The 71515-nt window shown below is 45.2% G+C and overlaps 2 protein-coding genes across 4 annotated transcripts; one reads left to right on the top strand and one right to left on the bottom strand.

Moving 5' to 3' along the window:
• Positions 1–35139: 35139 nt before the first annotated feature.
• Positions 35140–39706, bottom strand: Rtl5 (retrotransposon Gag like 5). 3 transcript variants are annotated; one of them, XM_028775789.1, is made up of 3 exons: positions 39428–39706; positions 35929–39306; positions 35140–35511 (listed from the first exon to the last, which is right to left on the bottom strand). In XM_028775789.1, the coding sequence occupies exon 2, from the start codon at positions 39246–39248 to the stop codon at positions 37437–37439; it is 1812 nt and encodes a 603-aa protein (XP_028631622.1). In that variant the 5' UTR covers positions 39249–39306; positions 39428–39706; the 3' UTR covers positions 35140–35511; positions 35929–37436. The 3 variants fall into 3 exon arrangements, with proteins under 3 accessions (XP_028631622.1, XP_028631623.1, XP_028631624.1); XM_028775790.1 differs by having other exon boundaries at positions 35140–39306; XM_028775791.1 differs by having other exon boundaries at positions 35929–39681.
• Positions 39300–52809, top strand: Nhsl2 (NHS like 2). Its single transcript, XM_028775787.1, has 8 exons — positions 39300–39411; positions 39707–39862; positions 41726–41853; positions 42150–42342; positions 44466–44597; positions 45843–48173; positions 50105–50237; positions 51017–52809. Exons 1-8 carry the CDS (start codon positions 39300–39302, stop codon positions 51336–51338), a joined length of 3507 nt encoding a protein of 1168 aa, XP_028631620.1. The 3' UTR covers positions 51339–52809.
• The last annotated feature ends 18706 nt before the right edge of the window (positions 52810–71515 follow it).

The following is a 71515-nucleotide window of genomic DNA, read 5'->3' as shown; positions in this document are numbered from 1 at the left end:
CTTTCTTTCTGCTAGCTGTTTAGCATGGAGACAGGGCAGTGCTCATGAGTTTTTGTGACTGTCACCCTCATTCATACTGGAGCCTGTCTGCCCATTGCAGGAGCTCTAAGTATGTCGAGCCAAATATGAAGGGTGCTTGGGGCAAATGTTCACTCCAACCTTAAATGTGACCACTCCTCTTTCTGTGAGTTTACCACTGCAACGTGGCACAGTGAAGCTCTCCCTCTAAGCTTTTGACAACCTTGCAGATGTGGCTCACTGGCCTGATCCCTACCTGTCATTAGCAAGATTCTCTCCATCTAAGGCAAAGACATTTACAAGTTACCTCTATGATATCTGGCTTTGTAGTATAAATAGCATTATTTCTTCTGCCCAGGAGAATAGGATAGGTAGATGAGAAAGCCTTCTTAGTCCTCCTCCTTCTAAAGTTCATGACATTCTATGAGGTAGATGATTCACTGGTTGTTTATCTGCCCCAATCCCCTTTGATGCATACAGGGTGACAGCGAAGTCATCCTATTCTTAGTAGTGGGCAGTGAGCTTCCTTGTGCATTTATCTGTGCACACATGCAAGCATCGTCCTAGTATAACCTTATGCAAGTTCAGCTAGTAGATCAAATAGAGCATGGGCAATTGCATTGGCTAAGCACCAAAGTATTACCCTCAAAAAGGGTCTACAGGTATAGCTTGGTGACAGATACTTACTTGCCTCCCATGCACAGGTCCTGAGTTCCATCATCAGTGTGATAAAATAAACGTTGCACTCTCACCCTTTCCCTCAGCTATCGTGTTCCCCCCTATTCTCGATACAACTTTCATATGAATGAACTATGTCAAATACACTATGAATATTCATAATGGCATGGTGTGGTTTCTTGTTCACTTTGTTTGTTTTGAGACAGGGTTTCCTTATATATCCCAGACTGGCCTTGAATTCACAGCAAGTCTTCTGCCTTAGCTTCTTAAGTGCTGGGGTTACAAGTGTGTACTACCACGCCCAGCTATGACAACGTGGTTGTTTTTGTATTTGTACAACGTAAGTGTATGTCTTTGTGTATGTAGGTGTGTGGACACATATGCACCCATGCATATGAGGCTAGGGGTTGATGGTCCGTGTCCTCTATTGTTCTCTATCTTATTTTTTGAGACATGATCTCTCACTAAGCCTACAGTTCACCACTTGGCCAGTCTTGCCCATTTCCACACCACCTGCCTTCAGCACTGGAAACACAGACATGCCACCATGCCTGGCTTTTCATTTGAAACCAAACTCAGGTCACTTTGCTTGTGTAGCAGATACATTACTGACTAAGCCATCTCCCCCAGCCCCCAGTATTATTTTCAGAGAGAGAGACGACGGGGGTGGGGGTGGGGAGAGAGAGTGCAGAATAATAAAGAAAATGGTATGCTCCAACAATAGAATACTACATACCACCAGCTTGTCTGAAAAATGCTACCTGTATTAGCATGGATGTCTTTCACAAACATCCCATGAATCAAAGAGAGCGAACTGCAAAAAGGTTATGTCCAATTCGATGTGGATCAGGAGATACAAAGCAATATGAAATAGCTTACGATTTGTGAGCACATACACAGCACCTTTTTAAATATGCGTGTGGGACAGAGACATCCAGTTCGGGACAGCACTTCCCCTGCAGTTGGGGAGGTACAGAAGCTTCAGCTGGGGCAAATATGGGAAAATGAATTTGTTTCTAATGGCATAGATTGAAATAGATCAGCATCTAAACTGAGAAGAAAAGTAAGGCAGAGGTTGTTTCTGCTGCTCCTTTTTTTTTTCCTTGAATAGGAAACTGAGATGCAGGTTCTTGGATATCTGGTACCTTGGAGAGATGTAGAATCTTCACAGGAAGAGGTCTCACTCTGACTCACTGAAAGTCTGCTTCCCCCTCCCCCAACAGTGAAAAAACCCTTTGGATGGATCATTTGGATGATATAATTGTTGCCTTCCAAGTCTACAAGATAGTGACTCCTGAGTTTTGTGACTGTCACTCTCATGCTGGAGCCTGTCTGCCCATTGGGGGAACTCTGAGTATGTTGAGGCAAATATGAAGGGTACTTGGGGTAAATGTTTGCTCCAACCTTAAATGTGGCCACACCCTTTTCTGTGAGCTTACCACTGCATCGTGGCCCAGTGAAACAGGAGCATTGCAACACTTACTAGGAACAGAATTTTGCCATGATGCCTGCCTCTTGCAAGCAGTGTTGCCTCATTAAATGACACAGTGGAGTCATCAGGCCTTATCAGTACCACTCGATCTAAAGCAGAAACCAGGATGGGTGGAGAAGGCTGTCTCTCAGTGCTTGGCCCCCGTTGCCATGGGCCCTGTTGCCATGGTTCCCAAGCAGTTTCACTTATGATTTCCCTCCACCGTTTGCTTATGGCATCCATCAGCAAGCAGGACCTAGAAAGTCGCTCATGCAGACCAGGAAGAAAGCTGATAACAGAAAAGACTAGTGAGAAAGGGAAGTAATTAGCAAACACATGGAAGGAGGAGGTGGAAGGAATTTGGTGTGAGGCCCAGAAACAGTTTGGGTTTTATAATTTTTTTAAATTTCTTTGAGATGTAATGAACTGAAGAGGCTGGGTCAGAATTTGCTGAGAAGTCCCCATTATGTTGCTACCATGTGGCACAGGTACAGCAACTCCATGACCTGGATTTCAAAAAAAAAAAAAAAAGTCCTAGTTTTAAGGATTCTATTCTTTGTCAGACCAAGAATCCTGATTTTTGATTCAGGAAATAAGGTCACTGTAGTTACAGTGGCTCTCTAAGTCATCCAGGAAAGCCTGATTTAGAATCCCTCCCCTGGCTGGTTGGCAGGGAGTCCCCACAGGACCTGCCTCTGGGCCCTAACGGCCTGAGTGAAGTGGCCTCTTATTTAGCCAAGAAATATCAAAGTGCTCCAACTCCACACCGCTTTCTTCAGCTCTGTAGTTCTCCAAGGAGACAGAGCCAGAATGGCATGGCATTGTGACCCTGTCAGAGCTGCATTTCAATGCGAGCTGCATTAACTCAATGGAGGCAGTACTCTGTGCCTTGCTTTCCTCGCCTGTAAAATGAGAACAAATAAGGGCTGTGGCAGAGTTATTCTGAGCATCCGCTGAAGTGTTTGCTACCTTTAGAGTGCAGTGCGAATGTTAGCTGTTACCGTTCATTCCTTGGAACTGGGCTAGGTGGCTACCCAGGTGGCTGAGGCAGGAGGATTGCCAAGAGTTCAAGTCTAGGCTAGGCTCTATAGTGAGTTCCAGGTCAGCATGAGCTGCAGAGTGAGACCTTGCCTCAGAAAGAAAAAAAGAAAAGAAAATTCACTCCTTCATTCAACAAATAAATTTGTCCTCTGTGCCAGCCATGAAGCTGAGCCTAGGGACATGAGGGTGAGCAAAAATCAGACAGGGCTGACTTGCTGGCATGACAGTTTCAAACCAGAGGTGTAGGCAGACTTTGGTCAAAGATTACCTCATGCAAAGTCCAAGCAGAAGAGAAATATGGCAGAAGAGTTCTTTTTATTTACTTTTTGAGACGGAGTCTCACTGTGTATAGCCATGTCTGGCCCGGAACTCTTATCTATATAGACCAGGCTGGACTTGAACTCATTAGAGATCCTCTTGCCTCTGCCTATAGAGTACTACCTATTAAAGATGTGCACCACCATGGTCATCCTGAATTCTTTTATTTGTGTTGATTTTATTATTGATTGTAGGTTAGCATACAAAGAAACTGTTTTGTCGTGATATTTTCATGTATGTGTCATTGTGCATTGTTCTCAGTCATATTCCCTTCCCAGCTCCCTCCTCCCATGTTTCCTGCCTATCTCTGCCTGGTTCCCTAAATTGACTGCTTGTGCTAGGGGCGTGGCTCAGTAGAAGAATACTCTAGCATGAAAGTAGCGTTGAGTTCCTATAAACAAACAGATGATTGTGGCTGCTGGATAGAATCCAGAAGGCAGGAAGACAGTGCTTTGGGGGACTTCTGCCCACTATGGCAGTTTATACTAATGTAAATTTATTACTAATGGTGATGCCAGTTACTAATGGTAATGCCATTGTGGGAAATGATCAGATATGTGTAGATTTTAGAAATGGAATCAATGGAACTGGCTGAGGGATTGGTTGTAGGGTGAGGAGCACACAGTAGGTATTTTGACTGACTGTATATGCATGACTTAGATCACTTCAAGTAACAGCCAATCCCAAAGCTGCTGGGGCGGGGGGGGGGGGCCGTTTAAAGTTCCACATCCCTTACGTAGGGCAGTGTGATGCTAGTCCTTCGGATCAGAAATCAGTTGCTAGACTTCATTGTCGATGACCATTTAGCATTTTAAAAATGTGCCTTTGTGAAGAATAGTAAAGCCAGATATTTATCGGCTTTGCATTTGATGCAGATTTCCCTTTAAAGGTAAATCCTTCACTTCCAAGGTTTGAATGGAATATTACTTTAAAAATAGCATAGTTTTCATTAAGGAAGGCTGTGGAAAACATTCTTTAGTCTACGATCTCCTGGGGGGCCAGTATATGTTCTTTGAATTGGATTCCTTTCAAACCTTTAGCCCAGGAGTTTTTGTTCTGAGAGGCCAGGAGACAAGAGGGTCTGAAAGGGGAAAAGACCACAAGTGCCAAGGACAAACTTGAGTCTCATAACTGCAGGTAAGCACGCATTTGCGCTCCCAAGGGGACTTCATGCAGATGATTGATTGTCATATTGTGCAAGCTTTTGCCCCTCACTGCATTAGCTCCTTAAACCTTTCTTTTTAGCCGAGCGGGCATGGGGTTCAAATAGGCACCCAAGGCCCCTCTTTATTTGAAATTGTTTCATGTGCACTGAGAATGAGCTCAATAAAGAATGTGCTCTTTTCCCACACCACTTGTCCCCGCACTCATCAGCAGGGCTTGCCTTTCTCAATCCATGCAGGCCCACCCTTCAGAAGCCATTATCTGCTGACAATTGGTGGGGGTCTCTTGTCTTTTCTCTCTCTCGCAATTAAACTCTAAGGACTGCGATTCCCATCTGCCTCGGAGCAAACAAATCTCTTGTTACACCTACTTCCCAGAAGCTGGAGAGCTTTTCTCCTTTCCCCAACCTCTATAGTTCTCCTTTTCAGAATGCTTGACCCGCTTAGCGATTTTAAACTGCAGGTGGCAATTAAATTGGTTTCCCAAAGTTGGACCAAGCCATCTCACCCCCTACATTTACCCCATCCTTGGTGACCCTTGAACCAGAAAAGAAAAAAAAATCATTTTGTGGGCTGCTATTTTCCTCTCCCTAAGCAGGCCTATGTAAATATAAATATGATGTAATCGCTCAGAAAGATGCTTTTTCTCTAGATGAGTCTTGCTGTCCACTGTACATACAATTGGCTATGGTACCAACAAGGGCATGGGCCCTGCCTCAACCCTTTTAACATAGAGGTCAGCCCCACTTGAGGGGAGCCAAGGGCCAACAAAAATGGAATGGATTTTGAAAGTGGAAGAGGAGAAGAAAAGGGACAGAAAAGGAAGAGTAAGAAAGAAGAAAATAAGAGGGATATTTACAAATAGAGACAGTGGTGAAAATAGAAAGTGATTTATTTTTCCTTTAACAGTCTGATTATGGGAAGTATTCTAGCCCATTATCTTAATGTATGGAATAGTAATCTATTCTATCTATTTTTGTTCTTGTGGTTTCCATTGGGAAAACCTCACATTTGTTAACATTTCAAATAGTACTGAAAGATCGCAAAGGGAAAGAGCAGGTCACAGTCCTGTCCCCACCTCCACCCCACCCCCACCCCACATTCTCCAGTTCTCCACACACTCCCTGGAGACCAGCAATGGGAGCAGTAACTCCTGTGCCATTACAGATTTGTTTTCTGTATATGTAAATCTGTGTGTGTTTTGCATGTACATTGAAGATATAGCACTGTACAGTCTGGCCCTTGCTTGTTGGTTCGTTGTTGTTCAGGGCGTTATTTGGGTTTGAGACAGCAACCTGCTATGCAGCCAAAGCTGTACTTCAACTTGTGCCCTTTCTGCTTCAGCCTCTAAAATGCTAGGATTGCAGAAGTGCACTGCCACACCCTCCATTTGCCCGTCCCCCACTGGTACTACAGACTGAACCTAAGGCCTCACATATGCTAGGCACGCCCTGTGCACTCTATTACTAAGGTGTATGTATCCCCAGACCTCCTTTTTTTTTTTTTTTTTTGAGACAGGATCTCGCTGAGTTACCCAATTGATCTTAAACTCACTCTATAGCTCAGGGTAGCCTTGAATTTTTGATCCTCTTTATTTTCCTGAGTAGCTAGGACTACTATAGGCATATACCACCATGCCCTGTTCTTGCTCTCCCTCACCCCACCCCACCTCAAGCCCTGCTTTTTAATTTACTATTAACTCTCATGTTTTCCCACTTCCTCTTTGTCTGCGCTAGGAACCCAGAGCTGTGCATGTGCTAGGCAAGTGCTCTGCCTGAGCTATAACCCCAGCCCTCATCTGGGTGGATGCAGGATGATGTATGGAACCATCCCTATCGATGGACATTTGCTTAAAATAGAAGATCCAGCACCATTCCAACCAAGAGAGATGTTATGCGAACCATAATAACAAGGCACATAAGGAATTTTAGAGTTTCCAGTAATACTCAAATATTACACAAACAGATCTGAAATGCCGCCTTTAGTCTTATAGACAGGCGCTTGTTTTAGATTTTCTAGTTTGTTCCATTCATCTATTAGCAGTTTTGGCAGCAGTAGTGTCCATTTCCAGTAGTCACATTTCAAAAATAAAAGGAGGCCCAGAGGCATAACTCAGCAGTGCAGCACTTGACTGACATGTGTGAAGTCCGCAGTTCTACCCCCCAGCCCTACAAAAGAGTAAAAGAGGTGAGATTCATTTAATGATATATTCTATTTAATCCAATATAGAACAAAACAAGACCACTTATAATCTACATTAAAATTATTAAAGCATCGTCCATTGTTGGAGTTTGAAATCTAGTGTAGATTTTACAATTCCATCTGGTTTCAAATGCTTACAAGTCACACATGGCTGCTGGCAATGGCAGTGGATAGTGGAAGTTAAGCAGGCAGGGAAATCTAAAATGTCGCCTGAGCTGTGAGCCTCTGTGGCCGGTAGGAATGGGTTAGGAAGTTAGATGCTGTAACTTCTGGGGACCTCTCTGGTCTTGAGTTGTGAGCACAGGTACCAAAGACCCAAAAGGTCCCCCTCTTTTCCATGGGTTCCAGTTCTGGTGACCAGAGATGAAGAAAGGGCCTGCTACTCAGGGGTGTTCTGAGGCCCAGCACTGGTTCCCCTTTGTCCACCTTACAAGTTTCATTGTATTTAAGACCCAGTGCCCATTTCCTTTTTTTTTTTCTTCTTCAAAAGCTAAGTTGTGTGGCAACAGAGCTTTGAGGAAAGCCCTAGCTCTGAGGTCAGGGAGGGTGTGGTGGGAGGAACCCACACTGTGGTTTACTCAACTGTGAGATCTTAACTCGGGTGGCCCACAGCTACTGTGGTCCTGCGAAGCAGTGGTGACAGCCATGGCATCACAGCCTGGAGCGTGGAATGGTGAGCAAGGGAACAGTTACTGACTGTAAGGGGATTTGAGCTTGGGGTTTGGTACCTGATAGCTGCTGGCAATGTGGAAAAAGGCAAATATCTGTAGAGCCCAGGTAATGAGGCATCCAGCTTTGGCCCAGTCTGAGTCCACAGGGCCAGTTTGGGGAAGCGTTAGGACTCTACGTACAGTAGCTTTGAGGGCTGCCCCCCACCCTGAGGTTGACAGGATGCTGAGAAATGGGATTATCTCTTGCAGGACCACATACTTTCCCTGGGCAAAGGTGGTGGCCCAGTGCCAACTGCTTGATGATTTCCAAGCCAGTCTTCCTCCCTTGTCTGCCCTTCCTAACTGGCCAGCTACCAAAACAGAGCCTGGGGCTAGCCAAGGTTCAGAGTAACTTTGTTGCAGGAGAAAAGAATTTACTCCTGTGGAAGCCTGGGAGGGGGCTCTTGGTCACCAGCACTGCCTACAGTGTCCCCATCACCTCTGAAGTGCCAGTATTCCTCTTTCATCCTTACTGCTCCTGTGGCCAGCCCAGTAGCCAGAAACTCTCAGTGCTATCAGACTCCTGAAGGGCCAGACAGCAAGCTAGCTTCTTTCTGCCTGATCATACAAGCTGTAACCTTCCTAACAAACCAAGCGGCTCTAGAAAAAAAAAAAGGATGGGGGTGATTTCACCACAGCTCAAAATGCTGGCATGATGGCTTTCTAGCTCCCAACATCCTGCCCCTTCACCAGCTGGCCAAGATCCAGAAACCTCATTGAATATACCTCTGTTCCAAATGCCCATAGCACAAACATTCATGGAGAGCCTGGCATGTCTGTGGGAACTACCCAGTAGTTGCTTCAGATGAATGAATTCATCCATGAATATGGACCCATTATTCCATGGTATCACATGACCTGGATATGGTTTTTGGTTATACCTCAAAGTCCCCAAATTTAAACTTGTCACCTTGTCACTTTGGACATCATTTGTAGACACCTGAGCACCCACGGATCTCCTCTAGTAAGAAAAGGTCCCAAAGTAAAACCAACTTGGGACTCTTGAGGGTAAGCTCAGAAAACAGTCTCCTGATCCTGTCTCTTCCCACATCATTGCATTGAAGCTCTTCCAAGCTGAAGCACCCTGCCTTAAAAATCAAGAGAATGAAGGTGGACATCCAGCAGACTTAATTCAAGTCTTAAGCCCGTTGACTCCTCTATATCCTTAGTCAAAAGTTTTTTCATCTCCACTCTGTAAAATGGAGGGAAGAACACCCAGGAGTGCAGCAAGAAACAAACAAGAACATGTAATAGATTGAGCCCTATGAAATTGCCCAAAGCAATTTTCTGTGGTTCCATGTACTATTTAAAAAGTGCTTTAAAAAGGAGAAAACACTATAATAAATAGTTTTAAATAAATATTTTTATTCTTAAGAGATACAATTAAGAAGTCACAGAATATTACCTTTTGAAGAAGCATGAAATCCTTTCTTTTATGAGTATTTTGGGCCATACTGGCAGAAGCCACTTCTCCATCAACGTGAAGCTACAGACATTTTCTTGAGTCTTGGAAGAGAGGACCAGGTATTTTTTTAAGAGATCAGACTGGTTCATGGGAAGCAGAGGAGATGACCAGAAGGCTAGCTCCTGAGAATTCCTGCCTATGAATAATTTTTTCATAAAAGCATCCTCTTGCTCCAGGTGGAAATGGTCCCTCCCTGCCTCTAGTCGCAACAGAACCAGAAAGATCCCAAGTACCAGAGGCCTAAAAGAAATTGAAAGTGGACACCCGCTGATAGTGACCATCAGGCCTAGACAGAGCCTCTTGACTTTTTGTAGTCCTTTGAACTCCAGTGTGTGAAGCCAGGGAAAGAGCTCCCTCATCAACTGTGAGAGATACAGTCGCAAATGCAAGCTGTAAAAATGACCTACCTCTCAGACCAGAGGGAACTGGGTGGGGCTTGGGAAAATGTGCTTCAGTTGATTCTGCCTCAGGTACCAGCACCCAGATCAGCAAGGACCACTGAGGCACTAAGTGAACTGTTTTGGGGTGTCTGCCCAGTGTTTCCTAATGAGGGTACAATTGCAATTTGGATTCCTTATTGTACAAGGCTGTACTATGTTCTGCATGACATTTTACACATGGTAGCAAGAGAAGGATGAAGAGCTCCCTGAAAGCCCGAGAGCCTCATGGTCACTTAGAATCTTAGAATGATGGCTTCTACTAAGTGCTCCATAACCATAATCCTGGGGTTCTAAAAACCGTTTTGGCTGGTTGTTGTTTTTTTTTTTTCTTTTTTTTCCAAGACAAGGTTTCTCTGTGTAGCCCTGTTTTTTCTGGAAACTTACTCTGTAGACCAGGCTAGACAATTCGTTTGTTTTATGTGCATGAGCGTTTTGCCTGCATGTATGTATGCACCACATGCATGCCTGATACCCTCTTGGGTTAGAAGATGGTGTCCGATTCTCTGGAACTGGAGTTACATATGGTAGTAAGCCACCATGCGGGCACTGGGAATAGAACTCTGGTTCTCTGCAAGAGCAATGAACCCTCTCTTCAGCCCCACAGGGATTTCTAATTGGGCTAGTGGAGGCAAGTAAAATCATTCGAGCAAGACTGGAACCAGAGAGTAAAAAGGCCAGTGAAAATACCTGCCTGCACTCTGTGCTAAGCAGGCAGTGGGTTGTGCGCCTCTGGGCTCGGGCATCTTGTGGCAGAAGGTTTACACATAGAGTAGTGCATTCACCATGATGGACATAGGCTACATGACATTTGTTCAAGGAAGTACTAATAGCCAATCATAGCTATGGTTAGAGTCCCTGTCGCACGGATGTGCTCAGCCAGATGACCACAAACCTCTAATTGGAATTTAGTCTATTTTCCAAGCAGCGCATTACAGTAGCATTAGCAGTATCTAAGACTTTTGTCTCTAATGAAACCACAGATACGTTTTTTGTGTCACTGAAGCTGCTGTGAATATCTTGAAAAATTATTCCAGTCAATGAATACTTCGAAATCACGGTAGTCACCAGAGCCACTGCTAAATGCTGTTACTTAATGTGTTGATAATGAAGCATAGGTTACCTACTTTGAATTAAAAAATCTGTATGGATAACCTTCAATCCAGCTGACTTCCTTTGCCATCCTGTGTGCTTTATGCTTGTGAAAACATTCTGAGAAAAGGTCTATAGATAGTATCAGATTTCCAAAGAAACCCAAGCCATAAAAACATTAAGAGATCGGAGCTGGAGAGATGGTTCCAGAGGTTAAAGCACTGGTGGCTCTTCCAGGGGACTTGATTTGGTTTCCAGAACCCAGTGGTGACTTACAACTGTCTGTAACCCCAGTTACAGAAGGATCTGATGAACTCTTCTGGCCTCAGAAACCAAGCTCACACATGATACACAGACATGCATACAAGCAAAACACCCATACACATAAAGGATTTTTTTCCCATTAAAAATAGAGACTGGAGTAATGGCTCGGAAGTTAAGAGCACTGGTTACTCCAGGGGACCCAGGTTCAAGTCCCAGCACCCACATGGTAGCTTACAACCGTCTATAATAATTTCAGTTCCAGGGCATCTGACACCCTCTTCTGACCTCCGTGGGCACCAGGCATGAATGTAGTGTATACACATACACACAGGCAAAACACCCACATGCATAAAATTTTTTTAAAAAAATTAAAAATATTAAGAAATTGTGTTAGAGGCTTAATAGCTGATTGGGGTCAATGGAGACGGCCTTGAATGCAAAGATAGAAAATGGTACTTGGATTTTATAGTTGCCAAGGAGGATACCGAAGGGTTCTGACCAAGATGTTGCCCCAAAATGTTTCTGAAATCTATCCCCAGTGTGGAGCTGCAGACGTGCAGCACTAACAACAGAGACTTGAGGAGAAAAACCAGGGGCGGTGTACGAGGGTTCTGCCTTCAGTATGTTGAATTTGAGACAAAAAACTTAGATACTCAGGTGAAGATGTCTCCCTGGCTCTGGGAAATGCAAGTGGGCAGGCTGGGAGTGCAGCCATGGCAACAGAAGGATTTGGGAGTCGCCCTTCATTTGAGTTGATCAAGGAGGCACTGGAGTAATTGAAGTCGCCAACAGAGAAAGGGCAGTGAGAGAAACGAGGCCAAGACAAGGGACTGGCTTCTCCAGGGACCAGATTTCCAAACAGATTTGTATGCAGGAGGCTTGCTGGTAATTGATTGCTTTTTGAAGTGGGAGGGAATTGGGAGCATTGCTGGTTTCTGTTTGATTCTGAGAAAGGGCCTTACTATGTAACCCTGGCTGGCCTGGTGCTTACTATGTAGCTCAGGTTGGTGTTGTACTCACTGAAATCCCCCAACCCGACCTCTTGCGCAACTTGCTGGGGATGGCAGTTCCTTTAGTGAGTGGCAATGGCAGAAGTCAGAGACAAGAGTTCAACTCTTTCATACTTGCATGAGAGACCTCAGTCCAGCCTGTGGTCCCGACAGAAACCAGACAGCTAGGCTTTCCCTTTACTGTGTCACCTTGGACAGACTCAAATGTGAGCTGTCTATCAGCGCCCTGCCAGCTTAGGGATGAGTACCTTGGTTCTGTACCAGGTCTAGGCAGCAGCTCAAGGTCTGAGTCCTGCAAAAAATGCAACTCCCCTACCAAGGCCTCTGGGTGAGCCCCATGCAACCTTCCAGAGCAGTCATTAGAACTGTAGGACCAAGGAGCCTGGTTATGAAAGGAACTAGAGTTCTTGGTAACTATAATTCTATAATTTTTGGTTTTTGGTATTTCCTCAAACAGCTCCCATTTAGAGCCAAGCCACACAGCATGGGTTCAGGAAAGTGGAGGGAATGGAGCCAGTGCCATCTTCAGCACAGTCTGTGCTTAAGAGTTTACCATACTAAGCAAGTCAGTGCCACAGAAGCAGGTTCTGTGGCCTCTGTGTTCCTTCCTTCCTTCTGGGGTGACCCCATCTCAGAGAGAGGGTGTCACCATATTGAGGTTACAGCCCTGTTCGAAGGCCTGTGGGTTGCCTGGGAAACGTGATATTGTTAGACCCACCAAGGAAAAGGAGATTGAGCTTCGTTTTAAAAGACAGAAATCAAAAAAAGAGTTGGCTTTTGATTTTGACTTTCATGTCCTCATACCAACTGACAAGGCACAAATTCTTCTCAACACTTGAAATTTAGAGTAGCTATAGAAAAATGGAATACACACACACACACACACAGAGAGAGAGAGAGAGAGAGAGAGAGAGAGAGAGAGAGAGAGAGAGAGAGAGAGAGAGAGAGAAAGTTATTTAGTTTGGCGTTTGGTAATTGATAGACTAAAAGACCAAGTGTAACCTGACGATCGTTTCTCATTGTACACACATTTTACATAAGTTAATAGCCAGGATTTTTGGTACGTGCCTACAATCCTAGAACGTGGGAGGCTGAGACAGAAAGATCTCAAGTTCAAGGGCAGCCTCGACTACATAGTGACAGTCAATGTCCCCCAACCCTCAAATGAATATCTGAAATGTAACTCAGCGGTAGACGGTATGCCTCGCAAGTTGGATTTAATCCCCAGCCCCAAAATAATTGGGTTGCCAATGTATTTGTTTTATTTTTCTTTTTTGAGTCACTCTGTAGCCCAGGTTGACCCTGGATTCATATCATCCCTTCTGCTTGAGTCTCCTGAGTGCTGGGATTACAGACTCAAGCCAACGTACCAGGCTACCAATGCAGTTTTTTTGTTGTTTTTTTTTGTTTTTGTTTTGTGTTGTTTTGTTTTTTTAATATAATGTGGCTGTAATGGTAGCTTCAGCTGGAACTGAAGAGTGCTGCCCCCTTCTGGGTGGGCAGGCTGGACTATAAGCGAGCAAGGTATGCTCTGAGGGAGGAGAAGCAGTGACAACATGCTTGAAGTTGTTTGGATAATAAGTAATAGGGCTTTGATTGGGGAAGTGCCAGGGCGTGGAGGAAGGAAGGGATAGACCATTTAGGAGACCACATCGACTGGTCTTGGTGGCTCCTCGGAGTAGCAGGGGACATCTGTGCACCTTGGCACATGGATACTCCCTGTGGTCCCAGCCACAAATTAGCTGTTGTGTTTTCAGGGTTCTGTGACACTGACAACACTTACCCATCCATTAACTCACCAAAGATCACATCTACTGTCTAGACAGCAGGCTCTTGTTATACACATTAGACACAGGCAGAGGGAAACCCAGTCTTCACACCTACCCTGTGAAGTCCATACCCAGACACACCTCAGATAATCTTTGGCTAACATAATACTTTATGCCTTAGTCTACATCCTTACCACGGGAGGTAACTGAAGCCCATCATATCAAGATGGTTTCCCCAGGATCTCATAGATATAATAAGTGGCAGAGTAAGGATTTGAACCTGTGAAGGGTGCTGCAGAGCAAAGGGGTTTGCCGGACACACAGTCCCTATTGGCTACTCTATGCCAACTGTAGCAGGCTAGCAGCATGTGCAGGTCACACACTGCTTCTACACCCAAACTCCTGAGTCTGCGGGTGGCCCTGCAAGTTCAGGGGATCTCCCTAGAAACAGGAACGGAGGGAAACCACACTGAGCATAAGTCACCAGCAGTGCAGGCCATGAAGCAGCCAGTTTGGTCATATGGCATCTCACTCTTACCCTGAATCAGCCCTTCCAGTAGCTTTCAGTTATGCTAGGCATCTAAGGTCCTGACCAATGGTCTACACGACCTCACGACAATGTGGCTCTTGCCTACTTCTGCAGTACTTTTTAAAACTATATGCCCTCTCAGTCATGTTCCAAAGATACATTGACCCTTACAGTCATTCTTTCCCACTCTGCAGCCTTTGTACTTGCTGTTTCCCTAGCCAGCCATGCTATTTTTACCTCTTTTGTGCGGCTGCTTTCTTGTTGTGCTACATATTTCTTTTGCTTAACTATGAACCCCATCTCCTTCACTGTTGCATCTCCCAGTGTCTATGTGACCAATGCACAGAAGGAATTCCGTAAGTACTTGTTGAATGAGTGGACTTATTATCGCCACACCAACTGTGTGTTAGGCCCTTTACAAATATTCTTTTAATGTTTGAAAACATCCCTGTAAGTCAGCTGTGATTATCTCCATTATGTAGATGGACCACTGAGAGGTGGTATGACTTAGGCTGGCTCCCCTATAACACACCCCTCCAAAGTGAGCATTCAAAAGGTGTCTTTTAAAAAAACACATTTTTTCCAATTTTTTCATTTTATGTGTATGAAGAAGGTATCAGATCCCTGGAACTGAAATTACAGAAAGTTGTAAGCCACCATGTGGGTGCTGGGGACTGAAGCCAGGTCTTCTGAAACAAATGCTTTTAACTGCTGAGCCACCTCTCAAGCCCCATTACGTGGAATCTTAATTGACAATATTACGGGCTCTTTCTTCCCCATACCATGTCAGTTGACTGACTTGAACTTCCTCAGGAAGGAACTGAAGCAGTTCTGGCGGTCACTAGCCAAAGTTGTTTAACCACCCTGGTTGTACGATGTTTTCATTCTTGTTAATAAAGGCCCCAGAATAACCTCATAAAGCAAAACAGAATTCCCAACCCACTCAAGTGAAAAGTAGCCCCACTCCAGTGGGAAATGTAGCTGAAACCCACAGGACTGAGCATCCTCTGGAGGATGCCAGGAATAGACTTCCTGATGGCCCTGAAATGTTTCTCTTCCAACTTCTAATTTGCCTAGCTCCTTGCACCTCAAAGTAAGATATGACAACTTGGGAGGACATGCAGAATGCAGAACTTCTGTGTGCCCTGCCCTCGTCCTATCTACTGAACCCCACTTTTCAGTGACATCCCTGGGGATTTGGGGGTTCCTAAGCACAAAAATGTCTTGGGACACAGTATCCTAGGGCAGCCCCTAAGTATTGGACTTGGACTCCCCAAGGGCAGGGAGGAATCTCGACACTGCCTGCCCAAGACCTCTGTGCAGGCCTATCCCAACTAATATTGCTTGCTGAATCTGGCCACCCATAGTCAGCCACAGATAGAAAAATTTACTATGTGCACTTTGCAGCTCTGCCCCTTTCTGTCACCCCTCTTGGCCTGTGGTTCCCATGAGGGAGGGCCAGCAATGTGGTGCTTATATATGTATCAACACCATTGTTTTCCTTGTGGCCTCAGCTTACCCGACCCTATGCCACTTCTCAATGTCCCTGAAAATTCCAGTCCTTCCCAAGGTGCAGAAGGTGTTGCCAAGTGCTGGCTACCAAGCCCTCAGTGCACACAGCACCAAAATAAACCCCCGTTGATATGGAAACGGGTCAAATTATTTTAAGAAAAAAATTGCTCCTTCATTAAGTCGTGTTGTTATAGAAACCAGAATTAGGAAAGTAACTTGGCCATGGAGGTTAAGTGCAATGTTTGGGGACAGGGACTTTTCCAAATAGTGGAAAATAATTTGTGAACACGTTTGTCTCTATGCCAGGAATGAGGGTAAAGGTCAGTTTAGGATCCCATTGCCCCATCTGGAGCTAACTGAAGGGGTATCCAGCACCACCCAGTATGCAAATTAGCACCCTTTACTCAGCAGCAAACTGAGTGTCCCAACTTCCTGGAATTAGAAGGCAGCTAGGAACTGTAAAAATGGCTCAGTGGTTAAGAGCACTGGCTGACCTTCCAGAGCTCCTGAGTTCAATTCCCAGCAACCATATGATGGCTCATGACCATCTATAATGGGGCCTGTTGCCCTCTTCTGGTGTGTCTGAAGACAGCTACCGTGTATTTACATAAATAAATAAATAAATAAATAAATAAATCTTTTTTTAAAAGCACTTTAAAAAAAGACAACTAGACCTGAAAAAATTATCAATACCTGGTTTCATTCTTTTTTTTTTTTTAAGACAAGATCTCATTTTGTAGCTTTAGCCAGCCTTAAGCTCACTTTGTAAACCAGGCTAGCCTCAAACTCAGAGATCCACCTGCCTCTGCCTCCTAAGAGCTAGAAAAATGTATGTGCTGTCACACTGACTATAAATGTAATTTCAAAAAACATTTCTGGAAGAAATCCTAACTGATCCTAGTGTAGTGACGCATGGCCACAATCCCAGCACTCAGGAGGCCAAGGCAGAAGGATCAGAACTTGTAGGCTAGCCTGGGCTACAGAGTGAGCCCTGTCTTGGTCTCAAATATAGTGTTTTAAAATAACTGGGGATAAAGTTTGGTGTTGGGGTGCTTACCTAGTACGTGCAAGGCCCTGGGTTCTAAAGTTGAAGCCTTATCTGTTTTTTCACAAGGCTTTTAAGCTTGTTATATAGCTATACCTGGTTTTTAGTCATATATATATATATATGACTAAAAGATTCTCAAGGAGCTTTAAAAATTGCACATATTAATGTTTCCATCCATGAATGTATATATCAGATAATGTTTAAGTCAGGTTAACAGTCAGCTCTTCAACTGCATATCTTGTAATTGTATCTGCCTTTGCAGAGCGGGTTGGGAAATTAACTTCTGGAGGGACCTGAATTTCAACATGGATCTATTGTTTACCAACTGTGACCTGCGCAATTTATAGTCTCTCTCAGTCTCATTTTCACAGTGAAAATGTGTTGTGGGAATTAGAGATAATGTATGCACAGGGCTTGTCTGGTACCTGACATATAATAGAGACCCAATAAACGCTTTTGGAGGCTTGCCTGGGGAGCTTTTTAAAACAGTTCATGTTGAGCACAACTCAGAGCAAATAAGTCAAATGTGAAGCTCTGAATTGGTATTTGGATGTCCCTGGATGGTTCTAAAGTTCAAGCAGGGTTGGGAACCCATACCTTCAGGCAGGTGTATGCCTACCCTGGGCTCCTATTTGGGCAGAAAGATAAACATGCTTATAGAGAAAACAGTACTGTACTCAAGTATATGAAAGCCAACACTCCGGTGTCTACCTGTGGATCAGACTGTGGCGTTCCAGAAAGGATAATTATGGCCCCTCCCCTCGGGAGGGTCTTAAGCAGTAGAAAGACAAGTGTTAGCAAGCAACCACAGTATTTATAGCCAAGGCTCCATGTGGCCCGGGTGCTGGGTGTGTGAGAGGGACGCCAAGTAGTAAACTCCATGAAAAGCTAGATGTAAGAATTACAGGACTAAGCATGGCGGTACACACCTGTCATCTCAGTGCTAGGGAGGCTGAAGGCAAGAAGATGAAGGGACTGAAGGCCAGTCTGGGCTATATAGCAAGACCCTTTCTGGGGAAAAGTGAGAAAAAAGGAAAAATTGTAGGAGTCATTTCATTTTAGTGGCAGGTAAGGGCTGCAGGGACTCTGAACAGTCATATTCTGTCTTCCTTAGACGACAGAGTGGGTATTTTCAAAAACACCTCAAGTGGAATTCATACACTTGTTCCTCCCACATGCATTTACTGAGCATCTCGTATGTGCCTCAGACTCTGCCTATGCTGGAGACCAAGACAGATGAGGCCCCCAGCCTGGTTTCGCCAGCAGTTTAATAATGAAATCAATAAATGAGAAAAGTTTGAAATGGTGGCAAGTACTGTGAAGAAAAGCAGAGTGATACAGCGAGAGCCATTAGGATGAGGACACCATAGCACAAAATCACAGAAGCCTTCCTCAGGGGATCTCTGAGCACATTCAAGTGGTGTTTCTGGCAGAGTGAATAGCGATTGCAGAAAGATTTTAACAGTGGAGATTGGCCTGGCGTATTTGAGGAGCAGTAAGAAGGCCTCTGTGATGAGAAAGCTATAAGGAAAGAGAGTGATGAGCAGTGGGGCCAGACTGGAGGCAGGGAGCAGAGGCCAGCTAGCTCAGACCCTGGCTCATGCTAAGAACCTGCACTTTAGTATATATGGTGAGAAAAAGTGGGGAGAGCAATGGAATGTGATTTGCCTTTTTTCTTTAAATAGATTTCACTTGCCATATAAGGAACCTATCTAAAGCATAAAATCCAACGGTCTTAGCATAGTATTCCCAGGTATGTGTGACTACCACCGCATTTGAGACAAGAACTTTTTATTATCCCCAAAAGAACACACTTCACCCACAAGCGGTCACTTTTTCTCCTTCTGCCATCCATCCTTATTGTAAGGCAATCATCTATCTGTTTTCAAGCTCTATGGATTTGCCTCTTCTGGACACATCGTATAAACAGAATCATACAATGTGGGACCTTTTGCGACCGACTTCTGCTACTTAGCATGATGTTTTCAAGATTCTCACATGTTACGCCATAGTGCAGCAGTTGGTTCTTTTCATGGCCGAATAACGCCCAACTGTTCTTCTCTTACTACTATCATTTGATGAACATGTGGGTGGTGTGGTGTGTTCATTACTTTTCTGTTGCTATGATAAAACACCATGACCAAGGCAACTTATTGAGAAGGAAGGGTTTATTGGCTTACAGTTCCTGAGGGTTGAAGTGCAAGTTTTTTAAGTGGAAGAAGCAGGCATAGCATGTCTTTAAACTTGCAATCTTTAAACTCTCAAAGCCAGTGACATACTTCCTCTAGCAAGGCCACGCCTCCTAAACCTGTCAACTGTCATCAATTGGGGGCCAAACATTCAAATGCCTGAGACTATGGAGAAACATCTCTTTCACAGCGCCACAGGAGGTGTTAGCTCTCTGTTTAGTCATTTGAAAAGTTATGGGGCTGTTTGCCATAGTGGCTGCACCATTTTCCTCCCTGACATAGTTAACAGCAGTTTCCTGATGCTGTCCATCCTACTGGATCTGAAGTTGTTCCCATTGTTTTTTTAGTTTGTATTCCCTGTGCGTTTGGGCTTCTAGTCCTGTGTTTATTAGTCATTTGTAACAAGGTTTTGGCCGGGCGGTGGTGGCCCACACCTTTAATCCCAGAACATGGGAGGCAGAGGCAGGCGGATTTCTGAGTTCGAGGCCAGCCTGGTCTACCGAGTGAGTTCCAGGACAGCCAGGGCTACACAGAGAAACCCTGTTTCGATAGAAAAAAGAAAGAAAGAAAGAAACAAGGTTTCGCTTTGTAGCCCAGAGTGGGCCTGTACCCTGTATATACCCAGGCTGACCTCAAACTGAGCTTCCAGGCCCTGAAAGGCAAGCACTGGGATTGCAGATTTGCATCACCATGTCCAACTGTTATTTGCCTTTATTAGTTTTTAAATGTATGCTTATGGGTGTTTTGCCTGCCTCTATGTCTGAGTGCCACATGAATCCAATGCCAGAAGAGGCCAGAAGAGGACGTTGGATCTTCTGAACTGGAGTTAGAAATGGTTATGAGCCATCATGAGGATCCTTACAATAGAACCCACATCCTCTGGAAGTGCTCTTAACTATTGAAACATCTCTCCAGACCTTCCTTTTTATTATTGAGTTGTCAGAGTATACAATACTCTAGATACAAAATCCTTATCAAATACATGATTGGCAAGTATTTTCTTCATTTTTTAAATTAACCTTTTTCTTTTATTTGAATTAACCTTTTTTTCTTTTTCCCCTCTTTTTGTTATTTGAGAATTTCATACATGCATATAATACATTTTGATCGATTCCAGCCCTCACTTTCCCTCCAGTTCCTTCCCCACCTCCCCCACCACTATCTCTCCCATCTTTACATGCTCTTTTTGAAACCCACTGAGTCCACTTAGTTCAGTCAGTTTGACTGTGGACCTAGGACCATCCACTGCAGCATGGGCAGCCTATCAGGGACCTCATCTACAGTAAATTGACTGTGCCTCCAGTCACAGGCGTTAATTTCCTATAGCTCTCCAGCTAGAGGTGGGACCTCGTGAGCTCCTCCTCCCCCATCCATGCTGGAATTTTGGCTGCCTTGATCTTGTGCCAGAGCCCTTTCATTTTCTTGACGGTGACCTTCAAAATTCAAAAGTTTGTAGCCTCCATGAAGTCTAGTGCATCTATTGTTTCTTTGGTTGCGCATGTTTGCTTCTGGTGTCATGTCAAATGATCCACAGCCTCATTCCTAAGTGAATTGCAAGAAGAAAATTTCTTTGATTGTTGTGCAAGGAAAAGATAGGAGGCAGAGCTACAAGGGCTCAAGATAGGAGACAGGAGCAGAGAGGAGCACTTTGTCCACAGCTTTCTTACTCCTGAAAGAACTCCATGCATAGCTCTGATTCCTGGCTGAGGGCGGAGCACTGGTGATCTGGACCCAGGCACACTGCTGAGCTAGCCTCATTTTCTTGCAAGACTTTCATATACGTGTCACTTCCTTCTTTCCTGCTTTGAACCATGTTGGGCAACTCAGACATTTGAAGAGAAACAGGGCCAGGTCAGAAGGTAATCTGGGTGGTCTCCAGTGGTAGGGAGGAGCCTATGTAGTGTCCATTCAGCGTAGGACCTGAGAAAAACCCTTCTTCTGGACCTCAGTTTCCACATCTGATGTGTCAGGGAGCTGGATAAGGTTTCTGACAAGCTTCCGAGCCTTTGCTTCTCAGTTTTCACAAGGTAACTAAGCAATAAATATTTATCATGGTAGCAAGGGGGAGCCTACACTAACCACGGAGTAATGTTTACAGAATGATCGCATCTTTGTTTGACATAGGAAAAGCTCCAGAAAGATATACCCAAGGTATCGACAGTGCTTGCCTCTCATGTCAGATTAGGATTTTCCTCATTTGCTCTGTTTGCTTTGATCTCTAACAGTGATAAACTTGTTTTTTTTTTTTTTTGAAAGAAAAAGAAAAGCATGACAGATAAAAGTTGACAAATTTTTAAACAGAGAAGTTGTCTAGAAACTATTAGCAGACAAGGGAAATGGGAAGGACGTCTGTCAGCGGTAGAGACCTGCTCGGCCCACAAACCTCCCTCCATGCCAAGTCAGCTGTGCGGCTGACGTTAGTACAGGACAGCTGTCCAGGGGCCTCTTGGGATCCTCATCTGTGGAAAGTGGGTGGGCCAAGGAACTGCTGCAAACTCAGTGCTGTCAAAACAAACTCCCTCTCCAATGCCTTCTCAATCCGGGGGTGCTAAACTGGAAGCTCTGAGTTGCCCTAAATTGGGGATGAGGTCGCTGCTGGAGAAGGAAGTATGACATTAGGTAAAGCAGTCCTCAAAGCAGTCAGATAATAAAATGCCTTCTTTTGGCAACTCTCCTCTCAGGAGGGTAATTATTTATCCCTGAGGTGAGATCTGGGTGGCTCATCAAAGCACCCACTCACTACCTCACAGAGGTGAACTCCATGAAAGTAGATATTAGGAACTTCTTGGCTTGTTGCTTGCTTCCTTCCTTCCTTCCTTTCCCGCTTCCCTTCCTTTCTTTCTTATGCATATGTGTGGTGAGAATTGAACCTAAGTCCTCACACATATTAGACAATGCTACAAACACACCTAAGGGATTTCGTAAAGACCTCCCTTTTCAACAAGACTGTTTCCTTTGTGATGACAGCTTTTTTTTTCTTCCATGAACAAGCCTGAATTTCCTCAAGTTTGGGGGACAGAGGAAGCTGTAGGCAGTCCAGCTGAGTTAATCTTAAGTTAATCTTATTAGCCTGTGAGATCAATTGGCTGCAGGCACCAGGCAAGTGACAGCGCGGGCATTAATTCGGCAGCAGTTGGAACAGCCTCCCAGCCAGGGACTGATTTATCAATCCCTTTAATGGATGGGATCACATTTAGCTCATTGTGTCTGAGGCTGGCACGAGTAAGATGACCTCCTTGGGATATGGGTCTCGTGCAAGGATGAGGGAATGAGAGAAGAGGCTGGGTGGCAAGTCATGTCACCTTCCTGGCCACTCCTCTTTGGGTTCCAGGTATCTCTGAGCTATGTGTTACTGTCTCAAAGGCAGCATAGTGTATGACAGTGGTTATCAAAGCAGTCTTTGTGCCAACAGTATCAGCATCCCTAGAGAACCTGTTAGGCATGCAGATTTCTGGGTCCCATCCCTCATCATCAGCTCCAGTATCTGAAAGTGATGCTAAATAGTCTAGGTTTTTATTTCCCCAGAGAAACACAAACTCTGGTACCAGGCAGCCTGGGTTATATCTTATGACCTTGGACCTCTCAGTGTCTTTCAACTTCATCTGTAACATGAGGGAAATAATATCAGGAGATATATGTATATATACATATACATATATGTGTGTGTGTGTGTGTGTGTATGTATGTATATGTATACATATATGTATATTCCTTCAGCATGACAGCCATTCTGAGTGGATCATAAAGTCAATATGATTTGCTAAGTAAAATTCTCTCGTTGCTATGGTGGAACTTATGTATAAATGTGTGTGTAAATGGGCAAGGTGGACTTATTGAGTGCTTTCTTTCTACAGTCACAAGCTTTTGGAATATGGTTAGAGATAATATATCTTTAGAATCTAGTGAGTATACTCTGGTGAAGTAGAGAAGCATAGTACTTCGTGAATCAGTAATGAGTAGAGTGGAATTCAGGACTACTGTTGAAGACTTAGGGTGGGCCAACTGTTATTCATGGATCTCATCCCCACTAGGGGCTGTAGAGTGGGTCTGTGCTCCTCAGGTGACACTGCAGTCGAATTGAACTCAAGGTTGCAAAAGTTTAGAAGGGAAAAGATATGAACAAATGCCCGTTGCACCAGAGGAAGCTTAACCACAGTATTGAGAATGGCTGGCCCAGGGAGATCAGCTGGGGAATGGATATGAGGCTAGATGGTAGGCACAGCAGAGATGGAGAGAGTCCATCTAAGACGCAGGGAGGTCTTGGAAGCTGCTCAAGTTCATTGACTGCTGTGGAGATATCTGAATTACCTGATGAGACCCCCCAAGTAGATTTTAATTTTCAAAGGTATCCAGCTGGTCAGTGGTCTCTCTACTCATTGCCATCTGTATTCTGATTGGGCTGTGAAATCTGATATGGGGCTGGGAGAACTGATTGCAAGACCAAGTTCCAACTCAAGTGATTGAGGCAGGAGTATGGAAGTAGTGTGGGGCTTGAAGTTCCAACCACATATGCTACTTCCAGCCCCACCTGTCCCTTTTAAAAACTATGGTACCCAGAATCTATAATCTAGTAAGAGTTTAGCATGGTGCTTGCCTCTAAAGTGTATTTCTTTGCATCCCAATAGACATTTTCATTCTTGATGGGCCCAATGCCTAGGCGTGTATGGTCACTGCCTAGGCTTTACTGAGATGCACTAGGATTTTTGCAGTGTGTCACATCTTCCCATCTCGTCTTGATGCTTCAGTAGGGTACTGTGGTACACTTCGGCTTTGTAAGGCTTGTTGTTCTGTTGTGGGTTTTGTTTCTTTGTTTTGTTTCAGAACAGCTTCATTAAGACAAAACACGAGCCGGGCAGTGGTGGCGCACGCCTTTAATCCCAGCACTTGGGAGGCAGAGGCAGGTGGATTTCTGAGTTTGAGAGTTCGAGGCCAGCCTGGTCTATAGAGTGAGTTCCAGGACAGCCAGGGCTATACAGAGAAACCCTGTCTCGAAAAACAAACAAACAAAAAAGACAAAACACGAACACACGTAAAATCCACCCATTTCCGGTTGTGCAATTCAGCAGGTTTATACTACACTATAGTAACAGCAGAGAGTATGCAGCGACCACTATCATTATCAATTTTAGAGCATTACCCTAATGTTTCTATTATCGGTCACTCGCCATTTCCTCCTAAGCCTCACTCCAGCCTTAGGCAAGCAGTGATATAGTTTCTGATTTTACAAATTTACTTGTTCTGGATATCATAAAATGGGACCGTTCACTATGGGGCCTTTTGCATTCAAAATCTTTCACACAGCTTGATGTTTTCAAGGTCTATCCATACCATAGAGTGTGTCAGTACTTCTGTTTCACTGTATGATTGATTGGTTTATCTGGTTTATCTACTGGCCAGTTTGAACATTTGCATTGTTCCAGTACAGGACTAGGATAAATAGTTCAGCTATGAACAGTCATGTTTAAGTTTTTATGTGGACATATAGTTTCATTCTCTTGGGTATATTCCTAGTAGCAAAAAAATGTTACATCATGCAATAACTCGGTGTTTGACATTTTGGGAGATTTCAAGGCTATTTTCCAAAGTGGATTCATCAGCAGTCTACGAAGGGACTGTCTCTCCACCTCCTGACCAACATATATCTATCTTGTTTGGTGTTGTTGTTATAGCTATCCTAGTGGGTGTGAAGTAGTATTTTTTACTTCTGTTTCCTTGGTGATTAATTGTGTTTGACTATCTTCTTGTATGTCTATTGACTATTTGTGTATCTTTAAAGAAATACCTTTTAAGAGCCTTTGCCAATTTTTGATCTGGATTATCTATCTAATTGATTTATAAGAGATTCGTATACATTTTAGATACAAGTCTCTTATCAGATTCATGACTTGCAAATATGCTCTCACATTCTGTAGTGTGTCTTTTCACTTCCTGCCTGGAATTATTTGTAACAAAATGTTTTAAATTTTCATGAAGTCTAATTTGTTTGTATTTTTCTTTTATTGTCATATCTAAGAAGCCATGATCTAATCTAGTGTCTCAAAGATTTATACCCATGCTTCCCAATTTTTGTAATTCTAGCTGCTACGTATGTCTTTGATATACTTGGGTTTGCTTTTGTGTGCACATAAGAATGGGTTTCAGTTCCATTTTTTCGCATTTACCTAATCAGTTGCCCTAATACTACTTTTGTTGAAAAGCTAGTTTCTCCTTGGATGGAATTGGCACCTATATCAGAGGTCAGCTGGTTAGGCTTGTCTGGACTCTCAGTTCTATTCTATTGCGTTATACATTTGACTTTGAGTTTGTTAATTAAAGTTTTAATTATCGGGCTGGAGAGATGGCTCAGCGGTTAACAGCACTGGGTGCTCTTCCAGAGGTCCTGAGTTCAATTCCCAGCAACCACATGGTGGTGGCTCACAACTATCTGGAATGGGATCTGATGCCCTCTTCTGGTGTGTCTGAAGATAGCTACAGTGTACTCATATAAATAAACGTATTTTAAAAATTAATTATCAAAAACTTGTATAAAGCTTTGAAATCAGCATGTGAGTCCTCCAACTTTGTTTTTTTTTTTTTTTAAGATTTAGCAATTTTGGGCCATCTGAATTTTCATATAGACTCAGGGTCCCTATGTCAGTTTCTACAAAGAAAGTGAAAGTGTAATAAGAATTGTGTTGTATCTGTATAGCAATATATGGTAGTATTTTAATAATACTAATTATTCTAATCCATAAAATGGAATATCTTTCTTCTTGCTCTCATTGTTAACTTTTTCATGTTTTGTAGCTTTCAATATACAAATTTTATAGCTCTTTGTTAAATTTGTTCCTGTGTGTTTTATTCTTTTTGGAGAGGAAGTTCTGGTACTTCAGATTGAACGTAGGGTCTTCTGCATACCGATGAAGCACCCTACTGCTGATTATTATACTCAGCCCTCCTTTTCATTTTAATTATTTGAGGTGTTGTTTTATAAGACATTATCTCACTATGTAGCCTTGGCCGGCCTGGAGCTTGCTCTGTACACTAGGCTGGACTTGAACTTGTAGAGATCCAGCTTCCTCTGCCTCCCAGTGCTGGGATTAAAGGCATGTGCCACCATGCCTGGCTATAAATTTATTTTTAAAAGGAATAAACCCTGGTGGTTCCAGGTTCTCCATCTTAACACCCCATCCCAAAGTGTGTGTGTGTGTGTGTGTGTGTGTGTGTGTGTGTGTGTGTTTACTTAGAGAGAGACACAGGGTAGGTAGGTAGGTAGGTACATACATATTGTGGTGCACATATGGAGTTCAGAGGACAACTTTTGGGAGTCATCGCCTTGTTGAGGTGTTCCCATTGTTGTTTCTGTTGCTGAGCAGTGAATTCCTGGATAGCTGGCTCAGATTTCTAGATGATTCTCTAGGCTCTGCCTCACATATCTCCATAGGAATAGTGACATTATAGATGCTCACCACATCTGCTTGCTGTATGTATGTATGTATGTATGTATGTATGTATGTATGTATGTGTTTCGGATTTTTGAGACAGAATTGCTCTGTATAGCACTGGCTATCCTGGAACTGTCTGTAGACCAGCCTGGCCTAGAATTCACAGAAACCCACCCGCCTCTGCCTTCCAAGTACTAGGATTAAAGGCGTGCACCCCTACAACCTACCCCCACCACACCTACTTTTTACTTATATTCCAGACATGGAAGTCAGGTCATCGGGTAATGTTTTTTCACATTGTTTTATTATTTTTATGATATTGTAAATAGAATTGGTGTCTCTTTTTCTATTAGTGTTCAGCATTGGATAGCAAATGAACCTTATATATGCCAGGCTGGAGCTCTTCCATTCAGCTACAGGACTAACTCTCTTTTTTATTTGGAGATGTGGTCTCACAATGTTGCCCAAGCTGACCACAAATTTTATACCATTCTATTCATGCCTTTTAAATAGCTGGGATTATAGACTTGCACTATCTATTATTCTTGAATATTTTATTTCATTTCAGAATTTTATTAAAAGCCTTTAATGATACATTTTTTTATGATTCATATCAACCACATTATTTCTAATAGATTTCTAATGGAGTTCCTAGAATCTTTCATGTATGAGATCATGTGGTCCTTGAAATAAAATTTACTTCTTCCTTTCCAAACTGTAGGTATTTGATTTAATTTTTATTTAATCATTCTGATTATAACCTGTATGTATTAGCTAGTTTTCTGACGTTGTGATAAAATAATCATGATAAAATCAACTTAAGAAGGAAAGGATTTATTTTAGCTTACAGTTCTAGAGGGATAAAGTCCATCATAGTGAGGAAGGCATGGTAGAAGCAGTAAGCAGAGAGATCACATTTTATAGCAGACTTTCTCAGACTAGCGAGTGATATAAATAATGATACTGAGTCTTTTTAATATTTTAAAGCTTAAGCCTTTGCTGGACAATCTCCCAACTACTCTATCTCGTCTAATTCTATTCTCTGGCCTGGCCATGTAGTCGGGTCCACCTCTCTGCTCCACTCTGGTCCATCCATCCACACCAAGTCCGCTGGCAAATCGCTCTTGTCTGATTTTTCTCCCAGCATCCCTTTCTCTGCCCATAAGATCCACCCTCCACTTCCTCCTCAGCTATTGGCTGTCAGATCTTTATTACAGCCAATCAGATACAATTCTAGATTACTTTAGGCAGGTGAGGAGGAATGTGTATTTACAAAATATGAGACGGTTGAGGAGCTATAGAAGTAACAATACCAAGATCCTGCCAGCATTTAGCTCTCTGCCAGTACAGAATTAACAATGAAATATACAGAGGCACACCTTCACACAATGTACTCCAACAACATTTCATCTGGGTAAAGGAAGCAGACAACTGGAACAGAACGTGGGGTTAGGTCATAAACCCCTCAAAGCCCATCCCCAGTGAGGCACGTCCTCCAGCAAAGCTCCATCTCCAAAAGGTTCCATAACTTCCACCAATCAGCATCGCCAGCTGGGGATCAAGTGTTCATCTATGTGAGCCTGTGGAGAAGAATTTCTCATTCAAACCACCACATTCCAGTATAATGTTGAATGGAAATAGAAAAGAGCAGACTCCGCTCTTATTTCTGATCTTAGGGAGAATGTACCCAGCGTTTTCACACATTAAGTGTCGTGTTATTGTGAGTTTCTCTTACATGTTTTTTTTTCTATTCTTAGTTTGTTTGCATACGTTTAACATGAAAGGATACTGAATATTTTTATATTAAATCCTTTTTGTGCTAAGATTGATCATGGTTTTGTTTTTCATTATATCAGTATGACTTGCTACATTGATTTTCAAATGTTAAGACAATCTCGCATTCCTAGGATAAATTCTACTTGGTAGTGGCACATGATTACTTTTATATTACTGGATTTGGTGTGCTAATATTGTGTTGAGAATTTTGACATGTGTATTGATCAGAAATGATGGTCTCTATTTGTGTTGTTTGTTGTCAGTGTTAGTGTAATAGTACTGGCCTGATTCAGTGAGCTGAAAACTGTTACAATCTCATCAATATTGAATGAGTTTATAAACTCATTGAATGATTTTTTTAAAGAATTAGTGTTACTTTTTTGTTAAATATTTGGTAAACTTCACCAGTGTAGTGTTTCTGGCTTTTTCTCTTTAAAAAAATCCCATTGTATATATACTATATTTTATTTACCCATTCAATTTTTTAAAGACCTATTCATTTGTATTTTATGTGTATGAATGTTTTGTCTGCATCAAAATCTGTACCACATGCATGCAATGTTCATGAAAGCCAGAAGGGGGCGTCAGACTCCCTGAACATAAGCTCCCATGTGGGTGCTGCTACTGGATCCTACAGGATCACACCTCTTAATCTTTTCAAACAATTCTACTCCTGATGACTAAGCACTCAAATATATGAGCCTATGGGAGTCATTCATGTTTGAACCACCACAGTATGCAGAGGTCAGAGAATGATTTTCAGTCAGTTCTCTCCTTGCATGGGATCCAGGGATTGAACTCAGGTCATCAGGTTTGCACAGCAAGCACTTTTATCTGCTAGACCATCTTGCTGGCCTCATCGTGAGTCATTTTTGACAGTTTGTGTCTTTCTAGGAATTTAGTCATTTCATCTAGGTTGTCTTTTTGGTTTACAAATATTCACAGTAACTTTCTTTCGGATTCTTTTGCTTCTGTATGGTCAATTATAATGTCCCGGTGTTTACTTCTGAGGTTTAGTCAGTGAGAGCCTTCTGTCTTTCTTTCTTGGTTAATCTAACCAAAAAAAAAAAAAATTGTTGAAATTCCATTTGGCCTCCTTCTGTCTGTGTTTGGACATCTAAGAATGCCTATGAATGTCCTTTACAGGCAGGAACCTAAGTCTCCTCTGTGTGTAGCTTTCAGCCAGAGTCCCAGAGCATAAATTTCTGTTCCTTGTGCCAACTGAGGCAAATTTATTTTGAACCAGTGTCTTTAGTAACCAGTGACTGTGGTGCACAGGACTGTCACGGTCCTACCTCTCGCTGTGGGAATTAAGCTGCAGCTTTTTAGTACATGGCCCTCAGCCAAAGTGGCTCATTTCGGTGTAAGTATGAGGGCCTGGAACAGAGCCGAAAGCATCAGGTTCTGACCAGCAGGGACCCTCAAGCAAAGCATTGTGGATAGGCCCGGGGCTCAATCTTCTTGAGCATTGTCTACATTGAGCCCTGAATGGGAACAGAAGCGAGGAAGGCTTCCTACCATTCTGACCATATGCCTCCCTTGGTCCCAGTGCCCAGAACTGTGCTGTCCTGGTTGGCAGGGACTCAGATGACAGGTGGGAGACTCAGGAAGGCAGGAAAAGGCAGTTGAGATGTGGGGCAATGGCTGATTCTGACTGATGATCTAAGGTGATTGACCCAGTTGGTACCTTTTTCCCTTTTCTCTGCGTGCCCCAAGCCTAACTCAGGTCCTGTGGTTAAAAACTCTAATAATTCATTTATTGTTAGAGTCAATAAAATGTCTACTTCTAGATTATTTCCAGACTAATGAGACCTGTGTCTCCTGCAAGCAGGTCTCAATTTTAAAACAGAGCAAACCTCACCAACATTTCTTTAATGAGAAAATGAGAAAAAAAAAAGAGTTAACTCTCTGGAATGGGTGTGTGGTGAACAAGAAACCTAAACCAACTGTGACAGTTTCAGCCCCACCCTGGGCTGCTGACTCAGGACCAAGAGGAAGAGGGAGCTGCCAGACTTCATAATTTCTGTAAACAGTTCTTGAAAAAGAAACCACACACTTGTCCCTCTGCCAGCCCGCAGCTTGTCCCCACAGCTGACAGGGCAGTCATTGTCTTTTCTCTGATGCCCTCTGGCAGGGCTCCTTAATTTGAACTCCATGGATCTCTAGCAGGTCTACAGCTAGAACTTAGATCTGAGAACTTGGAGAGGGTAGAAAAACAATTTGGTCTTTTTTTCCATTAACCATGAACAGAATTTTAGCATTTCCTTGAAGTACGAATGTAGGCAACAAATCCCAATAACATTAGGGGTTTTTCTCACCAAGAGAAATCACAGCTATTTCCATATCATGTTACAGTTGTTACATCTCAGGCATCACCAGACTCTAATTTCTAGACTTGCCATTAGGCCTTGTGGTTTAATCTATTATTAGTGATAGAACTGGACCACAAAGTGATAAAAAAAAAAAGTATGACAATTTCATAGGATTGATTTCCTTTGTCATACTGTGTATCATATTTTATGCACGTAAGGCAAGGAAGAATGTATCTTTAAAAAATGTTATTTTGAGATAGGATACAGGTTTCCTAAACTGCCAGAGGAGTTCACACATGACTTGTCAAAGACTAATATCCTGCCTGAGGTCTTAGACTACTTTTGCTCTTTGGGCCCTGTTTTGTTGTTTGTGTGCTTTTGTCTGTGGAGATGAGTGGGAGGTCTCACTATGTAGTTAAGGCTGGCCTTCAAGTCGAGGTCCTCCTGCGTCAGTTTACCAGGTTCTTAGATTAAAGACATGAGCCACCATGCCTGGGTCCTGGTTATGTGTCATTCTTTTGGTGTTTTGTTTTGTTTTGGAGACATGGTCTTACTAGGTAGCCAAATAGGGCCTATAGCTTGTCATCTGTCTGCCTCAGTTCTGGGATTACAGGTGTGTGTCACCATGCTTACATCTCCTGGGCTTCGTTTCTGAACCATAAAACTTTGCCTGTCTGTATGCTAGTATTACGACATTTGCCAGCTTCACCTCTGTGCTGCCTGTCTTAATCTACCAAAGTAGGGCTAGTGGCACTGCTCCTAGGAACGTTGTGACAATTAATACGTGGAAAGCATTTGGGCTTGAACTCACAGTCGCTGTAGCTAGCTAAGTGTTGGCTATGATCATTGTGGCTGGTTCATCTCAGTGAGCTCATTCAGATGCTCTACTATAGCCTCCATTTTTAGAAGAAGGAAATTAAATTACAGAGAAACACAGTGATCAAGGCAAGGGCACGCATCACAAGAATGGCAGAATCCAAGTTCAAGGCCACTTCTGTGTAAACCTTAAGGCCAGTAGAAGTCACTCTTCACAACAGAGAGGAGGTCAGTGCCCTCAGAGAGATGATGGACATTACCTAAGAGCTAAAGAGGGAACAACTAGCTTCTTGGCAGTCTGAATGAGCTAGGCTTTGCCTCCTGTCCTCAGCACACCAATTAAAGAGAGAACAATGAAAACTAGATAAAAGTGGTTTTCCATGTGGCCACATTGAGAAGAGATCCAGTAACTCCCAACTCTGTATTTAGGGCTACGGATGTGGGAACTAATCACTGAACCATTATTAGTCTGGGTTCTGTTCTGTCCCTCAGGTTGGTCTGATAAGTTGTCAGAACTCTCCCTGGAAGACAAGTTCCTCCTCTGGCTGACACCAAGGTTCCAGCCTCTCCCTTCTGCCAGCATGCAATTCCTGGGAAATTTTTAGTTCTTTGGGTTCCCTTGTTTCAGAAGTCCGTTAGCAGAAGGGAGTACCACGAGTCTGTCATTAGAATGTCCCCTCTCCTGCTTAGATGGCTGCAACCCCTATTGCTTCCCTTCTTGCTTTGTTGTGGGGGCCTCCTAGCTCCATATGCACAACACCAGCCAGGTCTAAGACGTCAGTCCTTCTAAGGGCTACTACTCATGCAGCATCCATATTCCATGGGGAAAGTTCACGTCCTCACAGTGCACAGATCCTGCAGGAATGAGCTCATGGTGCAACCCGGAACACCCTTGTTCTAGCCTTATGGTTCACTGGGGCCAGGAGTACAGGGCAAGGAGGAGCTTCGAAGGGCAGGGCTGTTTGGGAGCAGAGGTGGTTTCATGAGGGAAATGATCTTGGAGCTGAGCAGATTGCCAGTAGACCGGAGCCAAGAGTGTGAATTCTGCCTCTTTTCCCTTTTCCTTTTCCCAACTCCCCCTTCCCCTTCCCCCCTTCCCCGCTTTCCTTTCCTTCCCTCCCTCTTCAGAAGGTTCTCATTATAGTGTGAAGATTGGTCTTGAGCTCCTGGGCTCAAACAATCTGACAGCCTCCACCTCCCAAATAATTAAGACTGTGGGGTCATGCCATTGCATCCTGCATGTTGTGAGTTTTTAAGACAGATGGATGAGATGTTCAAAGGCCTAGAAGCATGGAAAGGGTGTGGTATGTAAGGAGAAGGAAGTGATTCAACATGTCTGGAGATTGGACAGGCTAGAAAAAGAAAGGAATGTAATGGGCATGCCTACCTTTTGACCAGATAAAGAAGAATGTCAGAATCAGGTCCAGGACTCTTCCTCTCCAGGAGAACAATAAGATTCGTAAGTTCAGAGCAGTGTGTGTGTCCATGCACACGTGCATACAAACACACTCTGTAATACCATACATAGAAAGTGGGTTGATTAGTTGCAGAAGATAGTAGAGGTTAGACCAGCAAGGAACTATAGCAATCTACAGTCTAGGGAAGAAGCTGAACTGAGGGGCTACAGTCTAGGGGAGAGCCTGAACTAAGGGGCTAGCGAGTCTGGACTGGCTAGATTGTCTGCCCTGTTTCATACCTCAGCCAGGTTTCATTCATGTGCGGTAAGTGGGAAGTCAGGAATTGCAGGGGAATTGGCCCTCCTTGTTTCAGCTGTGTGTGGGTCCTGTGGGATAAGCTCCTCCCCCAAGCCATAGCCAGCACATCACACATTTCATTTTAACCTTTCTCACATTAACATCAGGAGGGAGGCTCATGTCCCAGTCCGCACCCTACCCCCATCCCCCATTAGGAGGGCTGCTGAGGTAAGGGGCCCCTATTCCATATCTGCATGTGACAGGCAGGAAGGGACGGGGGTTGCAGGGAGCAAGTCAGGGCCTGCTCACTGTCAAAGGAAATATCCACCCCTTTAAGCCTTTAAGAAACTGTTTTCTTCCAAGTAGATCCCCCTGTTACCAAGGCAACTTGAGAACTCTGGGCTTTGTGTTTCTGCCCAGGGTCCCTGGAGAGAGATAGCCTGCTGAGCTTTCCCTAGTCTGGGCAAGATGCAGGATGCACTAAGTGGAGGTCCTTGTGTAGGGGTAGTCTCTCACCTCATTCCTTAGGTGCTTTTCCCCAGGAGGAGCCCTCATTACCTCTTCCTGAGCCCCATAATCCAGTTTTGACCATGGAGGGCACAGTCTGCACATCAATAGGTCCAACTTCTTCAAGACGAATGTCTGCACCCACCTATGGACTATCAATCTTAGAATCTGAGGCAGGTGTCATGGAGGGGTCTGCTTACACCAGACCATGGTATATGCTGGGCAGTCATCGTTACATAGCTTTCTCAATTGTTTATTATATATTAGCACTGTCTCTCTGGCCTGGTGCCTGCTTTGGGATCTGTATGTCCAAAGAGAGGACGGGGTTGATCACAGGCCTGGAAGCCCGCAGGGCTAGTGCACATTTCTTCCCTTTCCTCCTGTCCTTCACCTGCTCCCATTAGTTCTTATAAAAACTGACCCCAATTACCCCTGCCTGCAGCATCATGATGCTGCTGGCATCCCTCTGACCCTCTAAAACTCTAGAAGGCGATCCAGTGCTCACTGGGACAGCTCACAGCCTGTGCAGCCCTGTCCTTCCCCAGAACGGACAATCAGCCACATGCTCAGCACTGCCATTGGGCCAGCCTTGCTGGGTTTCTCTTCAAAAAACAACCACCATCAGTCTGGCTCCCTCAGAGCTCCCAGATACAGCCCACTTGACCCAGAGTTCCCCCATTGGACCCAAGATTCCTGAGATTTTGGGTTCCTCAGATCTAAAAGGGAGGAGAACAACATTGCCTGGCTGGATTATAGCACTGAAATGTTGGGTGAAATGGTTCTCCTCCCTTTTTTCCTCTCAAGTAACTAGGAGTGTTACTGTGAGGGTCCAGAGCAGGAAGGAATCAGGAGCCAGGCCTGCCTTGTTAGACAGTACAACCGATGGAGTGGGGGCAGAGAGGAGCTGTTCTGGGAGCTGACAACCAACAGCTACAGGACTGTAAAAAAGCCATTCACTGACACCTCTAGGGCAGTGGTTTCTAGGCCTGTATCCTTCTTTACCTTAAAGAGGGTGAGACTAATCAATAACCTGCTGCCCAGGATGTTTATCAGGATGAAGGATAATGGCAGATTCTCAGTGCCTAGCCCAGCACTCACAAGAAGGAAGACTCTCATGCTCTCATGTCTGAGAAGGCTAAGCAAGTCCCAGAATGGGGTGCAGTTCTTTCTGACGCCACACTAAGAAGCAGGGAGGTCTTGCTGACCCTACTTAGCCTGCTCTGGGAATTTGGTTCCAGCTAGTTCACTGGAGTCCCATAGCACCATCTAGTGTCCCAAAGTGGAAGGGCCCTTTCTCTCCACCTTGCCTGCCTTCCCTCCTTCCTTCTGCTTGTTGTTACTGGACCTTCTTTTCCTAGAGGATTTCAAGGCTTCAGACTAGCACAGATCAGCTAAGTAAGGTGCTTGGGAAGTAAGTACCTCAGCTCCCCCGTCTATGTTTGTTCAGTAACACAGACAGACACGACCTTTACACACCCTTTATTTCTTTTATTGAGGAGAAAAAGCTTTAGCATACAGAACGATTTATCTTCACAGCACAATAATACAACAGTAACAGTAATAACAGTAACACATTTGTTTTTCTGGAGCCTCCGGGTGTCTTTAGACCACCCTTGTACCCTGCATGCATCCCCACCCCCACCCCCACCCCCACCCCACCCCCACCCCCACCCGTTCCCCCTTAACCCAAGGAGGCACTGAGAGCTTTGGACAGTAGCTGTCCTGTAGCTGTCACATCACAACAAATATTGAAGAACTGGGAAAGAAGGGAAAAGGTCAAAGGAAGTTCAAAGCCCCTCTGCCCCCAGAGGCCCACAGACCAGTTTACTGCTCATGCGCTCGGTCTCCCTGGCTGAGGCCACAAGCATTCAGAGTAAGAAGCACCACGGAGACAGGCAAAGCCTGTGCCAAGGGGGTCTCTGGAATTAGAGGTACAAGACACCTGCTTTTGGCACTTCTCCACAAGTCCACAGGCAGCGTGACCAGCATGTTGACATCAGCAGACAGGGTCCATAGCTTCGAAGAATAGAGTTTTCCCTTCTGGAATTCTCGCTTGAGGAAATAAGCTGAAAAACAGACACAAAACAAAGTCTTCACATGGTTCCTTTTACTCCTACCCTGGTGGGAATGGGGAAGCCAAACAACTGAAATGTCTAACGACTGACTCAGGAAGGTGAAATGATTCTGCGTCACACAGATGACAGCCATTTCAGTCCTGCTGCTGGTCCTCCAGAAGGATGACCTCACCTTTGAGAAAACCCACTAGAATGAAACAAGTGCTGCCTCTGTGTGGCGAGGTTCTGAATGGTAGTCAGGGAGCTATTTTGTCCTTACATCCGTTCTCTACTTCCCAAATTCCCCATAATGACTACACATTAACTTTTCTCTTTGGGGGACCCATTGTAAAAGCAGCAGGTTATAGGAACCCAATTCTACTGATCCTCAGGCTAAAAACCAAAGGGCTAAGCAAAAAGGCCCCTTACCTCTTGCTGATGAATAGAGATCTCACCATTAACCAGTCTGAGGACTAGGTCTGTCTAGGACTCCTCTTCCTCAAGTTCCTTCTCTGGTCTTAAGTTCAAGTTCTAGGGCTGAGTTCTCATCTTCAGACTCCAGTGAGGATGATACACCATTTACTGTTTTCTTCCTGCTGACCACAGATGCTTGGGCTTCACTTTGCCCAGCTGCTAGGCATTGTGCAGCAAGTTCAATGTCCAGGAACAAGTCCAGTGAACGGGGCTGACATTTTGTGGCCAGAACTGACATAATACATGTGTACTTTCCACTGCAGAAGCAGTATTTTCTGGACCCAAAAGTGAACAGCAGGTCTCTTACTAGGGGCACCTGAATTTGTGCCCAAGAAGCCCCAGGAGTGTGTAGGAGGCAGTCACCTCTTAAGCCACACTGTTTAACTGAAGTTCAACAACAGGCCTGGGAGAGATTTGCCCCTCATGTGAGAGCCATGGGGGTGCTGGGCGGCAGCGCTGCAATGAGTCCAGTCTCTGCAGAACAGGCCCTGTTTTCTCCTTTCAGAACTGAGGACTTCTTAGAGTCAGAGGGGCTTAAAGAGTAGGCCAGCAAGGCCACCTTCACAATCTTGAGGACACAGTCTCCTCAGAGGCCTCTGGCTGGGGGTGCAGTCCAAAGCCTAGCTTGGAGAAGAGGGCCCTGTTCCTAAAGCAAGATTCACTCCTTAGGATGTCAAACTCAACTGTGGTGCTCCTGCCACCTCTGCCTCCCCCTTTCCCTAATACCAGTCCTTTAGGCAACATGAAGGCAGAAGTAGCCAAAGTCTGTTCAAGGGTTCCGAGGCAGAAGTCTGAGGGAAGGTAAAGCCCAGCACTCAAAGTGAAGTCCATTTGCCACCATGGGCCAAAGAGAGTCAATCTCAGACAAGATGTCCATTGCCCGTCTGGCTTTGCATATTCTCACTGCGCTATGTGTAGGTTCCCCTCTCAGGCCCTTCTGCTGGAAATATGGCAAGTGCATATTTCTTGGTGTCATCCTGCTCGTTGTCTAGTAAGTGGCCTCAGGGCATTAAGAGTTTAGAACTAATGCCTTTAGATCATGGATTGGGGCAGATCACTCAGGCATTGGGTGAAGTCAGGATAACACTGTAGAACACAAGGCAAAGAAGCACAGGAGAGGCAAAGATTGGGGACAACTAGAGTTGAAGACAAAGGTGACCAGTGCCATTTACAAGAACAGGCCTAGAGACTTGCTTTGCAACTTGTGCGAGGACTGAGCAGAGTACAGGGCAAGAGGACTGGTGAGTCCTGACCTCTTCTTTCCTAGATGGCCCTGGTTGGGCACATTTCACTCTTCTGGTTGTGGTTGCAAAACAATCTGGAATTCTGCAGGTCTTCTTTGAGTTCTTCCGGTCTGGAGCTTTCGTACGGACTGGTCAGTAGATGGGGCACGCACAGCAGCAATAGCAGAGGCAAGGGAAGCGGTGGAAGGGTGTGTTCCCATGGCCAGCTCACCCCAGTATTCACACTCGAATCCGACCTTGAGCTCGGTGGCCCCCCTGCCTAGGAGTGAGGCAGAAGAGCATTGAGGGACGTCTTCGCATTTGGCGTTGCCCCAAGCGACCTGCATGGCGAATCAGTGGTGGCGAGCTGTAGAAGGAAGAATTGGTTCCTGGAAGGCCATCCAGAAGTGGGACTCGATTCTGGTTCCTCTGTCTGCTAGAATGCATCATGGAAGGTGGCACACCCATGTAATTTTCAGCATGGTAGCCTATCGCAGAGCTAATGGTCTGGGTCGAAGTGTCAACAAGGACAGGTTCGTCCATCAGCATCAGCTCTCCATGTAGGCTATGGTGGTGGGCAGCAAGTGTGTGCATGTGTGCATGTATGTGCTCATGCACATACACATGCTCGTGCTCTATCTCCTCCCTCTCTTGCTCCTGCTCTGACTCCAGGACCCTAACTATAATTTCATCATCTTCTTCATACTTATTTTCATCACTATCCTCATCCTTCATCTCTTCCTCCTTGTCTTCTTCCTCTTCTTCCTCCTCTTCTTCCTCCTCCTCCTCATCTTCATCTTCCTCCTCCTCCTCCTCCTCATATTCATAATCCTCATCCTCATCCTCATCTTCCTCATCCTCCATCTCTTCTTCCTCTTTCCCCATCTCTTCCTCCCTCATCTCTTGTGGAAAAACCGTCACGTGCTTCCTCTGGTCGTTCAGATAAAGCCTGTACCCGCCTGCCTCTTCATCCTCACCCTCATTTTCACTGTAGAACTCCACACCTTCATTTTCATCTTCATTAGGAATTAATGCAAAAGGGCAGCAGCTATTTTGAACTCCAGGGAGTGAGGCTGGCTTGGGGACACGCACTTTCCTTTCTATCTCAATACACTCGAGAATCAGCTCATCAAGATCTGCCATTTCAGTTGACCATAAGAGTTCCTTTCGGAAATATTCTGACAAGCCTTTGAGAAATTGGTTTTGGAGGCGACAGTCATCCCAAGACAAGAACTGGGCCAAGAACTGAAAAGCATCTGCATAGCTGCCCAGGGTACAGTTTCCCTGCTTGAGCTTGCGTATGGCCTTTTTAGCCACGCGTGAGGGGATGGGGCCACAGAATTCCTTACGGATTTCATCCAGGAAGCGCGGGAAGTTGGCATGCAAGGAGCTTCCCTCCTGGGTGACTGAGATAGCCCACTCTCTCGCTTCCCCTGTGAAGAAGGAGATCAGAAATGCCACCCGTTCCGCACCCCCAGGGAAGTGATCCTCGTGATCTGCTATGAAAGTCTCTAGCTGCATCAGAAATTCAGCCAGGTAGACTGGGTCGCCTGAAAAGGGTTCTATGTCTGGCCGCTCCAGCGGTGGCAGAAGGAACTCTAAGGTTGGCTCCTTTGACATGGGGGAGTGCAGTTCCGGCTGGGACAGGCTGGGTGACAGAGGAGGGTCACTGGACCCGTCGGGGTTGGTGTAGTCCTGGACCACATTAATCAAAAGATCATCTGAGACGTACTCAGGATCTGTACGTGGAGGAGGCCAGCACAGGAAAGGCACTTCCTCCTCCTCTTCCTCCTCCTCCTCCTCCTCCTCCTCGGGAGTGGGATCGGTCTCATTGAGCAGGAACTCAAAGTTCTCCTCGGCAAGGACTGGCACTATGGGCATAGGCCAGCGGATGTAGCTCGAAACATTGCCCCGCAAGGAATTAACCTCGGCCAAGGCTCTTCCGAGCTGCAGGCCCAGTTGGACATTTTCTCCTCGAAGGGCATTTAACTCCTCTCGCAGGGCCACATTCGCCAAGCGGAGGCTATTGAGATTTCCCGCCGCCTCAGACATTGTGACAAGTTCCCGGGGCTTTGAGTGCTGGGCACTTGGGGGTAGGGAGTTATGGGGACTGCGGGAGGAAGCAGAAATGAGGAGGTGGGCGTGAGAGGAGACCAAAGTGCGGCGACAGGGAGACCCGGCGCAAGCGAGCCCGGACCACACCCACAGGGGCTCGGTCCGGGACGCGTTACCTCGTGGCAGGGGTCGGAGAAGGCAGGCAGCAGCTCGGGACCTGGAGGCGGCAGGCTCAGGAGACGGATGAGACGCTGGCAGAGATGACGCCAACCGAGACAGGCCGAGTAGGAGGGAAGGGACTGCGGCAGGATCTGTCGAGGAAAAATCTTGCAGACAGCGGATCCCTCGCCTTTTAAGCTCAGCCCCCCGCGCCCCCCGCAGGGGCGGGCCTTCGGGAACTGAGGGAGCCCACTGGCTCCCGCGGCTGCGCTCTCACTCACTCTCTCCTTCCCTAGCTGCAGCTAACTCAGGTCGGGAAAATGCGACAGCGACTGCCCACTCGAGGTCGTCATGGCGACAGCCAGTGAATGTGTTCCTCTCCTCGGGCAGGCCCCCGAGTGTAGAGGAACTGCTTCGCGAGGCGCAGCTCAATCTCCAGAGCCTGTTGCAAGGTACTGCGAGGGTGGGGGGGCTGCCTAGAGGCGGCTGCGCAGCAGGAGGGAGGCAAAGAAGAAACAGGGAGCAGCAAAAGAAAGAAAACAGTTCCAAACCATCTCTCTTTTCACCTTCCAGACTGACGATGCTAAGAATCTGTTTCCAGGGCTATTGCTCTCTTCCTCCCTTTTTGGTTCAGTAGTCCATAAAGGGAGAAAGGATACAGGCTAAGACAGCGTAGTGGTCAAGGAATTCATAGAGAAGGAAATGGGAGACTCCCTCAATGGGGACCCACATTCCTTCCAGTTCTCCAAGCCCATACCTCAGAATTCTGGTACCAGAAAACAAAGGGATCTCCTTACCTGGACTTCACACACTCTGCTCTTGTAATAACCTCCCAGCCACAATGAGCTTCTCCATATAATCACATACCCAAGCTGAGGATGTAGCTTAGTGGTAGTATGTACAAGGCCCAAGATTCTATGTCTAGCACCACCAAAAAAAAAGCTACCTCTTGCTACTTTTGAGTTTCTCTTACTACTTGAGTTTTTCAGAAACACTGGACACAGGGCTGGATCACCCAGAAGGTGCCTGATAGAAACTAAATGTACAAAATATCTTATCAGTTCTTATCTCTCCATGCCAGCATAAATTAATCCCAGTGCAGAATAGAAAACATCTGGTGAGCCTCTCAACTGGGATGCAGCTGAAACCCCCAACTCTCTCCAAAGGGCAGTAGTGACCTTAGAGAAGCAAGATGCTAACAGATATCCACGAGCCCTGTGTCCAACAAGGAAGAGCTACCATGCAAGAGGAGGGAGGGGAGTGAATGTGCTCGTTTAGCATAGGCAGAATTAGGACCAGTAAGCAGAAACTCAGAGAGAGGCACACTCCACCTCCAGACAAAGAAAAACTTTTCTGGCATGGCCAGGGGCCACAATTCAAAGGGAAGAGTGCTCTTTGGGTGTCTGCCCTGAGACTGAACAGCACCTTAGAAGGGCTTCTGAAGATGGAGTCTGAGCATAGATTAGAGACATTGCTGCAGAGAATCGACCCTGAGAGCAGGCCTCAGTACCAGATTCGGAGTCTGTTCAAATGCACACAGAGCCTGGAATGTTCCTTCTGAGCTCTTACTTTCTGCATTCCATCTAAGCCATCGCTTTGGTCAAGCCCATCCAAATCTTACACAAACTTACCTCATCATGTGTTAACTTTGCTGTCTGCTATGCCACCACCTTCAGTTTCCTTACTTTTAGCCTCCGTAGTCCTGACCCCATCCACAGTAGAAAACATCAAGTATGAGTTCTTGCGGCCACAAGGTATGGTGGCACAAGCCTGTATGTAATTCAAGCACTCAAGAGACTGAGGCAGGAGGATCTTGAGTTCTGAGGCCAGTCTGAGCTACATGCAAAACTTTTGTCTCAAAGAAAATAAAGCAAATGTAAGTTCTTGGAATCCAAGACAGGGTTCCAGGCTGGACTTGTCAGTGTGGTTCTCTTCTTGCTTCATGCACATTGCTCCTGGGTAGTGCTACAGAACACCCGAAGAGCTGCAGAGCCTCACAGAATGCAACTTTAGCAAAGGATGTCTACATCCTGACTGTTGGCTCCTGGTTGAGCACTTAAGGTGGGGACCACTAAGAGAAAGCATGATCCCCAAAGCAGCACAGCTTGGATTTACTGACTTTCTTTCCTCCTCTTCCCTCATGGTCCTGGAAACCAAGCCCTTTTCCATTTCTGAATCCAATGCCAGAATAGAGCTCAAAGAAGCAATGGAGCCAGGCTGGGCAGCTTAGTGCGGGAGATCGGCTCCTGGTCCTCCCCAAGCCTGACACTTGGCTGAGTCCCCCTAGAGAGTGTCTCCACTATGCTGTTTTTCAGAAGAATATGAGGAACAGTATTCGGAGGCCAGACTTCTGGGGCAGACCTTCCGCTCTACTGATGAGGCCCCTGAGCCTACCCCCAGCCCAAGGCCCCAGTCTGCCAAGCGTCTGGAGTTTGTATTGATGGTGAGTTGCCTCTGCCCCAACCTGGGAGAGCCAGCGTGCACCCACCGACAGGGGATCTTGAACTGTTTGCGTGACCCCCTGGAAGCTACTGTTCATCACTGCTCACTAGCAGGGCTGCTGTGAGGTCACACTGGGAAGGGTCCTGCACAGTGGGTGCCTAGCCAGGCAGCCTGTACATGCTTTCCTGCCTTCAAGAGGACACCTCCAATCATTCTGCCTAAGCAGTCATCCTATGGGCACCACCAGCTCCTCACCACTCAGAAGCACACCCTTTCCATCACCCTCTCTCCCAACAGCCTGCAAAACGGCAGCTGAGCGAGGATGAGACCACGACCCAGGGTGTGAGGGCCCCCGAGGCCTGCCTGAGCCTGTCTCCTGCCGACAAGCAAACTGCCTGGAATGGCCCCTTCCCTCTACCCATCCTAAAGGAGAAGCTCTGGCTTCAGCCCTGCTCCACGCAGTCTGACCTTGTGCCAATCAACATCTCTGGTAGAGTTGCGAGCGCCACCTGTTTGCTTCCCTTCATGCAAACGGCCTATCCTCTCCAAATGCACTGGGTGCTGGGGAGGGAGGGCCACTCTGTCTGCTACTGGCTCACCCTACACTGTCCAGATCATGACTCCCCAGGGAGTGGAGGCTTACCGAAGAGGGGATTGTGGCTGCTCTTCCCTCACCTGCCCCTATCTGCACTGCCAATATAACTGATACCATGTAATAGTGAACAAAAAGTTCTTTACAGGATGTGCCAAACGTTTTGCTGAACTTGGGTGTTCTTTTGAGTTTACACGGAAACAAAGTTTGTAAATTTTGTTTGTTTCAGGTAAAGATAATGTTATAAACCCAAAGCTGGGTCTGGAACATACAAATAATCGACAGAAGGAGAGAGGAAGCAGAGTACACGTGGTTTAATTGTGGCATAACAAGGGGAGGGGCACAAAAGACTCAGGGAAAAGACCAAAAGGGGGCCCAGGATGACCTTGAGAGTAGTAAGAAGGCGTTTGCATTTGTCTTAGTTTCTTTTCCCATTGCTATGATAACAGACCCTTACAAAAGGAACTGGAGAAAAAGAGTATATACTGGTTCACAGTTCAGGGTACAGTTTTTCAAAGGTAGCTGGAGCTTGAAGGTAGCTGGTCACATTGGGTCCACAGACATGAAGCAAAGACAAGAATGCTTGCTGCTGCTCAGTTCCCCTTTTCCATCTGTAGGGTCCAGGATCCCCTGCCCAAGGAATGGTCTCATCCACAGTTAGGTTGGGTTTTCTCATATAAGTTAATCAAGTCCATCTGCACAGACACACCCAGAGGCACATCTCCCAGGTGACTCTAGGTTCCACCAAGTTGACAGCACTGTCTCAGTCTCCAGGTTAGGGACACATGGAACTCCTGCTTTCCACTCCAGTGGCTGTAAGGAAAAGGGCCAGTTGTATCAGAGAACAAGACATGGGGCCTTATGAAAGCAAGACCTCAATAATCTGAAGGGACAAGAGGAAGCCTGGAAGTTAGTATGCTCCTACTGTGTTGGGGAAAGCAGTGGGTACAGCTCTCGGGCTCTGTGTGGTCATGCTCCCTGGGTATGGGTTCATCCAAGGGAAGGAAAACCATGATGTGAGAATGTGAGACTCACAAAGCAACACTGATGTGCTCTGTCTACATGGCTATCTCACTTGCAGGCTGTTCTTGAGTTTCTCCTGTGGAGCCATTTGCTGGGAAGGGGCTGCAGCGGTGTGGCCGGGAGGGGAAGGTCTGCTCAACCATCTATCTAGTGAGAAACAGGGAGGGGAATTGCCTGTCTGGCCCCATGGATCACCTCATCCTGACTTTGCCCCAGCAAATTCCAGAACTAAAGGGTAACCCAGCACTTTAAGAGAATCAGATAGGGCTTAGTCAACAGACTGCTGGTTTGGGTAATATGTGGCCAAGTGGCTGTAGGACAGACTCTCAGACTACTTCCTAAATGTTGGAGTCATCACCATCTTCACCTGGACCCTGTGAAGACCTAAAGAAAAGATCATAGTCACTCTAGGCATGACAGAACATACTTGTAATCACATCACTCTGGAGGCAGAGGTGGGGTGATGAGATCAAGTCCAGGCTGGACTCACAGGAGTCTAGAGTGCATCCCAGTGGTAGAGTACTTGCCTTGAATATAGAAGGCGCCAGATGCTATCCCTGGCGCCAGAGGAGAAACTTTAATGATCACAATCAAATACCATCTAGCCTTAGCCCACTCTGCAAGCAGTGATGCTCACCCCTGCCTATGCATCTGAAAAACCACCCAAGGATTCCTAGGCAAAGCTTCTACCTAGGCCCTCATCCCAGAAAGTTGAATGTTCTGGAGTTAAGGTCATGGAATTTCAAAAGCTACCCAATTTATTTCAGTATGGAGCCAGAGTTGAAAAAACACTGCCCCAGTAAACCTAAGAAATATAGGCAAACCAAGTGTGTGTACCCAGCACCCAGTTGGGAGGGATGGGGAAGAAGTGTCACCTGCCTGGATGCTATTCATGTTCATTGCTACTGCCATCATCCCTTCTCTCTACCGCAGTCCAGCTTCCACTGTATTGTAAACAGAAACCAGGATGCACCCAAGTGTCTCTATTTTGACTACAGGGCAGCAGTTTGATAGACATGCAAGTTTTCGACACTCGTTGTTTAACACAGAGACAGCCGTGAACCCCAAGTCCACCCTGAGGCGGAGGCGGACCATTATTGGATTCTCTAACTTTTCTCAGCGAGACCAAGGTGACCCCAATACAGTTGATCTCCTCAAATCTTTTCCCCCACCCTTCCCACTACTCCTGTCATGCAAATGGCATTGTGGCAATTAGGGTACTGGAATAACTCTGGGGAGAGGGACTTGAATATCCTGAGAAAGCCAGTGTGGTAATTAAATGGTCACCAAGGGCTTTTGGTAAGACCAGCAATTGAGTTTAGAGAGCAGATATCTCGGGATAATAAATCCTGAACAATAAGTCCTGAACAAAAAAAAAAATCCATTATTGTTTGCCATTACAAATGGAATACACACACACACACACACACACACACACACACACACACACATATATATATATGAAGCACACACCTTTAATCCCAGCACTCAGTAGCAGAGGCAGGAGGATTATCTCCAGTTTAAGGCCAGTTTGATCTCCATGAGTTCTAGGCCAGCCAAGGACTAATAATGAGGTCTTGTCTCAGGAAAAAAAATGTTAACATATATGCCAAGTTAGGCAAATGGGTAAAACTGGGGAACTATCCCCCAACTCATCATCTTGTATTGACTACAATACAAGTCACTGTAGGGACTGAAGTTATTTTTGTAATCTGCCTATCATGTGCCTGGGATATAGTCAACATTCAACAAATGCTCAACAAATGCTGACTATTATGAATTATCATATCGGTAAAGTAGTAATAATAGGAATGTTATAACAGTCATAGCTGTGATTGTGAGAACACTTTTGGAGACTGGAACATCTGAATGGTGTGGTCACATCTGTGAGTTATCCTAAGTCTTTTATTTTCAAAGGTAAAAAGTGACAGATGCTGGAAATACAGTATTCTGGCAAACTCCAGATTCACTCCTGGGGCTGTGAGCCACATGGTGCTGTGATCTTTAGTCAGTTTAGAAACTTTTTTTCTCACCTCAGGACTGATAAATCCCGAGGTCTGCTTGTTTCATAAGTCCAGGGAGAAAATATGGGGGAAACCCAAGGTAGCCCTATGTGACACTTCTACTCTGAAAAGAGTCATCAAAGCTGGAAAGCCTTTGGCAGCCATCTGGCCAATTCAAGGATACCCTGTGACTCACTGTGTGGTGATGGGCAAGAACCCAACTTCCCCCAGCATCCTCATCTGTGAAAAGAACCAAGGAATTCTGACAAAGTTGTTGGCAAATGGTGCTTGGCACAAAGTTAATGTTCTTGTCACAAAACAGCTGATGGGGGATCCCTTGCTGTACCACTAACATGTATTTTCCATCCCCAGGATACAGCAGCAGCCCCACAGGCAGCCTGGCCCACTCTGCCACCTCAGACATCAGGCCTGGCCACTCAGCTCCACAAGCTGTTCAGGGAAGAGTTGCTGTTGGACAGGAGGCTCGGTTCCCAAGTCTCACCTCACCAGGACTGAGACACTCTTCTAGTGAGCCTGGAGACACTCAGCAGGCACGCAGTGGCCCAGACCCTCCCGGCATGGAGAGCATGGCAGTGGTGTACAGTGTCCCCAGTTCTTGCAATGGACCAACAGAGTCAACGTTCTCCGCTTCCTGGAAGGGAGATGCTTTCACATACATGACCCCAAGTGCCAGCAGCCAGGGCAATCAAGTCAGTGAAAATGGAAAAAACCCTTCCTCGGGGAATTCTTGGGTCCCTCTGAGCACACTCCCACCTCTGGTTCCTAAGGAAGCGGCCACGCTCTTTGTCACCCGCGATAACCCCGCAGGATGCACTGGGCTACCCAGCTACTCTGAACACCCCACTCTACGAAGACAGATGCCAGAAAGACCTCCCAAGATTGGCCTTCTTGCTCGTGGTACCTCAAGGCTGGAAACAGGCCCAGGTGGGACCAACAGGTTCCGGGAGCGGTCACTGTCTGTGCCCACAGACTCGGGTGTTACCTCAGTGGACTATGATGAAGAACAGAAGGCCAGTGAGGCCCGCATCCTGCCTTATGCCAGTACAAGCTCCGAGGGCAGTAACAGTACTGACAACATTGCGGCCCTCAGCACTGAGCAAGAGGCAAGGCACAGAAGACAAAGATCCAAAAGTATTTCACTCAAGAAGGCCAAAAAGAAGCCCTCTCCACCCATGCGAAGTGTCTCGCTCGTCAAAGATGAGCCAGCTCTCCCACCAGAAGGTGAATTGGCACTGCCCAAGGACCAGAGGCCCAGGAGCCTTTGCCTCTCCTTGGAACACCAAGGGCACCACCCACCTCGCCCAGATGCTCAAGGTCACCCAGCTGTGCCAATGCTCAAAGATCCAGAAGGTACGCAGTTCTCTCACCACTGGTATCTAACTGACTGGAAGTCTGGTGACACCTACCAATCTTTGTCCAGCTCCAGCACTGCCACTGGCACCACAGTTATTGAGTGCACTCAAGTTCAGGGAAGCTCAGAGTCTCTGGCCTCCCCTTCCACCTCCAGAGCGACAACACCCTCCCAGCTCTCCATTGAGGTGGAAGCCAGGGAAGTAGCCTCCCCTGGGAGGCCCACTGGACTCATGTCCCCTTCTAGTGGTTATTCCAGCCAGTCAGAGACACCCACCCCCACTGTCTCCATGTCCTTGACCCTGGGCCACTTACCTCCTCCAAGCGCTAGTGTCCGAGTACGGCCAGTGGTACCAGAAAGGAAGTCATCACTGCCCCCAACATCACCAATGGAGAAAATCTGCAAGTCGAGGTTATCATTTGACCTACCATTGACCTCTTCAACCACCCTGGACCTGTCTGGGATGAGTATCTCCATCCGCAGCAAAACCAAGGTGAGCCGCCATCATTCTGATACCAATTTTGGGGCCAAACTGGCACAGAAAACTAGTCCAAACCAACCGATCATGCCCATGGTTACTCAGTCTGATCTCCGTTCTGTTCGCCTGAGGTCAGTCAGCAAGTCTGAGCCAGAAGATGACATTGAGAGCCCAGATTACACAGAGGAACCCGGAGCAGAAGAAGTCTTCACTTTGCCAGAGAGAAAAATGAAACCTCCCATAGCCGAGAAACCTCCACTGGCCCGAAGGCCTCCAAGTTTGGTCCACAGGCCACCCTCTCTCCCTGGGGAGTATCCACTAACTTCTCCTACTATGGCTATGACACCCAGGAGCTCCATTCCACACATGAAGCAGCTCCCCCAAGACAGCTACACAGTGTTGCGGAAACCAAAGTCACCCAGCTTCCCCAGTGGGAGGAGCCCCGGTGAGTCAACAGCAGCCTCCAGCCTTGTCTTCTCACCTCTTGCCAGTTCCTCCGGTGCTTTCTTCTCAGGAACACAGCAACCTCCCCAGGCCAGTGTAGAAGACGGAGGCCCCAAGGTGAGAGCCCTGCCTGAAAGAATCAGCCTCCAGTGCCAGGAAGAAGCTGAGAAAAAGATGACCAAGATTCCACCTCCAGTACCAAAAAAGCCCAGTGTGCTCTACCTGCCTCTCGCCTCCCCTGTAGCTCAAATGGATGCCTGCATGGAAGAACCAAGGCTGCCTTTCAGCCCCATCATCACCCTGGAGGAAGATTCCAAGTGTCCCTCCACTGGTGATGACCAGAAGTCACCTGATAAAAGGGGGACTTCAGCTCTTCACATTGACAGAGAAAAAGAGGCCATCTCTCCAGGTAAGTAAGCTGGCTTTTGGCTTTTTCCTTCAGTTGCAAGGAGGGATGATGGTAAGGATGGAGTTAAGAGTCAGAGCAAAAGCCCCAGTATGACCAAATCAGTAGGGGACACATCTAGAGGGTTTGGGTTAACTCTGAAAAGGAACTACTGCTTGACCTTACTGTCCTAAGGATCAGGACTGACCCAGGACAGAGCTCTAAGGCTAAGTTTGGGCAATCTACCCTGACTACATTAGCACACTGGAACTTCCAAGACGTCATCTGTCAAGCCAGGCATGCAGTCCCTGCCCTAGGAGTCCAGCTCGCCAGACAGTAGTTTTCTTTAGCCACACGAAATTTAGATTAATACACAGGACTCAGTACTCTATAAGACGAAGTTCAAGGGTCCTGGAAGGCTTGCAGGATTCTGAGATGATGTGCTAGTATCACCTGCATCCTTTTTCAGAGTCTCTCAGAAGAAAGGACACAGTCTTCATTAAATGATTTTGATTCTAACTCTTCTTCTACCCATAAGACTAGCTAGTTAATGATTCTCCTTTTTGGTTGATGCTGTTTCTGTAGGTTTTTGTTTTAATTGTAAGATACACACAACACTTACATTTTAACCATTTGGTGGAGGGAGGGCACAGGTTGCATTGAGTGTCTTCTGCTGCTATCACTCTTTACCTTTTTTTTTTTTTTTGAGATAGAGTCTCTTACAGAACCCAGAGCATATTTATTGGCTAGACTGGCTGGCCAGCAAATCTCTGGACATCCACCTATCTTCACAGGCCCAGATATGGATCACAGACATGCATGATGGTGTCTGGCTTTTACATGAGTGCCAGGGATCTGAACTCAGGTTTTCATGCTTGCATAGAAGATGCTTTATCAAGGGAGCCACCTTCCTGGCTCCAACCCCTCCTTTTTTGAGACAGAGTTTCATGGTATCACCTAGCTTGGCCTGAAAGTCACAATTTTACCTCAGCCTCTCAAGTGCTGGAGTTGTAGATATGTGCCACCATCCGTGGCTCAATTTCAGCCATTTTTAGCTATGCAGTTCATTAGCTGTTAAGAACATTCATGTTGAGTTACTCATTTCCAGAATGTCTTTTATCTTAAAAATGAAGGTCTATACCCTTGAAACAATTCTCCCTTTCCTCCCTCCTTCCCTGCTGCCCTGGTGATCACGGTTCTACTTTTCAGGCCTATAGATTTGACTGCTCTGGATGCTGAGTGGAATCATAGATTTGTCTTTCTTTGTGACTTGCTTATTTTTATTAATGCCCTCAAGGCTCAATGATGTGTTTCTCGTCGTTTTTAAACCCTTAATACTGAACATCAGAATCTCATGACCTTCTTTAAGCAGATTTAGACTTTCAGTGTAAGTTAATCACTGTGCCGAAAGCAAGTGAGCATGTCAAAGCCACGGGTTATTTTCAAATATGCTTCCTCCGACTCCACAGGCTCCATCCGATTCAAACAGGTCCCATCCACCGCCTCCCACTGGGTGAGGATAATTGCTTTACCCTGTTCTCAGTCTCTTGAGTTTTTTAATTATGTATTTATAACAAGGGGGGCTGGGGAATATAGCTCAGTATCAGAGAGCTTATCTAGTGTCTGCACGGTCCTGAGTTCCAGCCCCAGCACTAATTTTAAAATAAATAAATAAATAAATAAGAAAACATGCTCAGACTACCCGTTTTAATGAAAAGCATTCACGAAAACAGGGATCTGGACCAGTCTGCACCATGTGGGCATTGAATGGCCTGGGGGTAGGTAAATCATTAACCTTCAGAACTTTATGTTCCTCCTTGAAAATGGAGACATCAAAAGTCTCTGTCCTGCTGCCCATCCAGAGTTGTTTTGAACATCAAGTGAAATAACAAAATTGCATCTGCTTTGTCCTAGCTATCATGGTCAAAGTCATTCCTTTTGGTTCTTATGCCTAGGGAGGTCTGTGGAACCGAGTGCCGAAGAGAAAAGTTTAATCAGTGATAAAACAGCCGAATGGATTGCAGAGGAGGATGATGACGTGTTTGTGGCTTCCCGCACAACTGAAGATTTATTTACTGTGATACACAGGTCAGGATCATTTTTCTTCATTGTAATTGCAATTGCTTTCCCCTTTTCTACTTGAAGAAAAAAGACTGCTGCTTCTGAGCAGCCATTAGAATTGCAAGTGAAGATTAAGTCCAGGTACCTACATTTGTGAGCACAGTCTGGGGCCTCACATCTCAAATTCACTGATGTCTTTGGGTGAAGCGGAGGAGGGGAGGACCAGGTGCTGAGAGAGGCCCCTCGTCTCCTAGCAACTGCTTGGCCTATTGTGTCTCCATCTGCTCCCTCACAGCTCTGTCTGCAGTCAGAGACATTTAACCCTTCACAGAATTCCTTGTACCACAGAATTCTATCTCAAGGTGACATGGATCACTGGGCACTATATGAGAGCAGGAACTTAGGCAGAGGGGAACAGAAGTGGGCATAGGGGCATGACACAGGGGGTCTATGAGCCCAGTTACTGGTGTAGAGCACCAGTTCAAACCAGTTCCAAAAGCCTCTGGCTATCTTGATTCAGTCACTGAGCTACTGGCCTTTTAAGTTTGTTCTTGATCTCAGAACTAATAAGGACTGAACCTGTAGCACAGGGCAAGAGACTTCAGTTGTGGGCATTGAAAAGCATGTGGAGAACAGAGGGCCCTGCAAGGGACCGGGAGCTAAGAGGTGAGGAATAGCCTATCAGCATAAGGCTATCAGATGCATACTGTTGAGCACATCGCTAGCTGACAATTTTTCAAAGCTTTGCTGGCTTTGTGCTCCCTGAATTCCCTAAATTCCCTCAGATGAATCTTTCTCTCATTTAGGTCCAAAAGAAAGCTACTGGGCTGGAAAGAGACTGGGGAGGGCTTCACAGGAAGCAGACCCAGCTCCCATTCACCAGTGAAGAATACAGCTGATTCCCCCACCGGTGAGTCTGCTGCTGCCCCAGGGCCAAGTGGCAGTGCCTGCCTAGATGCTGGTAGAAATGATGATTTCAAGGCCTTGCTCCAGAAGAAGGGAAGTAAGGCAACTCCTAGGACCCGCCCCTCAGCGGCCGAGCTGCTGAAGACCACCAACCCTCTGGCTCGAAGAATTATTGCACAGTTCTCAAAAGACTATGAACCCACTGACAACCCCAGTACCTAAGCCCTGCTTACTTACTAGACCTGAGTAGAGAAGGAGGAAGACAGAGGGTTTTTTGAAAGGAATCAACCACAGAAAAGACAAAAGAATCAATGTCTTTGACGTTAACTCACACTCTGGACAGCAGAGAGGACAACACAAAAATGGAGCTCACCGGGCACTCGGATAGGCTTCAGACCATCTGCATTTCCATTCTTTCATCCTTGCCATGACTGAACATTGGAGTCTGACTTTTCATCTCCCGGCCCTGTGCACTAAGAGACCCTCAGATTCGGGAGCCTGTATGCCACCTTGACAATGTCCTAGCTGCTTTGTCCACTGGCTCCTGTCACTGAGAGGCACAGTGGGGAGAACAGATTGAGGACTTCCAAACCAGGCCTGGGGACAGAGGGTATCAGTTCTACTGCTGATTATCTACTCTCTTGAAGAGGCCTTGATGGCCCTATGTGAAGACACAGAAAGACACCAAGGCCTCCTCAACCACAGTGTGACTTTCCTCCAGAGAGCGTTTTGCAGGCGTGCACTAATTATGGCATGGGGTTGATTGGATGCCTTTTGTGGTGCAAAGTATGAATGTGACTCTTCCAAAACTTCATGCCTTTTTCAGTTTGATTGTCTATGCGGAGATCAGGGTGATGAGTTTTAATAAACTTCTAGGTCGCTCCCCCCCCATTAGCTAGAAAAGATGGGACTGGGTGGTGTTGACTGAACCAAGCTCAGCAAACGAATGGGACATTTGTTCACTCACGTCTAGCCAAGGTGACTCACATGTGCGCCTTGAGGTCTTTCGCGTGTCTGTCAACATGGGTAGCCAGGATCTGTTCCCAGCTCATGCTGGATACTCCAAGAACTCTCATTTCACTTGCATGTAACATTCATTACAGGAAGTATGTAGGTGAAAGACTGGCATCATCAAAAGCTCCAGGAGTGGAAAGTAAGTTTATCTTGTCCTGATACCATTCGATTCAGATTGTGCTTTTTTGTGGTTGCTTGGGTTTTGTTTAAAGGAAGTCTGACTCTTTCAAAAGTTGAAAACCTGTACAGTGAAAAAAAGATCTACTCAAAATCAAAAAGGCAGCCTTGCTATGGCCCAGAATATAAAAAGGCTACTTTTTTGCCATCTAGGTACTGCTATTTGGCCAACTTTCAGTTAGCCGTGGTGGAGAACAGCAGAGGAGCTAAGATCAATAGAAGGCGGAAAGACTTCCAGAACAACCACAATTACCCCTTCTTTTCCAAAATCAACAGGCGCTGGCTGTTCTTGTCAATTCAATTTTGTAAGAAGAGCAAGAGCTCCTGATTTCCATATACCTGGTTTCTGAGGGGCTAAGGATAAGATAGGCCAAACACTGAGCAGAGAGACCTTGCTGGCCTGTGCTGGAAAGTTCACTGTCTTCTGGTCCCAAGGGGCCAAAAGGAAATGAACTTGTAGCATGCTTTGCAAAAACAAACAAACAACAAACAAACAAACAAAAACGGTTCCCTGACCCCTTCCTCTTGTACTCCTGGCTTCTACACCCCTGCCCTACCAAATTCCTTGCTCAGTCTCCTGGATGATGCAGCAAGAGGCCAGAGACAAACAGATCTCTATTTTGATAATCTTTATCAATGAGAATCAAGCTCTTAGCTCAACTACCCATAATCCAGCAAGGCAACGTGACTGAAACTGTAAATAAAACTCCACTGAGTACTGAGAAGACTCAGGCCCTGGGCATGGAAGCCCTAGGCTGAGATCCTTGGTTGGGTTGGTCTAATTCTGAATTCTAGACACATGAAAATAGGTCAAGCTCACCAACTGTCTTCTAGCACTTCTCTCTCTCAGATTTTTTTTTTAAAAAAGTCTCTTTAAAGACAGTTCTGAAGAACTCGAGTTGTTTTGGAAGTGTTTTAAACATTTGACATGAAGATCTTAACCAAGTTTCATAAATTTTGACTGAATTTAAACAAGAGTCAGGCAGGAATGTGGTATACAGTTTTAATCCCAGCACCTGGAAGATGGAGCCAGGCAGATCTCTGTGAGGTTGAGGACAGCCTGATCTACATAGCTAGCTCCAGACTGCTGAGGCTACATAGTGAGATCTGGACTTCAGTCTTGGCCTTGGTTTATATAAAAGTATCACAGCTGACCTGAACTCAGAACTCCAAAAGACAGAGGCATTTTCCTCTGTAGGGAAATGAAGGAGCAGATGCCCATGCTTGTGTCTAATAGAAGCAAAAGGCTCCCTGGCTCTGCTCCTCAGAACCATTGTGAATTGTTGAACGTGTGAGCATATGGGACTCTGTATAGGGCTTGCTACTTTTGTCGATTTTTTTTTTGGAAGTATCTTGTCTGTTCCTTTTCATGGGTTTTGCCTCTCCCCTCTCCTTGCTACCTCTAGAGGTCTCCCCCAAAAGATTGTAAATACTGAATGCTTAGACCGCTTGAGGTAGTTTCAGTTGCCTGAACCCTTGCTTTCCTCTGCAAAACTCTTGTGGGTCTGGGATGTTTAGAACATTTCTGCATCACTGTGACTCTCAGAGTGCCCATTAGCACAAGAGGGTTTGGGGCAGAGACTTCACAGTCAGAGAAAAGACTTAGGCCTGGGAGTGTCCATTCAATGTTTGCAGGAGTGGACCTAGTCCTAAAGAAACCAGATTATTGGGGAAAAAAATCTACCAGTCATTAATTAGCACAACACCAGGCATCTTTCTAATATTTAACCTTCTCCCATCCTTAACATCATAAACACCAACTCTCTTCCCTGCATACAGTGTGTGCTGCCTGTGAGGCTGGAGGAGAGTTGGAGAGAAACCCCTTTCAGGGAGGTTCTCTGGGAAGTTGCTACCAGAGTAATCTCTACAGGTGACATACACAGTAAGTTGGAGGGAAGTCAAATTGGCCCCAGGTAGTCAGCCTCTGCTTCAAGCTGTTTGTATCCCCCTGTTTCCCTCCAGTTCCAGTCTTTGGTGGCAGGTGGCTCTGTTAGAGTTGATATAGTCAAAGGTTGGCGAGATGACCCCCACCCCCACCCCGAGATGCACTTAATGCTTTGCACTTCGTGGGTATATATTTGTGGTTCAAATGTGAGTGGTGGAAAGCAGGCTAGTCTTAGTACAAAGGCTGACTTCGCTTTGTGGCTCCTCCCTTTTGCCTGTAATCCTGGCCTACATAGGCCTCCCACCTGGCTCCAACTTATCCTTCAGTCCTAACACCCGTGAACTGCACTGGTACCAACAGCTCACCCACAAAGGAGTCAAGACCACGGGCAGCCAATCCATTCCCGTTAGCTTCTTGACCACAAGGTTAAGGTTCCGCCAACAAGCATTCTGCCTGATATCTACTATATCTAGACAACACAGATCCAGTTGTCTCTGTAACTTGTCACTCTGAGCAGATCTACCCATGCACCTGTCTACCCCCCCCCCCACCTTTGAACCAGTCAGGAAAAAAAAGACTAGTTATCTATCACTCAGTGCTCTGTTGCTCACTGCTCCGCCCTCTATGTTCGCCAAGTCTGTGGCACAATGGTGAGCTTTTCCTTTGATATTATTTGCCAGGGCCAGGACTAGGGTGAGGCGATTGGGGAGACGCCCACTCTCAAGGCCCCGCCAGTGCCTTACCCTTGCCGTGGCCCTGCGATTTGCACTCTGTAAAGTTGTATCAGTTACTTTTCCTGAGTGTAGTTGTGATTTGGGGGCAGGTTCTGCACCAAATGTTTCTTTGCTGTTTCTCCATTTGTTGCCAGAAGCCTTTGTATGCCTAAGCATTAAAGAATCTTAAGTATTATCACAAGCATGTCTAAATAGCCTGCTCCAGCTGGCAAGTTAGCACTCCGGTCAGGAGGAACACTATGGCCAGAGCCCTTCAACAGTTAGTTGGGGGTCTGCTCCTGTGACCTTCTGTCTGTTCTTTCTGCTTCATTCTCCCTCGTAGTCCTTGTGGCCCAGCACCGATTCTCCTCAGTGCCTCCTACTTTGTTCTCCTCCTAAGAAGAAAACATGCTCTCAGGAAAGGGATGAATTCATTTGCTTTGAGACCGGGAGGCTTAATGCTACCTTTTCTGAGGGTCGCTTGCATTTGAACAGGGGAACAGCCTTAAGCCAAAGGAATGAAGTTCTTGCAGAATGTTAGGCATCAACTACTTATACAAGTTCTGTTTCACCATGGAAAGACCACACTCCCTGACAGCTGACTCCGGAGTATAGAAAATACTGTTTTCTCCTGGAATCATTGTAGTTAGTAGCTGATGGTCAATTATCTAGCTAATAATCCTCTGCTGTTTTCCTACTAAAGGACTCTGAGATAAAGCTACTTAAAAGCCTCTGAGAAGGCCTGTATCAATCATTCATATTGTACATTAACATGTTTGTGGAAATGGAATTAATACTTGCCGTTTAGGTAAAAGACACAAAGATTTAAGGAGTTTGTGAAATGTGTCCTGTTTGTGCAAGGTGACTCTGTCGAATCTGTTTCTTACTGATGTCAGTTGTCCTATATCAGTGGTGGTTATTGAATTGATTGGAGGTACAGTTACTAAGGACAGGCCTCCACTCCCCCTCCTGCCATTTTGTCTCTGTTTTGTGCTATGACTCCGCCTTGGTGTAAGAATGAGACCTTATCTAAACCAGAGCCCCCAGTCCCTTCAATGCCTTTGCATGTATTTCAGCTATAAGTGACCAAGATAGTAAGAATTTAAAAGGACAAGAGAGTAGGAAAGAGGTACAAAACAGTGCCTTTGTCAACGGTCAGAAAAACAGTACGATGATTTTTAAATGACACGAAATAAGCCAAGTCAAATTATTTTAAAATACTTTGGAATCAATTTATGGAGGACTATGGTGGTGAGTGATTTTTTTAGATACATGTTGGAGGCACTTTAATAACTTTATCAAAAAGAAGTTTGCCTAATGAGGATTGTATGAAATAAGTATATACTTTTGTTTAGTAAAGACCCAAATCTAGGCCACTGGTTCTCAAAGTGAGATCTTGGAACTACCAAGAGCAACATACGAGAGAGAAGAAGGGGGAGGAGAGGGAAAGAGAGAGGAGAGGGAGGATAGAGAGAGAGTACTCCTTTAAGCCCCTGAAATCACCAGAGCCATGCCTCTCCAACGAGTTCTCAGTCTTTCCTACTGTTACAGTTATCAGTCTCTGGCAAAGAGGTACATGTATCTTGGTCAGGTACATGTTTGCTCAGTGTTAAGAAATTGCCAACTTGAATCGGGCCCATCTGGCTTGGTTTGGGTTTTTGAAATAATAATAACAAAAAAGGGGATGGTGATGGTGGCAGTGGTTCTATTTGATAGTACGAGCCCTTAAGTAAATGTCCTCATCATGGTGGCTGCTCTCCAGGGGGGCTCTAGCAGATTTGATTTTTTTTTTGAGGTTCTGCTTAATGTAAGAAGTGTGGCGTTTGATAGTATTGACCTCCCCCCTACAGGGAATCAAATGAACACCAGAACCAGGGCAACCAGTTAACTCCTCTCAGCCTCTTCGTAATGCTAAGCTTTATAGAAATTTATTCCGTATGTGGTCTTGAGATTTTCTATGTCCAATTTTATAAAATGTTCTGCATGCAAATACAACATTGTGGTTACCGTACCAATCACCTCAAAGCCATTCCTCCTTCATGTGTGTGCTGGTGAAGAAATACCAACATGTATGTTCTAATGTTTTCTGATCAAGTGTAAATTACATTTTCATTAATTTTTAAATGAGATATATTTACTCTGGCTAGCAGTTAAGATTTTATTCTTTTTATTATCTTTCATTGGTACTTTTTTCTACTGACTCCAAGGCTTACTTTGGGGGGTGGTGGGATTTCTTATTTCTATATTGATATAATTCTCTTATTTCTATATTTATCTATAATCACAGAGTGTAAGAGCTGAAAGGGACCAACCTCCCTTGTTTCATAGAGGAAATTAAGGCCCAGAAGGATCAAGTGGCTTACTGAAGGTTACACAATGAGTCTGAGGCAGGGCCCAGCCTCAATTCTAAGTCTCTGGCCTCTGGGATGAATGTCTTGTCATTTAAAGCACTATATTTATGAAGGACCCATGACTGGCTTCTACTTGTCTGGCTCATTGCTTTCCCAGGTATTTCAGTGAAAAAACTCTATATGCTTTAATGGAACATGCACAAGCATTCTTTAGTTTATGAATCCAAAGAAAATCTGGTTTTTAGTTTAGAAACACATCTCCCTCCATGTTTGCTATCTGTGCCCTACTTCGTACAGGGGATGTTTTCCCTAAAAGCTATGTGGAAAAATGGATTTATATAGAACAAATTTCATTTTTAGTAGGAAAGCTTCCCTATGTAAGGGAATCTTCTAGGGGCTTCTTTTGGAAAAACAAAACTTTTCTTGTCATTTGTTCTTTAAGGTCTTTAATTACTTATTAGTGTGAATTTTTGTACTTAGTGTTTATTTAAAGTAGGGCAAACCAGTGTTAGCTTTCCCAGATCCTTACCTTCCTAATCTTTTTGTGAAATCTTCAGACTGTGACATGCTTATTAACTACTCAATTATGTTCTAGAAACTTTTCCTCACTTGATATTTTACCAATCCCTGGGCTCAAATTCCACCTTTATCTGATCAGATAATAACAGAACTCTCTAATCAGTACTTATCTCTACATGTGGTCTCTTTTCCAGAACATACTTTGCCAGTATTCCTTAGTGTGCTCTCCCTTTAACCATCTCAGGCCTCCTTCCCTAAATCACGATACCTCACTGTCCTATGGACCTGTAGGCACTATACCTTGAGGGTTGTGCTAAGCGTGCTGAGCAATATTCCCAGTTATTTCCATGTTCTATTTCCCTTGGATCTCCTCTGACTTCCAGGCTCAATGAACTTCTCTCACCAGAGACTGATAGGTTTTTTTCCCATTGTTTCAGGAAATCAATAAACTTTTTTTTTTTTTTTACAAAGGGCCTGGGAGTAATTATTTTAGGATTTTGTGGGTCACATATGGTTTCTGGAACAGATTCTTTGTGTGTGTGTGTGTGTGTAGTTGTTTGTTCATTCACTTGTTTTACAACCCTTGAAACATATGAAAACCATTCTCAGCTCACAGGTCATGAAAGGCTGACCCCTAGTCCATACTATCTTTTCTCTGACCAACCCCATGTGTAACGTGGTCGAGGGCCAGCATGATGCCTCAGCATGTACAAGTGCCTGCCACCAAACCTGATGAACTGATCTACGTTTGAGTAGAACCCACAGGTAGAAGGAGAGAGTCAACTCCCACAAACTATCCTCTGACCTCTTCACACATGCAAACACACAGGCTGACGCATACAAATAGATAACTACAATAATTTACAGAGGTTTTTTTTTTAAAGAGAGTCTTGTACTAAAGGCTGTTGTTAACTGCCTTCCAAACACCCTACCATCAGACCAGTCGGCCCACATTGGGACAGGCACACATGGAGAGGGCTACATATGACAGTCTTTCTCTGCATCCCATATATGTATGTATATATACATATACACATACATACATACATACATGGATGCAGAACACCTTATTACTTGTATGGATCTGTCACATTCGCTGTGTCTCTGTTTGCCCAAGATTGAGGTAAACCTGTAGGAAAGTTTACTTAGAACTTTTGTCCTACCTTTGCTCTCCCTGTCTTGGGCCACCTGTCATATCCCACACTGCTATCATTAGTTTGGGGTGCTGTCATTCAAAAGTCTTAGAGCACATGCTATAAGATTCCACTTCAGTTTACGATTTCCTGCAAGAATCACCAGCTTCCTAGTTCATAGGCTGGTTTTCAGACCCAGAATACACACATATCTCTGTCCTAATGCAATCGATACTTATCACTAGATAGCATGGAACCCCTGCAAAAAACAATGGGGTGCAGGAAATATTTGTGCCAATATCCCCTGCCTCCTGAGTTCCCATGCCCTAGAGTGTGTCATCCCATTCCTCCAATCAATAGACACTCAACACACCACTTCCTGTTTTCTTAACTCCTCCCTCTATCCTGCTCCCATCCCACTCCTCCCATTTTCAGGAACTGGAGTTCAGATTCACAGTTCTTGCACTTACTGTATGCACCAGTGGCTGCAAATGTTGGAAACCTGTGTGAGTGTGTTTTCTGCAGCTGGCTGTGAATTGGACCTGAGTGTGTACATAACATACAGTGCTCTCACTGGTCCCCTGGTTCAGGACCAGATCTCAAGAGACTGGTTAAAGAAGGGAATGGCAAAGAGAAGGGTCCTAAGGCATCACTTTCTTGCCTTTGGAGAGCTTCTTTGCATTAGCTTGTGCTGGCTAGCTCCTCTCCTATGGAACCATTTAAAGGAACTCCTCTGTGTCATTCCTCGGCAGAACAGCATCCACAGTCAGGATTTTTATTGCATTTGGACTCAGTTACTGGGACATAAATATAGCTTTTCAAGCTCAACAGACTCACTTCTTAGGCCCTTCAGCTTGACTTCTGTCATTTGAGCCCAGGGATCCACCTCTTTCCTGAAATCTAAATTTTCAAACATCAGAATCGAATAACTTTCAGAGTAACTTTCAAGCATCCATGAAATGATTCATTTCTGCCTTCTGTTTAGGATTTCCAGAAGTAGGAAGGGAAGGAAGAGAGAGTTGTGCCTTGGACCCAAGAGGAGCCCAAAAGCAGAGTGAGGACTAAGAACTGGTCAGTCTTGCTGCACAGCCCTTGTACAGTTGTGTTGGGCTAGTGCTGCACTCGGTGCTCCTGGGCCCACTATGCTCTGAAGACAAATGCCAGGTGGGAATGTACAGACTGATGGCCTGCACTGAAAGGCAAGGGTAATGCCCACCCCAGGGGTGGGACTGTGTCCTGGATTCTAGTTCCAGGAGAAGCAGTAAGTATGAGAGATCACAAACCCAGACTTTGTAGGATTCCAATACAAACTAGAAGACAGCCCTCTGTGGGGTGATATTACAAAGTGGTTTCTTGTCTTTCTTTCTTTCTTTTTTTTTTTTTTTTTGTTTGTTTTGTTTCGTTTCGTTTCAAGATTCCTTACTGGCTTGCTACCAGCAATTGAACTGTATTATTCTTTATAGAGCTAGAGCTGTTTGTTGTCTTCTTAAAATAAACCTTTTTCTGTTAAAACCACCTTCTGCTTCCCTCCCTTGCTTTCACGGTACCGATGGCTTAATTCTGGAACAGGCCCAGTTCAAGCATTTGGCTGTACTAGCTACACAAGTGATACTGAACAACCTGCTTTCCCCATTCTCTACCTGTTAACCATGGAGACGAGCTTTGTGAAACAAAATGTATTCATGAGACAAGTAAGGAGGCTAGATGTCATCAGATGTCAAGGGGTCACTTAATGGACATCTGGCACAAGTTAGAGAATCAACAGAACCAGCCCTCCCATACTGGAAAAACAAAGCAGGCAGTGGTTATCATCATGAACACATAACCAAGAAGTTGTTTTGGTTTGGTTTTGGCTTCAAATCAATCCCAGGGCTTTACACATGCTACAAGTACTGTAGGCTAGAGTTCCAGGCCTAAATAGAGATTTTTTTTTAAAGGTTTACAAAAATCATAAGCTAGAAAGTTTATTCAGGTCTTCCCTCAGTTTCATATGGGGCTCCTATACACTGCATTTGGTACTCACAAACTCTGAGAAGCTCAAACAAATATGTGGCCCACAATGTCTTCTGGAAACATGTCCTGATGAACATGCCTTAGGCCCTAAGGCAGGTAACTCATGTGTTGAGACATCCATCTGAAGGGTTCAAGTTCAGCTGCTCACAGAGCTGAGAGCTGTAGATGCGCATAACACTAGGAAATTGGGCAACACTGTCTCCCTGCTTTGTTCTCTGGCTTGATAAAAACCACTCAGTAAAGGAGACTACAGTGGCCGACTAAGAGTAAAACACCCAGACTACATCTGAGCCAAATCACTTCCAGCCCTCAAAGAATATGCTCCCACCATACAGCTGTGTGGAAACAACTATATATGAGTCCATTTCCATCTAAAATGAGCTTCAAAGGCAGGCATGGTATATGCCACAGGCCTCAAGTCTCATCACTTGGGAGGTTGAGGCAGGAGGGTCTCAGGTTCAACACCAGCTTGTACAGAGATATCTTGTCTCCAAACAACAAATAATAAATAAAAGAATTTTTATTCTCTGGCTTTCTTCCTTTTTTCTTTTATTTTTGTCTTTTCTTTATTTTTCCTCTCTCTCTCTCTCTCTCTCTCTCTCTCTCTCTCTCTCTCTCTCTCGCTCTCTCTCTCGCTCTCGCTCTCGCTCTCGCTCTCTTTCTCGCTCTCTTTCTTTTTTGAATTATGCTCTCACTATGTAATCATGGCTGGCTTGGAAACACAGTGTAGACCAGGCTGGCCTCAAAGTCACAGGGATCCAACTACTTACCCTAAAGTATTGGGATTAATTAGTTGTTTGGCTTTTACGGCTGAAGCCCTTTCAGCTCCATGTCACTGACTTTCCAGAGCCCAGGGGCTAGCTCGTGTCTCCTGATGTCACCAACTTTCTCTTCCAAAAAGACACAACAGAACTACAAAGCCAACATGGCAAGGGAGAGGGCGGGGCTACAGTCAGCACAGCAGCTGTTCAAACTGAGGCTAGAGGGCCAGCAAGATGAGCATAGTAGCTGGGCGGTGGTGGCGCACGCCTTTAATCCCAGCACTTGGGAGGCAGAGGCAGATGGATCTCTGAGTTCGAGGCCAGCCTGGTCTACAGAGTGAGTTCCAGGACAGCCAGGGCTACACAGAGAAACCCTGTCTCGAAAAACCAAAAAAAAAAAAAAAAAGATGAACATAGTAAAAGAGCCTAGCCTTCTACGGGTAAATGGGCTGCCACCAAGCCTCACGAATGTGAATTTGATTCCTGGGACCCACATGGTGATGAGAAAGAACCTACCCTTGCAAGCTGTCCTCTGATCTCCATGTGTGCTTGTAGCTTGTTGCACCCCAACAAATGGATGAACACCTCTGTGGTTTAGGTCCTGGAACTTTGACAAAGGGTGTCAAGCGAATGAAGAAAGGACAGACACATCAGAACAAGTACAGTAAGGCTGGGACCAGGTGGGATTCGGCTATTACCTCAAGCCAGAGCTTTTGAGTGTTAATTTTGTACAGCACAGGAGGATGGGTTGTCTTGTCTTCGTAGGAGATCTCTGCAGACCAGCAGTCTCAGGCTTTGAGTGAACATCCCTAAGGAGGAAGCTATAGTTGTAGACTTTGCACACAGTGATCAGCCATCCACAAACACTCTGACTCAGAGTCCTAAGGAAAGCTTTTCCATCCCAATGAACCTCCCAGGAAAGGCTTTGCCACTGTCCTCGGGTTGAGGCCTTGGAGGCCTTGGCATAGCTGTCTGTGCCCATGTCAACAATACACATTGTTGATAAGAGTACTTGCCTAGCATATGTTAAGCCCTGGGATTGATCCAAAACAAGAAAACAAACAAACAAAGCAACCCTGATTTTGGCGGACTTCACTCATTCGGAACTTTTTCTGTTCCCTACACATACACAAAATACACTAAATAAAATCGGCATCTTTGTTTCACTCTAGTAGGCTCAGAACTCCCTGTGGCCACTACACCAGGAGTTAGTCATGCTTTTAGGGATTCACCTTCATTGACCAGTCTCAACAAAGGCAAGTCCTGGTATAGTAATTATGAAGGAGACAGAATCTCCTGGACCCCAAGACTGAGTGGACTCACAAACATTGTCAGGAGTACAAGATTGTTCGCCATGTTTCAGAATTTTACAGAAGACAGAATATATCTAATTTACCTCATTTGCAGCACTTGTGGATGGACTAAATGCAGCCTGCTATCCAATTTCCTGAAGGCATTTTAATGTGTGACCCTTGCACGAAGGGTGGATTTCCTGATAGGCTGTCTCTGAGATGGAGTTTAATTACCATACACACATTTCCAGGGACTGCCCGAGGGGTCCGCAGCTGTGTATGGGAGAAAAAGGAAAGATGATTAGGCAAGAGTAGACGAAAGGAGGCTCAGCAAAGGTCAGCTCACTCTGTGGCTTAATGGTGGGCTCTGAAGCCCAAGTGACGTGGATACAAGGCGTGTCTTAGCATATAGGTAGAGTACTTGCCCGGCACTCTGAGGCTCTGGGTCCCATCCTCAGCACTACTAAACAAACAAACAGTTATTCTACAGGCCACAGAGCAGATCCTGATACTCCGGCTCCAGTAGGACACCAACCCTAAAACACCCCACAAATTTCACAACCTTCGGGTTTCTCTCTAGCTCTGAAGGAGCCAACAATTGAAAAAAGCCTTTTGCTACACCACTCCCAGCAACCGGACATCAAGTCCTCCTGTGAGGACACCTTGTTTACTATTCTACTGCTGTGGAGGGACACCATGACCAAGGCAACTTATAAAACAAAGCATTTCATGGGGGCCTTGCTTACAGTTTCAGAGGGTGAGTCCATGCGTGACAGTCATGGTGGGGAACATGGCAGCAGACAGACATGGCACTGGAGCAGTAGCTGAGAGCTTACATCTTGTTCAAAAGCAAGAGGCGGGGGGTGGGGGAATGAGAGAGAGAGAGACCACAACCCACCCCAATGACACACCTTCTCCAACAAGGCCACACCTAGTCTTTCCCAAAAAGTCTACCATCTGTGAACCAAACATTCAAATATAGGAGCCTATGGGACCATTCTCATTCCAACCACTAAAAGGAGAGGGGCGGGAAATCCAGGTGACATGACAAATTATACATTCATCACAGGCATCTTTCCAAAATACTACATGTTACACAATGACAAATTCTTATTTTCTGATTCCCCATTCATAGAGCTCACCCAGGTGACACTCCAGATCAACTAAAGTTCATTTGATTATGTTTATAGCTTTTTAAAGTTGTAGTCACCATCTTGGGACACATGCCAGCAACCTCCATTGAACTTGGTATTTCCCATGTCCCACTAATATCCGTTAGGAAATCCTTGTGGAGAGAATGGCATGTAACATAAGCAAATGGGTCCATTAGAGAGTACCATGAATAAAATGGCGCTAATGTCTACAAACCCCTATGATGGTCTAGGTTCTATTTGCTCTTCCATTGCCATCTTTTATTCTTTATTCAGCACCTATGTGGTGAGCTTCTACTACATATCAGACACAGCAGGAGGTGCTGAGGGGAGTCATGGCCAGTGCTGATCCCATGCCCACTCTCATGGAGTGGCCATCAGCTGAGCCATCCCTGGGACCAGAACCAACAAGCCCACATTCCTGTTATTGCAGAGTCACTACTGTAGCTCTCTGCTCCTGTGGTCACCTCCTTCTTCTCAACATTTACTCCACATTGTTCTAAGCAAGCATCCCGCTACCCCTGCTCCCCATCTTTTCATCAGAATCCACAGGAGCCTCAGATACAGGGGCTGATAACTAACTCCAAAGGCCCAAATAGAAAGCCTCCCTCAATACCTTTCATAACCATCTGGCTGGCATGACAGGCTCCTGAGAAACCTAAGAAACTTCTCCTGTATGCCTATCCTCAGAGCATTCTCTCCTCCTATAATCATCTGTATGTGGGAGTGGAGCAGACCCCTCCCCATCCCCACTGCATCTTCCACTTGTTGAATGCTGCCATGGATTCACATCCCAAGGACCCAGCAGTTCCACTCCAACACGTACATCCTGAGAAATGTGTGTATAGTTCCCAAAGGCAAAGGTGGTCTGTAACAGCATTGCATGGAACAACCCAAATATCCAATGTCCATCCAAAGCAGAACGGAGCTGAGCACCATGGCACATTCCTGTAACTCCAGAACTTGAAAGATTGAGGGGGCACAAATGGAATTTGAGGCCAGTCTAGACCTCAGTGAAGCCCTGGGTTTTTGCGTTGTTGTTTATAAAGTAGATAGGTAAGCTGGATATAGTGGAGTGCTCCTGTAGTCCCAGCAACCCTGAAGGCTGAGAGGGTTCCAAAGCTAAGGGTCTAGAGCCAGTCTGGGCTATATTATAAGGCTCCATCTCAAAACAAAAGAACAAAGAACAACAAAAAAAAGTAAAATGGAAAAATATGGACTACTATACAGAAATAACCACAATGACAGCCACCCACAGCACATGTGAAATACAAAGCTGAGTAAGCTGTGGGTGTGGCTCAGTTTAGTCGAGTGCTTGCCTATCATTCATGATGCTCTGGATTCAGTGCCCCAGCACTACATTAAATTGGGCAAGGTGATACGTGCCTGCACTCCTAGCACTCAGGAGATGGAGGCAGGAGGATCAGAAATTCAGGTCATCCTCACTATGTAAGGAATTTTAGGCCATTCTAGGATAGGTAAGACTCTGTCTCAAACAACAGCAAATTTGTGTGTGTGTGTGTGTGTGTGTGTGTGTGTGTGTGTGTGTGTGTGTGTGTAAGAAGTAGAACACAAAAGAATACACATGCTATGATTCCATTTAGATACAGCCCCAAACCAAGCAAACCTAAAACAGTTGTGTACATGAAGATACAACCATAAAGGGAAAAAAAGTAAATTGTTATCATGAAAAGTTAGAAGTGTCAGGAGTGGTGTCCCATGCCTGTAATCCCACCATTTGGGGGACAGAGACAGGAAGGTCACAAGCTCAAGGTAGCTTGTGATGCATAAAGAGGCCTGACTTCTAAAAAGTTAAGAAAGTGGCTGCTTCTAAGGGGTAAGCTATAATTAATAAAGAAAGACAGGTGAGCCAGCAGTGATGGCACAGCCTTTTAATCCCAGCACTCAGGAGGCAAAGGTAGGTGGATCTCTTGAGTTCAAGGCCAGCCTGGTCTACAAACTGAGTTTAAGGACAGCCAGGGCTACACAGAGAAAAACAAGCAAGCAAGCAAACAAACAAACAAAATAAAACAAGGCACGTGGAAGGCTTGGATGTAGCTCAGCTGGTAGAGCATTTGCCTAGCATGCACAAAAGCCTGAAATTCAATCCCCAGTACCACATAAACCAGGCATGGTGGTGAAAGCTTCGAATCTTGGCACTCAGGAGGTAGAAACAAAAGGATTATAAGTTCAATATCATCTTTGGCTACATAGCAAGTTCATAGTAAGGTCATCCTGGATTACATGAGACTCTATATCAAAAGGAATACACACACACTATATATATATATATATTTAATAAACATGATACCCTATTAAATGCACAATTTTCATGTTTGTTAAAAAGAAATTTTGGGCTGGAGAGATGGCTCAGTGGTTAAGAGCACTGACTGCACTTCCAGAGGTCCTGAGTTCAAATCCCAGCAACCACATGGTGGCTCACAACCATCTGTAATGAGATCTGATGCCCTCTTCTGGTGTGTCTGAAGACAGCTACAGTGTATTCATATATAATAAATAAATAAATCTTTAAAAAAAAAGAAATTTTAAAACCAGGTATGATGGTGCAAACTTGTAATCCTGTTACTAGGGAACTGGATGCAGGAGTACTACAGTTAAGTCTTTTAGTATGTCTTATAGTAAATCTCCTGCTATGATATAACACCATGAACAAGGCTACTTATAGAAGAGAGAATTCCTTGGGCTTAGAGTACCAGAGGGATAAGAGTCCATTACGATGGAGAAGCATGGCAGCAAGAGGCAGGAATGACAGTTGAGAGCTCAAACCCTCAAAGGTGAGCATGAAGCAGAGAGTGAACTGGAAATGGGGCAAGGCTACATAGTCTCAAATTCCATCCCAAACGACATACTTCCTCCAGCAAGGATGCTCCAACCTAAACCTCCCCACGTACGTGCCACAAATTGGGAGACAAGGCTTCAGATACCTGAGCCTATGGGCCACATTTGTCATTCAAACCAGCACAGCAAGTTTGAGGTCAACAGAATGAGACAAAGCCTCAAACTGTATATATAAGAAAACAAAGTAATTTACAAAATGAGCCAAGCATGGTGGCACACACCTATAATCCCAGTGCTTCAGAAGCCAAAGTTTGTGAACTGAACAACACACATGAAAGGTTTCTCAAGCAAAGTTCTATTTTCTGAGTAGTGGCCGTGATGTTCATGTGTAACTAGTTTAATAAGTGTGGCAACTAAGTGGACGTTTGGTTAAGCCACGTGGTTTTTATACATGTATGCTGCATGATGTGATTCATTCTCTGTCTCTCTGTCTCTCTTTGTCTCTCTGTGTCTCTCTGTGTCTCTGTCTGTCTCTGTCTCTGTCTCTCTCTCTCTCTCTCTGTGTGTGTGTGTGTGTGTGTGTGTGTGTGTGTGTGTAGTGTTGGTGATAAAATGCACAACTTCATGCATCCTAGGCAAGCACTGTAGCATCAAGCTATACATATCCAGCCCACAATTTTTAAAGACTCGGGATACATTTCTGAGTTACCCTAAATTTCAGGTACTGGGAGGGGGGAGATGTGTTCCTCAGAGAGAGATGGGGAAGGGGAAGCTAAGGGAGGGGGCAGTTGCAGAAATCTGGGAAATCAGCATGGTCTGCTTTCCAGAACACAGCAGGGCCAAGAGCTGCTTATTCAAGTCCTTGTGGCCATGTTGCGAATATTCTTGCACATTAGAAAAAATAAGCTGAGACACAAACAGACAGGAAACAATCATATCAGGAGGCAAGCATATGGGAAACCATCTTCTTTGCTCCCTAATGAGCAAACAAATACACAATTCAAAAAAAAAAAACCAACGGCTTTTTTTTTTTTTTTTTTTGCCAATTAGAGTAGTGAAGCAGAAGCAGGTGGCGGTGGAAGGGATGGCAATATGTCAGGCTGGGTAGAGCATGGAATCGATGCATGGTTACTGGCTGCTAACACTAAATAAATACCAGCCTGGAAAATCAAATCTGCCAGTATGCTCTGGGGGATTGGAAATGCTCATATCATTTTACTCGGTAATCGTATTTCTGGGAGTCTATTCTAAGAAAATTATGGAAAGGAAAGAAGAGGCTGTATGAATGAGTCTAGACATGATTCCCAAAGCTCACTTCTCACCCCATCCCCTGTGGTGTGGCCAGTGTCTGCCTGGCATCGATGCTCAAGGGTTCCATATCTTTAAAGCAGAATCATGATTTCCTTGATCCTTCCCAAGCCAGCTGCTTTCCACCGTCCTGATAAACCACTACCATCCGGGCCCACACCACTGCCCTCTGCACCTGGACCCTTGCAGCAGTCATCCAGTCTCCCACGTGACTTCGTTCTTGCTTCTCCCCAGTCTCCCACACAGCAGCAAGGATAGGGTTCTGTCTTTTTCTTAGGCAAATATGCTACGACAGCCCCTTCTTTTGTTTTGAAATAGGTGTCTCCATATGTAGCTTACACTGATCCTATTACGTTTTAGAAACCTTTAAAGTATTCTAAAGACAGGTGTGCTGGCTCACACCTGTAATCCCAGCACTCTGGAGACTGAGGCAGGAGGATTGAGAGTTTGAGGCCAGTTTGATCTTAAAAATAAACAAAAAGACCGTGTTCTGAACTCATCTAAAACTGTTCAGTCTTCTCTGCTGGCTGGAGAGAATCCAAAGACTTTCACAGCCATTCTGCTTCATTCCACAGTGTGTGTGTGTGGGGGGGAGGCTAAGGTTTACTATTATTATTATTATTATTATTATTATTATTATTATTATTATTATTATTTTATGTAGGTGAGTACACTGTAGCTGTCATCAGACACATCAGAAGAGGGCATCAGATCTCATTACAGATGGTTGTGAGTCACCATGTGGTTGCTGGGAATTGAACTCAGGACCTCTGGAAGAGCAAACAGTGATCTTAACCGCTGAGACATCTCTCCAGCCCTATGTGTGTTGTTTGTTTGTTTTGTTGCTTTTTTTGGTTTGGTTTGGTTTGGTTGGTTGGTTGGTTTTTGTTGTTGTTGTTGTTGTTTTTTGAGACAGGGTTTTTCTGTGCAGTTCTGAGTGTCTTGGAACTCATTCTGTAGACCAGGCTGGCCTTGAACTCAGAGGACTGCGCCTGCCTCTGCCTCTGGAGTGCTGGGATTAAAGGCATGAGCCGTCACCACCTGACTCACACTGGGCCTTTCACTCTTACTATCCCTTGAAAATCACAAACTCTCTCTCCTCCAGATCTTTGCAGCTGTCACCTCCTATCCAGAATATCCATTCTTCCTCTAGACTTCTTGAGTTTTAGTCCCAGGCTTGCTGAAGAAGGTCTGTAATCTAGCCTTGCAGAGCAGTGCTTCTCAACCTTCCTAATGCTGCAACCCTTTAATAGAGTTCTTCATCGTATGGTGATCAACAACCATAAAATTATTTTCCTTGCTACTTCACAACTGTAATTTTGCTACTGTTATGAATTGTTGTGTAAATATCAATGTTCTCTGATGGTCTTAGGCAACCCTTGTCAAAGGATCATTCAACTCCTCCCCCAAGGGGTCGTGACCCACAGGTTGAGAACCATTGTTAAAGCGGCCACTCTCCCCAGTTCCGGCTATCACATCATCTGGTTAATTCTAGCCGCACTTGATGTGACCTGGAGCAATTTGAGGTATTTGTTTGCATGGATCCCTGTTTTCTGTGTCTTCTAACTGAATGTGCTGGTTCAGTGCTGGATACCCAACACCTAAAGGCCAATGTACAAGTGAACTGAATGGAGGTATAAGAAAGGCTCTGCCAAGGTTTGCAGTAAAGAAACTTTGTAATGGTGAATATGTTAAATCTATTAGTGATGCTAGTTTAGGGGGAGATGCCTCAGGAAATACTAACAGAAGTATCATTTCCAGCTAATGTAATGAAAAATCACAGAGGCTTTGTATAAAGGCAAATGTATACTCCAGTCTTCCTTCTGCCATCTGTAGTAGGTGAGTTTGATTCTCTGAGCATCAGTTTCTCCATATATTCAGTGTTCATTTGTTGCTTTTTAGTTTGGGTTTTGGTCCCTTTCCTGTGCTGGATGTAGAACCTAACAGCTTGTACATGCTAGGCCAGCACTCTACCACGGAGACGCATCCCAGACCTCAGCTTTTTAAGATAGGGATCCACTATGTACCTCAGACCTCCATTGCTCCACAAAGTAACTCAGTCTTATTTTGAACTCAAAGGCTACCTCCCGAGTGCTCAGATTACAGATGTGCCATCACATCTGACTTAAATTGCCCCCTCCTTCTCTTCTGCTCCAACCCAAGATCTAGTACATGTGAGGCAAGTATACTGTCATTGAATCACATCTGCACCTTTCCTCCGTATTTTAACAGAGAGAACAAGAACAGACTTTCAAGGTAGACTCGTGGAACTCGTGGGAAGTGCTGAGTGCCGTGTGAAGCCTTGAAACTGGATGGCTCTGTGGGGAGTGAGGGTAACCAAAGAGAGCCCTGGGAAGTCTGGGGCTTAGATGTCAACCACATAGAGAAAGAACAACCTAGGAGGGACCGGAGCTGAAACCTGTTAGGAGAAGGGCTTTAACATTTTGATCATGCAGTCTCCATGATGAGGTGTTGGCACAGCAACACATTGTGAGAAGCAATGGCTCATTGCAATATTGGACAGGGGGCTGCAAAATGGCATGCAAACAGTGCTCGTTACCATGGGCAACCATGTGAAGAACATTCCTGAATGTGTACTCAGTAAGTACTTGTTAAGCAGTGAATTGATGAATGAAAAGAAACATACACATGGACAAACACTCTAAAGGGAGAAATAGAAATTGGGGGCTGGAGCTAGCTCAGTGGTTAAAAGCATTACTGCTTTTGTAAGAGACCTAGCTTTGGTTCCCAGCACCCACATGGCAGCTCACAATCATCTAATTCTAGTTCCTTCGAATTCTAACACCATCTCTGGCCTCCATAAACACCAGGCATGTGTGTGTTGCACATACATACATGGAAACAAACTTTCACACACATAAAAAATAAATAAATAAGGACAGATGAGTTATCTCAGCAGGTAAAGGTACTAGACACTAAGCCTGATAACCAGAGTTCAATCCCAGAACCTCTATTATAGAGAAAAAGAAAATCAACTTCTATAAGTAGCCCTCTGACCTCCAAAATCATGCTGTTGCATACAAATAAGTGTACAAATAAATCTTTAAAAAAAAAAAGCAGCAGCAGTTGGGCTGGAGAGATGGCCCAGCAGTTAAGAGCACTGGCTACTCTTCCATAGGTCCTGAATTCAATTCCCAGCAACTACATGGTGGTTCACAACCATCTATCCTGAGATCTGATGGCCCCTTCTGGGATGCAGGTGTACATGCAGACAGAGTATTCATACACATAAAATAAATGAATCTTTAAAAAAGAAAACAGC

Source organism: Grammomys surdaster, unplaced genomic scaffold, assembly GCF_004785775.1.
Source record: "Grammomys surdaster isolate TR1022 unplaced genomic scaffold, NIH_TR_1.0 260, whole genome shotgun sequence".
Taxonomy (NCBI): domain Eukaryota; kingdom Metazoa; phylum Chordata; class Mammalia; order Rodentia; family Muridae; genus Grammomys; species Grammomys surdaster.
Note: the sequence above shows the minus strand (reverse complement) of the source record. Positions and strands in the feature narration are given on the sequence as shown.

Excerpts from the sequence above, each read along its gene's own strand:
- Rtl5 (XM_028775790.1), bottom strand. The coding sequence starts at position 39,248 with ATGTCTGAGGCGGCGGGAAATCTCAATAGCCTCCGCTTGGCGAATGTG.
- Nhsl2 (XM_028775787.1), top strand. The coding sequence starts at position 39,300 with ATGGGGACTGCGGGAGGAAGCAGAAATGAGGAGGTGGGCGTGAGAGGA. Across the intron at positions 41,854-42,149 it reads GTCTGGAGTTTGTATTGATG|CCTGCAAAACGGCAGCTGAG; the intron begins GTGAGTTGCCTC and ends CTCTCCCAACAG. Across the intron at positions 42,343-44,465 it reads TGTGCCAATCAACATCTCTG|GGCAGCAGTTTGATAGACAT; the intron begins GTAGAGTTGCGA and ends TTTTGACTACAG.